This window comes from Amblyraja radiata, chromosome 25 (genome assembly GCF_010909765.2).
Source record: "Amblyraja radiata isolate CabotCenter1 chromosome 25, sAmbRad1.1.pri, whole genome shotgun sequence".
NCBI classification, from domain to species: domain Eukaryota; kingdom Metazoa; phylum Chordata; class Chondrichthyes; order Rajiformes; family Rajidae; genus Amblyraja; species Amblyraja radiata.
This window is the reverse complement of record NC_045980.1, coordinates 17,662,279-17,734,367: the sequence shown is the minus strand read 5'-3', so window position 1 is coordinate 17,734,367 and position 72,089 is coordinate 17,662,279. Positions and strand designations below refer to the sequence as shown.

At 44.3% G+C, this 72,089-nt stretch overlaps 1 protein-coding gene and 1 long non-coding RNA gene across 2 annotated transcripts; one reads left to right on the top strand and one right to left on the bottom strand.

Moving 5' to 3' along the window:
• Positions 1 to 16,989: 16,989 nt before the first annotated feature.
• Positions 16,990 to 55,306, bottom strand: LOC116987358 (cytosolic arginine sensor for mTORC1 subunit 2-like). Its single transcript, XM_033043338.1, has 9 exons — positions 54,701 to 55,306; positions 45,539 to 45,609; positions 30,890 to 31,083; positions 29,894 to 30,026; positions 26,588 to 26,711; positions 25,383 to 25,490; positions 24,862 to 24,944; positions 20,436 to 20,530; positions 16,990 to 17,976 (listed from the first exon to the last, which is right to left on the bottom strand). Exons 1-9 carry the CDS (start codon positions 54,811 to 54,813, stop codon positions 17,911 to 17,913), a joined length of 987 nt encoding a protein of 328 aa, XP_032899229.1. The 5' UTR covers positions 54,814 to 55,306; the 3' UTR covers positions 16,990 to 17,910.
• LOC116987359 lies at positions 24,719 to 33,798 on the top strand. The gene is made up of 3 exons (XR_004415702.1): positions 24,719 to 24,733; positions 26,749 to 26,751; positions 33,730 to 33,798. It is a non-coding gene; the product is annotated as an uncharacterized LOC116987359 (long non-coding RNA).
• Positions 55,307 to 72,089: the final 16,783 nt, after the last annotated feature.

Genomic DNA, 72,089 nt, shown 5'->3' with positions numbered 1-72,089 from the left:
ATTAAAACATTTCCACTGTGGGGGAAAGGCACCAGAAAGTTAAGTCCTCTTCCTCTGTGAAACACCCGAGGTCGGGGCCCATCTGTGGCCGTGCAGCCAGTCCGTTGATTTTCAGGGCCCTCTTGCCGTAAAGATGGAACATCGGCGTCGGGTGGAACTGTACCTCAATTGGTGCATGTGACAATAAATGTGAACTTGAACTTGAATTTCTTCTATTTTCTTAACACTCACAACATGCAGTGGAGGAAAACAAAAACCATGGAGAAAAACAAAAATATGCCTTAGCATGAAGAAATGCTATTTCTGAAGCAAATTTATTCAATTCTGCATGTAAAGTCAAGCTTTCAAAATACATCACCTCAGATCTAGAGCAGAATCTCAGTGGAATATATTTTTTCCCTTGATGAAGCATTCAGTAAAATAAGATTTCTCTGCTGTTACTCTTTTCTACTGCCCCTCTGTTACCATAGAGATGAACAAATGGCTATATATCTAATCCAGATCAAATCCAAACTATTAACACTGCTCCTCCCTTCTCCAGGTAAATAGCACTATGCTTCCTTGTTTTAACTCCTGGATTTTATTTTTACCACCGAAAAAAAGTTGATCCAACTAAAACAAAGCTGCATTTTCGTCAGTACTTCAGCTCAGCCAAGTTTAGATACTTATTCAGGTACTTTTGATTCTGGCATTTTTTCTCCAAAGAACAACTCCTGAAGGAAAATCCACACTTGTCATTGCCGTTGATAGTTTAACTCCTTGAGGAAGTCCAGTTGTTCGTAAGGAAATAATTAGCATTTATATATTACTGATCAGGATCCCATTTGCACTGATATTTTATAGCTGATGAAGTAAGGAATGTACCTACGTTGTGAAGAAGAGTCCAGACCCAAAACATCACCCATTCCTTCTCTCAAGAGATGCTGCCTGGATGGATGCAATGGAGGAGATACAGGGACAGGTGTTACATCTCCAATGGTTGCGGGGGAAAGTACTTGGGAAGGGGATAGCTCAGGTGGGATGGGATGAGTGATACAAGGAGTTGCAGAGGGAACGGTCTCCACAGAAGGCGGAAAGGGGTGGCGAAAGGATGATGTGACTAGTGGTGAGACTAGTGGTGGAGGTGATGTAAATGTGGGAGTGTGATGTGTTGGATGCGGAAGCTGATGGCATGAAAGGTGAAGACCAGTGGAACTATATCCTTGTTCCATCTGTGGGAACGGGGAGCAAGAACAGAACACAGGAGACATGAGTGAGTGGTACATCTATTGCAAAAGGGGAGAGAAACCCTGTTTACTAAAGAAAGTGGACATCTCTGATGTCCGAGAAATGGAAAGTCTTGTCCTGGTGGAGATGGTGTAACTGAGAGTAGGGAACAGCGTCTTTGCAAGAAGCAGAGTGGGAGGAAGTGCAGATCCGAGGACTGTGGGAGGTGGTAGGTTTATAATAGACGTCAGTTGATAGCCTGTCCCCAGTTTCAGTTTTATTTATTTATTTATTTAAGGTACAGTGAAAAGCGTTTGTTGCATGCTAACCTGCCAGCAGAAAGACAGAGATCACGAAAGGGGAGGAAGGTTTCAGAAATATTCCAGGTGAATTTGAGGGCAATTTGAGGGAATTTGAAGGAAGTTAGTGGTGAAGTTAATGAAATCCACGCATGTACAGGTGCAGGAGACAGCCCCGATGCAGTCATTGATGTAGCGGGGGAATAGTTGGAGGATGGTGCAAGGGTTCCTCTGAATCAAGGATTGTTTGATGTAACTGTCAAAAAGGCAGGCCTAGCTGGGGCCACGTAGCCCATGGCTACATCTGTGGCACCTGAGGGGTAACTTTTTCACACAAAGGGTGGTGCGTGTATGGAACAAACTGCCAGAGGAGGTAGTTGAGGCTGGGACAATCCCAATGTTTAAGAAGCAGTTAGACAGGTACACGGATAGGTCAAGTTTGGAGGGATATGGTCCAGGCGCAGGCAGGTGGGACTAGTGTAGCTGGGACATGATGGCCGGTGTGGGCATGTTGGGCCAAAGGGAATGTTTCCACACTGTATCACTCTATGTACTCTGCATTAAGCTTTTTGCTGCGTGCTAGCCAGTCAGCGAAAAGACGAAACATGATTACAATCAAGCCGCCTACAGTGTACAGATGCAGGATAAAGGCAATAATGTTCAGTGCAAGATAGTCCAGTAAAGTCCGATTATAGATAGTACAAAGGTCTCCAATGAGATGAGGTGGATGGGAATTGCATAAACCTGGGAGGGAAAGAAAGTAATGGACCTTTTATACAAATAACATAGGAGTGGTATTACAAGCATGGCTCTACCAAAGGGTTAGCACAGGTCCAATGGACCAAATGGCATTTTTTCTGTGCTAGCTGAATTGTCCAGGTTGTTACATGGTGCATTGTTTCTGGGAATACTGGAAGACAATTATTTCATCTGCAACCTGTTTCCTGGGTTAGTTCTGGGAACTTGTGGCAGTTGCTATCATCAAGTCCAAACCACACCAATCTCTCTGGTTGCAGCACCCATTCCTCCATCACCCCCCCCCCCCCCCCCCCCCCCCCCTCCATCTGTACCATTCACCCTCTTGTTCAGCATGCTACCAGCTTACTCCTCTTCATTCTGCTTTGCTTGCAACTGGTCTCCGGTTCACTCAGTCTAGATTCACCTTGTGACATAGAACACAGAACAGTACAGCACAGGAACAGCCCATTTCTTGAATGGCTGGCAAAGGTTGCGGGGAGAAGGGTGAAGAATGAAGATGAGAGGGGAAAATAAATCAACCACGATAAAATGGCAGTGCAAACTTGATGGGCCAAATGGCCTAATTCTGCTCCTATGCCTTATTGCCCACAATGTCTGCCCCAGTCATGGTGCCAAGATAAACTAAACTCCTCTGCCTTCACGTGATGCATATCCCTCCTCCTATCCCAAAGCCTCTTAAATGCCACTTATTACATCTTCCCTCGCCATTGCCCCTGGCAGCTCGTTCCAGGCCCCCACCATCCACTGAGTTAAAAAAAACGTCCACTTCTCCGTTAAACTTTATCCCTTTCACCTTAAAGCTGTGCTCTCTTGTCTTCCCTCAAAAAGAGGTTCTTACAGTCCACCCTATTTATGCCTCTCGTATGTTATCAGGCAACTGAATCGTCCTCTCCCACTGACTGGAGAGTGGTCCTGACCTCATTGGAAACCCTCGGATTATCTTTAATCTGATTTTATTTTTCACTAAACATTATACCCTTTATCGTGTATCTGTACACTGTGGATGGCTTGATTGTGTCTGGATAGCACGCAACAATAGGTTTTTCATTGGCAATAATAAATAATATTAAACTAAACAAAGCTCATTTTATATACTTCTATCAGATCACTCCTTAATCTCTGATGTTCTAGAGGAAACAATCCAAGTTAGTCAGCCTCTCCCTGTGGCGAATACCCGCTAATCCCAGCTGCATCCTGATAAACCTTTTCTGTACCCTCTCCAACTCCTTCAAAGCCTCCACGTCCTTCCTTTAATGGGTTGAGCAGAACTGTGACGGTGTGAACATTGTAGATGGCCACAATAAAAAACCACCACAGCTGCTACTCCAGATGCTACATGAGCTTTGGACTCAGGCAGTCTGGCACCCATTGAAAATTCTGTCGTCCGTTAGTGTTGCATCCATTCCCAAGAATCAGGAACAGCTTCTTCCCAATATCCATCAGGCTCTTGCACACTACAAACTATCTCAGTCGCACTAGTGATTTCGGGCTTTCGGAGGCAACTAGAAGTAGGAAAAGGCCACGGCCGGCAACAGTTGACCAAGGACGAGTGGTGCCCATAATGGCCCATTGTTGGCTGGGGAAGAGGTGACAACGAAGGGATACAAAGATGCAAACAGTGTAACTAGTTGGACGACTAGTATGGAGGAGAGGGAATGCAATTGGAGAGAAGATGCAACCTGTTTCTTTAGTTTTGCATTTACTTTTCAGGACAAAGTTTTACAGTGAATTCCCGTGGATTACAGATCCTGAGCTACATGGAACAAGGTGGTTTACAACAACCTATTTCAAAGTACATTATGTGAGCTGCTTGACCATTATATTGTGGGCTCTGGTTGAAAGTTAGTGTGGCACATCCTTACACATCATCTGTGTCTCATTCACTGAACGCCATATGTTCCGTCTAATTAACCCACAATGCTCCTTGCAATATGCCAATTATGGAATTCAAATTATACATTTCTTCCTCGTAAACCACCTTTTTCGATGTAGTTCAGGATCCTGAATCCATTTGAAGCATTTATTCAACTGGGCGGCACAGTAGCGCAGCTGGTAGATCTGCTGCCTCACACCACCAGAGACCCAGGTTCAATCCTGACCTCGGATGTCGAGTTTGTACGTTCTCCCTGGGACTGCATGGGTTTCCTCCAGGTGCTCTGATTTCCTCCCACATCCCAAAGACAGCGGGATTGTAGATTCATTGGCCCTTTGTAAATTGCCCCTAGTATGTAGGGAGTGGATCAGAAAGTGGGATAACTGAACTAGTATGAACGGGTGATCGATGATCAGTGTGGACTCAATGGGCTGAAGGGCCTGTTTCTATGCCGTGCTTTCAATGGCAGCATCAATGGGTGCTAATATAAAATGGGCAGTGTTGCAGTCATACAGCGTGAAAACAGCCTCTTTGGCCCAACTTGCCCACACAGACCAATATGTCCCATCTACACTAGTCCCATCTTTCTGTGTTTGGCCCATATCCCTCTAAACCTATCCTATCTATGTACCTGTCTAAATGTTTCTTCAATGTTATGATAGTACCGACCTCAAATACCTCCTCTGGCAGCTCGTTCCATACACCCACCACTCTTGGTGTAAAAAGGTTCCTATTAAATCTTTCCATTCCCACCTTAAACCTATGCCCTCTGGTTCATGATTCCTGACTCGGGGTAAAAGATTCCGTGCATTTCCCCAATCCATTCTACCCTTGATCCCGTACACCTCTATAAGATCACCCCTCATCCTCCTGTGCTCCAAGAATGATCTGACCTTGTGATCCCCGTCTCAGTTCCTACAAAGGTCTGGCAGATGGATGGATCAGAGATGCTGGTGGATGCTGAGGAAGAAACATTCTGGCGGTGTAGATAACAAAGTGTTGATTGAGCCGTCTGCTTGTTTTATCTGTAAACTGATACAAAGTGGTGGCTCAGCTTGCGTGATAGCAGAGACATTTTCATTCCCCACTGCAGGCAGGATCCAACGTTGCAGTGAGAAATTCACTACAATCACTCATTCATCGAGTCAGCGGTAAAGCTTTAAGTTGATGAGAGATATTATCAGCTTGAGGTCAATGGTCTTAACATGTTCATTGCTTTCTCTATCCAACGATCTACAAATGACTCAGCCATCCTTTGACCTTTCAGTACAATTGTACAACAGTATTAATTGATTGAAAGATACAGCATGGAAGGCGGCCTTTCGGCCCATTGATCACCCGTTCACACTAGTTCTATGCTATCCCACTTTCTCATCCACTCCCTACACATTAGGGCCAATTCGCAGAGGCCAATTTACCTACAAACCCGCACGTCTTTGGGATGCGGGAGGAAACTGGAGCACCGGGAGGAAATCCATGCAGTCACAAGGCGAACGTGCAAATTCCACATAGACAGCACCAAAGGTAAGGATTGAACCTGGGTCCCTGGCGTTGTGAGGCAGTAGCACTACACCACTGTGCTACCCTGAACCAGATAGAGTTTTATGGCAATCCAGTAGCTCCCTGTTTACCATTATTGTTCTAAAAGTTCTAGATATATTTAACTAGTTGAATCTAAATGCTTCAGCCGCCCTGGCATGTTTTGAACTCACGTCCCTGGATCATTGGTCCAGTAGTCTGGCTGTTAGTGTCACAACTAAGCGGCAATGCTACCGTGCAGAATAGCAGGCTGAGATCTGCCAGGAACAAGCCTTTAGCTTAATGGAAGCAAGGAAATCTAGTCCATCACACAGACCAGACCTCCCACCATCCACTCCATCTGTGCAGCAAGCTGCCTCAGAAAAGCAGCCAACATCATCAGCCTGGTCATTCCTACCTCTCTCTGCACCCATCTGGCAGAAGGTACAGAAGCAATAAAACGGGCACCGCCAGCCAGTAGGCTGTGGGCCGAGCATCAAAAATGTGTCTAGAAATCGTTTACGTGACCCAAGTCACCAAACTACATGAAATTTTCCACAGATTTAGATGAAATATAATTGAGAAGGAAGTCATAACTCATCATTGCCAAAGGTTGCACATTAATTAATTAAACTAATTATAAAATGAAAAAGGGAAAGTAAGCGCCATCTAGTGGCCAATGCCCATATTACACCATGGGCAGCCTATTTCCGTGTTGCAGTCCATTTAAACTATATATTATTATTATACCAAATTAACATCCACCACAGTGAGTTCACCAGGCACCTCCTCACTGTGATGGAAGGCAAAAGTCTTAAGTCTTTGTCTCATCCTTTCTTATTCTCCCTCTGCGCCGAGGCGATCCAGGCTTCAGATGTTGTGACCCCGCCGGGCGATGGTAAGTAATGTCAGTCCCGCGGCTGAATCCGAGCTCCGCGAACGGGCCGGTTCAACTCGGGGTGGTCGAAGCTGCCGAAGCTGCGGCCCGGGGTGGTCCGCTGCCCCCAGCTCCGAGGCTGGGTTGTGTGCTAGCCTGAATGAATGAATGAGTGAGTGAATGAATGAGTGAGTGAATGAGTGAGTGAGTGAGTGAGTGAATGAATGAATGAGTGAGTGAGTGAATGAGTGAATGAATGAATGTACAGCTTCCAAATCTCATTTTTTCACATTATAAAAGGGTGCAATTAAATTAATTAGAGTCCATACAGATAGATTTTCATAAATTCAGACTTTAGATCTTACCTTTCAGTTCCAGTTGATTCACAAAGTTTGACTGCAGCATCTCAGCAGCGACTTTGCTTTCAAGACTTTCTCCCTCTTCTATCCACTTAGCAGCACATTCTTCAGCCTTCTTAATGCTTTTCTCACTAAATTCAATTACCCTGCTGCAAGTTTCCACGACATGTATTCCACAGAACTAGAAAGAACCTTCATCGGAATCTCCAGTAAAACAGGCATCAGTGAAGTCCTCTCAGCTATGTTGTGTGCTAGCCTGAAGCAAAGCGCGTGATTGGCCAACTGGCATACAACTCAATGTTAAATGTGCTTTGATTGGACTAAAAATCCCCGAAATTTTTCAGTTTTTTCTCTAATTTAATAAAAATGTGCAAGTCTTGTTCGTGACGAGTTTCAGGGGTTATTTATATAATATTTTTACACAATATGTGAAAATTTCATGTAGTTCTGTGACTTAGGTCACGAAACACTGGAATAAAGCTCCTCGGCCCACAGCCTACAGACTCAGGAACAGCTTCTTCCCCTGTTATCAGGCTTCTGAACGGTCGATCCAAAAGATAGGGTACAGTCCGATTCACCTCTACCCCATTGAGGGCAATGCTGAGAACTATATCTGCACTCTGTATCTTCCCCTTTGCTCTACCTAATGTGCCAGAGTTTGAGCTGATTGTATCTATGTACAGTATATCTAATCTGTTCGGATAGCACGCAAAACAAATCTTTTTCACTGTACCTCAGAGCATGTGACAATAATAAACCTAAACCTAAACCAAAGACAACAGATATTGATGGCAGGAGAAAGCCTTTGGCCTATTGGGTCCACTCTGGCCATAGAAAAGTCACTTAAACTAATCCTACCTCCCGGGACCTGATCTGTAGCATCCCATATCCCACCACCTCAAACACTTCATCTAAGCAGATACAATAACAACTTTGAAAAGACATTTGAACAGATACATGGATAAGAAAGAAACAGGGGCACATGGGCCACAGATCATTTCAAGATACACACTGGATTGATATCAAATCCCAGAGGTTTGTGCTCACGTTAGCTCAAAGCTTCTTAATTCCCATGAATCAAGTCCATTTGGGGCGGCATGGTGGTGCAGCGGTAGAGTTGCTGCCTCACAGTACCAGAGACCAGGGTTCGATCCTGACTATGGGTGCTGTCTGTGTGGTGTTTGTACATTCTCCCTGTAATCGCGTGGGTTTTCTCCGGGTGGTCCGGTTTCCTCCCACACTCCAAAGACGTACAGGTTTGTAGGTTAAATGTGTAGGAAGGAAATGCAGATGCTGATTCACACCGAAGATGGACACAAAATGCTGGAGTAACTCTGCAGGCCAGGCAGCATCTCTGGAGAAAAGGAGTAGGCAACGTTCCGGGTTGGCAGCCCTCTTTGGACTAAGAGTCAGGGGGGGAGGGAAACTAGAGGTATGGAAAGGTTCAGAACAAATCAGAGCTGGCACCAATGACTAAGGAAAGGTTGAGAGGTGATAATGAAGGGATTTATAGATGCGAACACTGGAACAGCTAGGACAAGGGCGACACGGTGGCGCAGCAGTAGAATTGCTGCCTTACAGTATTTACAGTGCCAGAGACCCAGGTTCGATCCCAACTAAGGGTGCTGTCTTTACGGAGTTTGTACGTTCTCCTCGTGACTGCATGGCATTTCTTCAAGATCTTCGGTTTCCTTTCACTTCCAAATAGGTACAGGTTTGTAGGTTAATTGGCTTCAGTAAAAATGTAAATTGTCCCTAGTGTGTGTAGGATAGTGTGGGGATTGCTGGTTTGTGCAGACTCAGTGGTCGAAGGTCCTGTTTCCGCGTTGTATCTCTAAACTAAACAACCAGGGTGGGGGAGGGATGGAGAGAGAGAGAGGATGAAGCGTTACTTGAAGTTAGAGAAATTAATATTCATACTGCTGAGTTGCAAGCTGCCCAAGTGAAATATGAGGTGCTATTCCTTCAATCTGCATCTGGCCTCACTCTGACGATGGAGGAGGCCCAGGACAGGTTTGGAGGGATATGGACCAAATGCAGGCAGGTGGGACTAGTGTAGCTGGGACATGTTGGCCGGTGTGGGCAAGGTGGGCCGAAGAGCCTGTTTCCACACTGTATCACTCTACGACTCTATGACAGAAAGGTCAGTATTGGAATGGGAAGGGGAAGTAAAGTGTTTGGCAACCGGGAGATCGCGTAGGACAAGGTGAGCTGAGTGTAGGTGTTCAGTAAAATGATCGCCCAGTCTGCGTTTGGTCGTCTGACATCAAATCTGAAAGGTTTGCTCCTACATCACCACAAAGTTCCCCGATTCCTGTGGATCAGGTCCATTTGTGTTTCAAATGTGGAATTATCAAAACAAGTCTTTTGTTCAGGGAGCAGCATCAGCCCAGATGTTGGTTATGAAAGCAATAGAGTTTGCTGCTGACCTTGTGAGAGTTGCCCACAGCGGCTACCATTCCTGTGGTGTACATCCTTTCCATTTGCTGACATTAATCTCCGGCTCGGTCAGCCATGAGGGCTCAGCATGGGAAAGCAACCCACTACACAGTGGAATGATCTCAAGCTACAAACCAGAAGTTAAACTCTGTTACATTCTCAATTAACTTTTGAGAAAATATTAAAACAACTATGACAAGCGTCCATGTACGCAGAATGATGTAGAATCTGGCCATAGTTTGAGGGTATTTTTTTTAGATAATGCAATTAAATGTATTACTGATGGTCTGTGGAGTCCATGTATAATTAGACTATGGACTTTAGAGGTACGGTGCGGAATAAGGCCCTTCAGCCCACCAAGACCCGTGCTAACACAATCTTACACACCAGGGACAATTTACAATTTTACCAAGCCAATTAACCTGACAAACCTGTACGTCTTCGGAGTGTGGGAAGAAACTAGAGCACCCAGTGAAAACCCAATTGGTCACTGGGAGAACAAGCAAACTCTGTACAGACAGCACTCAAAGCCGGGTCTCTGGCGCTGTAAGGCAGCAACTCTACCGTCTTAAGTGTGCACAGGAATTCTGCCCAATGCAAACACATTCAACGTGTGCCCAGGACACAGAGTTCAGACTGGGAACGGGATGGAGTTAAAATGATTTCAACAGAAACCACTCTCTATCTCACTTCAACTCTGTTAATGAGATTGGTGGCAACTGTGCACGTTTCATCTTTGCTTGGTTTTAGTTTAAAAACCATCCCGTCAGCCATGGCAGAGAAAAAAAACAACAGAAGATAGATCAGAGGGGAAAACCCACAACTACAACAGCCTGCAATTGTTTTAATTGTGGAATCATTAACAACTATCTAAGGTGGTCAAACTTTACAGAGATGGCTGAGAGTGTATTTCGCTGGAACTACGCTGGGGATGAAATGTCCGCAGATAACAGGAGTAAAGAGAATGGGTGTACCGGAACTTTGAATGGGTTAGGAAGTGAGTAGAAACCACAAGACATGTGCTAATCGGGTAATTCAGTTACAAGGAATTGGTTTGTGATAAATTAAAGTCGCCGACATGAACAAATGACGAAACTATGTTAATAAGAAGTCAGAGCATTGGAGAGGTGGGTAGTGGGGAGGGAAATAGACAATAGACAATAGGTGCAGGAGTAGGCCATTCGGCCCTTCGAGCCAGCACTGTCATTCAACGTGATCATGGCTGATCATCCCCAATCAGTACCCCATTCCTGCCTTCTCCCCATATCCCCTGACTCCGCCATCTTTAAGAGCCATATCTAGCTCTCTCTTGAAAGTATCCAGAGAACCGGCAGAGATTCCACAAATTAGTGTGTGGAAAGGAACTGCAGATGCTGGCTTATGCCAAGGCTAGACACAAAGTGCTGGAGTAACTCAGTGGGTCAGGCAACATCTCTGGAGAAAAGGGATGGGTGACGTTTCGGGTCTGGACCCTTCTTCAGAGGGTGGGGGGGGGGGGGAATTAGAATACGGATTTCTCTAATTTCTAGTAACCTTTGCATTCCCCCTCTGCATCCCTCCCCCACCCTTTTTTGCCCGGCTAATTTCACTGCTCACATCCATATATATCTGTATTATCATCTGTTCCACATCAAACAATAGATCATTGTGGGCTCCTTGGTTATCGTCAATATCTCTGATTTGTTCTGAACCTCTCCATACCTCTAGTTTTCCTCTCCCTTGATTCTCAGTCTGAAGAAGGGTTTCATAGAGATATGAAAAGGTACTGAACAAATCAGAGCCGGCTGAGTTAGCCCGATTTAACTTGGTAAAGACATCCGGCCGAGAAAGATTAGACTTGAAACTTAACTTTAGACTTCAGAGATACTGCACGGACTGTGAGGAAGGCTGTCAATGTACATAGCAGGATATAGATCAGCTATAAATGGGCAGAGAAATGGCAGATGGAGTTTAATCTGAGCAAACTTGAGGTACTTTAGGAGGTTGAATGTAGGGGGGTTACACTTTGGGACGTTGAACATACAATTAATGGAAAGACCTTTGACAGTAGAGATGTACTGAGGGATTGTGAGATCCAAGGCCATAACAACCTGCAAGTAGCAACACAAGTAGAGAGAGTGGTAATGAAGGTAAATGGTATCCTTGCCTTCAATGAGCGTAAGAGTCAAGACGTCATGATGCAGCTTTGTCAGACTTTGGTTGGGCCGCATTTGGAGTATTCTGTGCAGTTCTGGTCACCCCATGACAGGGAAAATGTGGAGGCTTTCGAAAGGGTGCAGAGGAGGTTTACCAGAATGATATCTGGATTAGGAAATATTAGCTACATAGAGAGGTTGGATAGACGTGGATTGTTTTCTCTGTAATCCCAGAAGTTGCGGATAAAAGTATATACAATAATGAGAGACATGGAAAGGGTAGGCAGTCTAAACCTTTTTCCCCCAAGATGGAAATATCACAGACTAGAAGGCGTAGCTTTAAGGTGAGGGAGAAAGTTTAAATTGACATGTGGGACAAGGTTTTTTTTTTACACCGCGGATGGATAAAGAGGAGGCCATTTAAAACTGAGATGAGAAAAAACTTTTTCACCCAGAGAGTTGTGAATTTATGGAATTCTATGCCACAGAAGGCAGTGGAGACCAATTCACTGGATGAATTTAAAAGAGAGTTAGATAGAGCTCCAGGGGCTAGCCGAATCAAGGGATATGGGGCGAAGGCAGGCACGGGTTACTGATTGTGGATGATCAGCCATAATCACAATGAATGATGGTGCAGGCTCGAAGGGCCAAATGGCCTCCTCCTGCCCTATTTTCTATGGTGAGTGCCTGGAATGCAGTGCCTGGAGTGATACAATAGGTGGAGGCAGATACAATAATGGTGTTTAAGAGGTTTTTAGGTAAGCACATGGATATGCAAGGGAGGGATATGGATAAAGTGCAGGTAGATAAGAGTTGGTCTTGGTGTTACGTTCGGCACAGACATTGTGGGCCTGTTCATTTAGTTTAGTTTCACAGCACGGAAACAAGCCTTTAGGCCCACCGAGTCCACGCCGACCAGCAATCCCCATACATTAACACTATCCTACACACACCAGGGACAATTTATTATTATGCCAAGACAATTACCCTACACTCCAGTACATCTTTGGAGTGTGGGAGGAAACCGAAGCACCCGGAGAAAACCCACACAGATGACCTTTCCTCATTGCTAGAAGTGGTTACGGATGAAAGGGACTCCAGGGGTGTGGGGAATGTAAAGAGGGAGGGAGGGAATAGAAGGGAGAATTTGTCACAGGATGGGAGGAGAGATGAAGGTGCGTGCTCAGAAAGAGTCAAACAGTAATGATTTTTTTTTGTTATCAATTCCATCATAAAAACTTTACTTTACAACGTTATTGTAAGGACTTTTAATTTATAATTCAGAGTGAAACGGCACAGAAACAGGCCCTTCGGCACACTGAGTCGGCGCCGACCAGCTATCATCCTGTACACTAGCACTATCCTACACACTAGGGACAGTGAAAGATAAAGTCCAGTAACGTTTGATGAAAGATGGTACAAGGGTCTCCAATGAGGTAGATGGCAGGTCAGGACTGCTCTCAAGTTGGTGATAGGATGGTTCAGTTGCCTGTTAATAGTTGGGTAGAAACCATCCCTGAATCTGGGGACAATCCTACATGCAAGTACAAGAGGACAATGATTGTAGCGTTAAAAATAGTTTCATCTGAACATAGACAAAAATGCTGGAGAAACTCAGCGGGTGAGGCAGCATCTATGGAGCGAAGGAAATAGGCAACGTTTCGGCCCGAAACGTTGCCTATTTCCTTCGCTCCATAGATGCTGCCTCACCCGCTGAGTTTCTCCAGCATTTTTGTCTACCTTCGATTTTCCAGCATCTGCAATTCCTTCTTAAACATTTCATCTGAACATGCTGGTTTGCCAAAAGACAAAATGCTGGAGTAACTCAGCGGGTCAGGCAGCATCTCTGGAGGACATGTATAAGCGATGTTTCGGGTTGCGACCTTTCTCCAGATTTCTATTGAGGGAATGTAGGAAGAGTCTCTGCATTTCCCTCAACACCTTGTCCCTCCCAAATTCTTAAAAATTATTGAGTCTTATCTTGACGTTAAATGCCCGTTGTCCTGGCGATCGCACTGGGTCGGTGTTGCAGGGGCCAGCCTGGCCTGGCGACGTTGTTGATGTCCTCCACTGCTGCTCCACGCCACTGCAGGGTGCTTCTGATCTGCACTGTTGCCCGTCATCTGCATGGTCTCCAGCGGCCAACTCCGCCAACACCTCAACCCACTCTCACATCCACCTCCTACACACTAGGGGCAATTTACAACGCCAATCAACCTCCAAATCCCATGCCCCCAGTGTGTAGGAAGTTAATTAACCTACAAATCCGCACATCATTGGGACGTGGGAGGAAACCAGAGCACTCGGAGAAAACCCACGCGGCCACAGGGAATAGGTGCAAACTCCACACAGACAACATCCAAGGTCAGGATGAAATCCGGGTCTCTGACAGAGGTAGAGGTAGTAGCTCTACCCACTGTGAAACCCTATAGTGCCACCATTAGGTCTTCAAGGTGGGGGGGAAAAGTGCTTTAAAAAGTTCCACAAAGACATTTAACTCAAAGCCCTTCAGACAAAATTAAACCCTTTCTTGGAAGCTGCAGATATCAGGGGGGAACTAAAAATGGTCATAACCCGCTTGTGTGGCAGCGGTAGATTTGCTGCTTTACAGGTTTACAGATTTAGCACTTTAACCTCCTTCCATTCCCACACTGACATTTCTGTCCTGGGCCGCCTCCATTGTCAGAGTGAGGCCCAGTGCAAATTGGAGGAACAGCACCTCATACATATTTCACGGGTAGCTTACACCCCAGTGGTATGAACATTGACTTCTCCAACTTCAAATAGCCCTTGCTTTACCTTTCTCTCCATCCCCTCCCCCTTCCCAGTTCTGTTACCAGTCTTACTGTCTCCGCCTACATTATAACTTTGTACCGCCCTCCCCATTGACATCAGCCTGATGAAAGGTCTCAACCCGAAACGTCACCCATTCCTTCTCTCCAGAGATGCTGCCGATCCCACGGAGTTATTCCAGCATTTTGTGTCTACCTGCTGCTTTACAGCGTCAGAGACCCAGGTTCGATTCTGGCTACGGGTGCTGTCTGTGTGGAGTTTATACGTTCTCGCTGTGACTGCATTGGGTTTCTCCCACATTTCAAAAACATGTGCGTTTGTAGGTTAATTGGCTTCTGTAAATTGTCGTTAGTGTGCAGAATAGAAATAGGTGTAGGAGTGATCGCTGGTCGGCACGGAATCGGTGAGCCAAATAGCCTATTTCAACACTATCTCTAAACTAAATTATTCAGCCTTATTTCAGCTCTTTTGGAAATAAATGCGTTAATACAACTTTCATTTATTTGTGTATGAAAGAACTGCAGATGCTGGTTTAAACCAAAGATAGACACAAAATGCTGGAGTAACTATAACTAATTAAAAACTCAAGGCAATTTTTATGTTACATTCCCACTTCCCTCCACCCGAGGGGGCTACTGTGCAAGAACACCGCTCCAGCTCCCAGGAAACTCTTGCATCCTTTCCAATGACAGAAACATAGAACATAGGTGCAGGAGTAGGCCATTCGGCCCTTCGAGCCTGCACCGCCATTCGATATGATCATGGCTGATCATCCAACTCAGTATCCCGTACCTGCCTTCTCTCCATACCCCCTGATCCCTTTAGCCACAAGGGCCACATCTAACTCCCTCTTAAATATAGCCAATGAACTGGCCTCGACTACCTTCTGTGGCAGAGAATTCCAGAGATTCATAACTATGTTTTTCTCATCTCGGTCCTAAAGGATTTCCCCTTTATCCTTAAACTGTGACCTCTTGTCCTGGACTTCCCCAACATCGGGAACAATCTTCCTGCATTTAGCCTATCCAACCCCTTATTTAGTCCAACCACCATTTAGATAATAATCTACTTTCCTGTTTTTGCCACCAAAGTGGATAACCTCACATTTATCCACATTATACTGCATCTGCCATGCATTTGCCCACTCACCCAGCCTATCCAAGTCACCTTGCAGCCTCCTAGCATCCTCCTCACAGCTAACACTGCCCCCCAGCTTTGTGTCATCCGCAAACTTGAAGGAATGTTTTCCTCCATTACTATTCACTTGAAAATACCCAGTGCAAAAGATAAATGAATATCAAACCAAAATTATGTCCTCAATACAAATGTGGTTGCTGCAATCTTTCACACCAATTTAAAAAGCATTACAGTCAAAAAAGGTTTCCAAACTGGGATTCCTGATTAGATTAATCACTGATGGCCCCTCTTCCTGAAGAGCTTGAAGAATCAGACGTGTTATTTTGGGTGCTGAGATATTAATAGGTAATAAAGCTTTTAAAACTTCAGATTGTTTTTATTTTTGAATTTACAATGAAATCAAAGACCCACACCACCCTGCCCACGCTTACATCTAGCTGCTACCATCAGGAAGAAGGTGCAGGAGCCCGAAAACCATGACTTCCAGATTCAAGAACAGCTTATTTCCAGCAACCATCAGGCTCTTGAGCAAGGCACAACCCTAACATCAGCAGCCGTACACTGTGTCTTTGGTTGCATTAGGGAATTCAGGTTTCACCCTAGTATAGATATCTTGTAAGTGATAGGTGGATGCAGGCGAGAAAGTCTGGCAAGTGATAGGTGGATACAGGTGGGGGAGGGGGGGAGAGGGGGAGGGAATAATGGGTGGAGTCAGTGACAAAGGTTAGAAGTGAAAAAGAGACAGAAGGGAGTCAGTTAAGGAAAGAAGGAGTGAAATGTAAAGCTAGAGGGAGGAATATAGGTAGGTGGGGAAATAGGATAAAGGGAACTCGGGGATCTGGGGATGGGAGATGAGGATACAGAGGTGTGAGGGATTTATATTAAAGCTTTAACTGCTCAATCCAGTGTAAGATCATGAAGTGGGAATATTAAGAGATGCTGCCTGACCCACCCAGTCTCTCTAACAATTCCTGTTTTATTTAACATTGGAAGAACTCATCGCACACAGGAATGTCCCGGGCAATACATGGTGACACTTTGCAGATTGTGCAGACAATTAGGGGCAGCACAGTGGCACAGCGGTAGAGTTTCTGCCTTACAGTGCCAGAGACCTGGGGTTGATCCTGACTATGGGTGCTGTCTGTACAGAGTTTGTACAATCGCCCTGTGACCACGTGGGTTTTCTCCACGTGCTCCGGTTTCCTCCCGCACTCCAAAGACGTACAGGTTTGTAGGTTTATTGGGCTTCTGCAAATTGTACATTGTCCCCAATGTGTAGGTTAGTGTTAGTGTACGGGGATCGCTGGTCGGCACAGACTCATTGGGCAAATCTCGGACTATCTTTAATCGGACTTTACTGGACTTTGTCTTGCACTAAACGCTATTCCCTTTCCATGTATTTGTACACTGGGATGGCTCAATTGTAATCACGTATTGTCTTTCCGCTGACTGGTTAGCATGCAACAAAAGCTTTTCGCTGTACCTTGGTACACGTGACAGTAAATTAAACTCAAACTGAAAAGAAGGGCCTGTTTCCACGCTCAGTCTCAAGATTGGTTATCTTTTCCAAAACAAAATACACCCATAATCCTTCTTTAGTAAATTAATTATTATTTTAATGACACTTAATCCCAAATATCAGTTTACATTTAGTAGCCAGAAGTCTGTCCAGCATTTTAGATAACAGCCACATGGCCATGCACTCCACCCGCGCCTGAACCTATAAAAACCTAACAACGTTGCATCAGACTTCAGCGCTGAACGCAGCTGAAGCGTCAGTCCACACTCCACATAAAATCGTGTATCCAAAAATAAAGGGACCATTTTTAAATGAAATTTTTCTGACCTCCACACTCCTGCTTCCAGAGAAACCAGAAGTCGTGGCGAAAGAGTTACGTACAACACACATCCTGGAGCAATACAACTGCGTGAAAACAATAACTCTTCACAAGCATTTACAATTAAGTAAAACCTCCATGGAAAGTTTGCTACATCGTCCGTTAAAGCCATACTAGGGGGCTTTAAAGAAAGATATTAATGCTATAACATAGAAGATCGGGTTAACCTACAAACCTCATTACTCCCGTCTCCAGCTTTCCGCAGAAACCACTGGGTCAGGGGCGTGTGACAACTATTTTAAGCCTGTACCTTACATCCACTGCACAGTTTTTTACCTATTGCCATTGATTCAGATTGCCCAGTGGTGATATGTGGGTCAATTCCATCAGCTTTCTAAAGTAAGACTGTGTGCACGTTCAAGCTGGAAGTGCAAAACAATAATTACAATGTCAGGACCGCACGCAGGAATTCAATCATTGAAGTAGTAAACAGATTTACCTGAAGACAAATTAGCTAATCATATTCTAAATAAACCGCTGAACTGCTAAAGACTGCAGGAAATTATTGGCATATTAATCTGTTTAGACTTCTCGGAGAGAACAATTCCTGGTCTTCGGATCTCAGGCATCTACTCGATGGATAAAGCCACAGGAAGCACCGAACCGATGGCCACCTGCTATCTGTCGCCATTCTGTCGCTTCTGCAACATTGTGATAACATTATCAATATCTTCTTCAGGCACCTGAGGGAGAAAAAAAAATTAATACCAGTGACTACTCTGGCCAGCAAGCAGAATTCACATTTTAACCAGCTTTACAAAGAATAAGCAATAATGACAGCAGTGTAAGTAGCAATGTTACAAAATTTTGAGATTTTAAAAATCAAGTCTGTAATTTATCCCATCAGATAAAGCATAAAAATAAGTTTAATTTGACACCTAATTCACTTTCATATCTCAAGTATTTAAAAAGTTATGGCCATTTTCATACTGGGAAATGAGCATCTTGTTCCCTATTGATTTTCTATGGACATAACAAAAAAGCTGTGATCGTGAACAGTCAAAAGCCCATAACTTTCTTAAAAATTAAGAGAACTGAATGAAATTTTCAGTTATCATAGATTGAAGCATTCTGAAACAAATATAAAATAATCTTACTTGGATGACCTGAAATTAAAGCATATAATTAGTTAGTTACCTAATTGTAGCTAATTTCAGACTTCAATTACTAGATCTAAACATCTATCCATTTCTTAATAAATGATTAACATTTTTAAACAGCCTAAATGTCCAAATAATATTCACAAATAATTCACAATAAAACATGATTTTTAAATCTCATTTACATTAATTTATAGGCCAAATGGAAGGAATTTAGTGTTTAATTGCTGTAAATAAATGCCCATTTAAATCAGCTTTCCAGTGGGTCCCTGTGGAACGCGCTGGTTTAGAACGTTCACATTGCGGTAGATTTGTGCCCCAAATGCCGAGAAAAATACTGCGCGATATAATGGGCCCAAATTGAGCTACTCGCAATATTAAACTTAGTATAAAGGGATCTTTAGAAGCCCTTTTTAATGTAAAAATATACAACCTAACTTCTGCTATTTGCTTTATGAGACCCTGCGGTTGCTGGCGGTCGCGGGTTTAGAGATTGATTTTTAAACTACTATAACTATTATTCAAGGCCTTTAAACCTAATAATAGCTTTTGCGACGGGGTCTTCCAGCGATTTTTCGTTAATAATTAACTAGGCTGAACATTTTCGATTGGAACAGCTTAGAGAAAATCGCGTTTTAAACCCGCCCCCTCTAAACGGCGCCAAAATCGCGCACACCCTCAGCAGCAGATCTTCAACGACGCTTCAGGTAGGCTTTGCAACATACCTACAAGCCAAAGGGTTCAGTAAATGCACTTTGGAATCAGTTATATTTTCAGATACTCAGCCTGGTCCACCATGGCACAGCCCTCCCCACCATCAAAAGCACACACACACACACACACGAGGTGCTGCTTCAAGAAAGGCGAACCTGGCGTGGAATATTTTGTAACTTTGTAAGCGCTCTTTATTAGACGACTACGGAGTATGGAATCGAAGAATTTCACAGTGACTTGTCACATGTGACAATAAAGTATTCATTCATTCAGATGCTAGTTTATTACGAAGTTAGACACAAGGTGCTGGAGTAACTCAGCAGGTCAGGCAGCATCTCTGGAGAAAAAAGATGGGTGACATTTCAGATCGGTGCCCTTCTTTAGACTCAGAAGTGCTGCATTTGATGAAATCATCTTGCATCTTTCCCTTGTTATCGTCATCTTGAACCAACGCCCACTTTAAGCAGGATCAGGTGCACAGTTCCACAGTTTCAACTTTTTTTTATTTTTTAGTATGTTTTAAAGTATGTATTTAATGTTTTTTTGTGTGTCTTGTGTGGGGGGTGGTGTGGGGGGGTAAGGGGGAAACCGCTTCGGTCGCCTCCTCCATGGAGAGGCGACTTTTTCCAGGTCGCCTCCCCCGTGGCCTAACATCAAGGATCGGCGTGGCCTTTCCCGGAGACGCGCCCGGGGCTTCAGCGGCGGGCGCAGCGTGGACTCTCGATGTGGAGCGGGTGAGCCCTCGCTGGGGCTCGCTGGAGGGGAGCGCTCCGTTTCGCTGGCCCGGGGCAGCCGGCAGCCTGAAGCCGCGGTCTGCAGAGCTCCAGCTGGTGCGGCGTCTACAGCCCAGGATCCCTCGTGGGGGACCCAGGGGAAGAAGAAGCCATCACTGCCGGCCCGTGGCCAACTTCTACCGCGGGTCCGGCATGGACTTACCATCACCCCTGGAGGGGAGCTTCGACCGCCGGCCCTGCAGTCTACGGTGCTTCTGGCTGCGGCGGAGACTTTAAATCTCGACCGCCGGCCTGCGGCAACTTAAAGCCGTGGTCTCCGGTGAGGAAGAGCCAATCCTGGACTGACTCTGGACTCTGGTCCTGTACACGGGGGGGAAATGGAGGAGGACTGGCCAAATTTTTGTGCCTTCCACCACAGTGATGAATGTTTGTGTTACAGTTTTATTGTGTGTTCTTTATTATTGTACTGCTGCTGACAACCCAAATTTCCACCGACCCTGGTTGTGTGGCAATAAATTATATATATCTATCTGTCTATCTATCTATCTATCTATCAGTTCAACATGAAAACATGTAGAAAAACATCACACGTACCAGGGCATGGTCAAAATTGAAGGTGCTGATGTAGTAAGCGGAAATGTCAGCGCTCGCTAAAGCCTCAGAGATCTGTGCAACAATCCCGCATTCATCTAAAGAGAGAGAGAGAGAGATAACAAGCTATTAAGATCGACATCCAAGGGCTAGATCAAATAATTACCATGGCCGTATCACATCTCACTGAGCAAAACACAACGTGCTGGAGGAACTCAGCGGGTCAGGCAGCATCTGTGGAGGGAATGATATTTCAGGTCATTCACCCATTCCATCCACGGATGCTGCCAGAATTACAGAGTTTAGTTTAGAAAAACAGCATGGAAATAAGCCCTTCAGTCCACACCGACCATCCATAACCCGCTTTCGCATCCACTCCTTACCCACCAGGGGCAACTTACAGATGCTAATTAACCTACAAACCTGCACGTCTTTGGGATGTAGGAGGAAACCGGAGCAGCCGGAGGAAACCCACGCGGTCACAGGGAGAACGTGCAAACTCCACACACTGACAGCACCCAAGGTGTAGATCAAACCCGGGTCCCTTGTTAAGGTCGAGATTTATTGGGCCCTGTAATTTGGCCCCAATGTGTATGGAGCAGATTTTAAAAAAAAAACACACACACACACACACACACACACACACACAGTGAAATTGCAATCTGCAAGCCAACTAATAAGGGCAAATTTGTTAAATGGAAGAGGGAACAAGGGACGGCACAGTGGCGCAGCAGTAGAGATGCTGCCTCACGGGGCCAAAGACCTAGATAGGTTACTCCCCTCTCAATATGAAAGCCTCAATCTTGCCTCAAGGGCGGCAAGTGGCGCAGTGGATAGATCTGCTGCCTCACAGCTCCAGAGACCCAGGTTCAATCCTGACTACGGATGCTGTCTGTATGTTCTCCCTGTGACCACGTGGGTTTCCTCCAGGTGCTCCTCTTTCCTCCCACATCCCAAAGACGTGCAGGTTATTTGGCTCTGTAAATTGTCCCTAATGTGTAGGATAGAACGAGTGTCGCAGGTCAGCGTGGATTTGGTGAGTCGGCGGGCCTGTTTCCATGCTGTAGCTCTAAAAGCTAAACTAAACCAAGGACTTGAGGGTTTTGCCCAAACTGCTTGCAACGAGCGGAATAATGCAGCTCAGTGGTCGGCAGAGGAAGAAATTAAAGTGGCAGCTGCTCCATGCCTGACCAGACGGACCACATGAAACACAGCGGAGCCTCCATTTCCTCTGCCCAAACCACACACATCCCATGTCGCCCCACACCCTGTGGCCGGCCCTGACCCTCATGCTATTTTCCCAACACTTCCATCCTCTGTCCCTTTCTGAACTCATCTCGAGCACGACAATGAATTAAAGGAAGACATTCAGACCGATGAAGGGACTGTACCTTCCTGGTACAGGTCCGTGGAATTGGGAAAAATTCACCAACCTGATCAACAGTGAACGGATGAGCAGAGGGTGATGTAGTCTGGGCAGAGTCAAGGGGCAGTGGGGGAGGTGGGAAGGAGTCAGTCAGGAGACTGGGGGCAAGGGTAGGTGAGTCAGTGATTAGTGCTAGGGAGAGGGTTGGTTGAGGTCCCAATGTTCAGCGGTTGGTTAGATATGGGCAGGGTCCTCGGTGTTCAAAGTGCAGGCACAAACAAGGACCTTCAGATGCTGGTTTACACAAAAGGACACAAAGTGCTGGAATAACTCAGCAGGTCAGGCAGCATCTCTGGAGAACACAAATAGGTGACGTTTCAGGTCAACTGAGTCGGAACACAAAGTTCCTCCAGCACCAGTTGCTCCAGTTTTGCTCAAGATTCTAGCACCTGCAGTTCTGAAGAAGGGTTACGACCCAAAATATCACCTATCCATGTTCTGCAGAGATGCTGCCTGACCCGCTGAGTTACTCCAGCACTTTGGGCCTTTTTTTTTGTAAACTAACATCTGCAGTTCCTTACGCCTAGTAATTCACTGGTAGTTTGGCTATAACATTATTGCACTGGGGACTGCGTATAGAATTGTTTGCGTAAGTGCGAGTTTACATAAGCCGCCTATTGCTTAAGTTGGGGAGTGTCTGCATTACATGGTGATACTCTGCAGGGACAAATATGGTCAACATGCTGGTAGACGCAGCAAACAGGGAGACAAATAGCACTTTAGTTTCTCATTTGCAATAAATGTGGAAAAATCAATCTGTTCACAGTGCAGAGCTGATGAAACTTCAATTGACAATAATGCAACCCAATTAATCAATCATTTTCCTTTTCATTTAATTTTAGTTTTGCTTAAAGAGGAAAAAAAGGTTGGATACCTTACAATGACTGAACTTGCACTTAAAAAAAAACGAGAAGAAACCCGCCACATATTTCTACCATGAAGGGATACTGATTGGGGATGATCAGCCATGATCACATTGAATGGCGGTGCAGGCTCGAAGGGCCAAATGGCCTACTCCTGCACCTATTGTCTATTGATAATGCAGAAATATATGGATGTGAACAGTGAAATTAGCAGGGCAAAAAAGGGTGGGTGTCTAGGTAGAAATACATTTGCTAAGATAGACACAAAATGCTGGGGTAAATCAGTGGGACAGGCAGGATCTCTGGAGAGAAGAAATTAATTGCTAAACCAGCCATGCTGGATTCTGCCACAAGAGGGCAGTGGTTTTGGAGACACAAGAGACTGCAGATGCTAGAATCTTGAGCAAGAGTCAAGACTGTTTAATGGTCATATGTACCAAAAGCTCAATAATGAAATTAAAACACGATAATGCTGGAGAAACTTTGCAGGTCAGGCAGTAGCGCTGGGGAGGAATAGACAGACAATACTTCAGGTCGGAACCCTTCAGCCTTGACCCGAAATATCGTCTGTCCATTCCCTCCACAGATGCTGCCTGACCCACCGAGTTCCTCCAGCACTTTGTGTTTAAAGTTAGTTATGCTCCATGAGCCTTGACTTCTCCCCCATTGCCAGTGAAGTTGGCCGATTCTTTTAGATTCAAGAGTTTTCCGATCGTATTTCCTAACGAACCAAACTGCCAAATTTACATTGGCTTTCAAATCCTGCAGATTGCCCCAGGTAGAAATATAATGATGAGATTTTATTACCACCATCCTAAATCCTGGCTCTCTCCAACCCAACACTGACAAGAGACGTCTACTTCAAGTTGGCAGCTCAACACACAACAGTACCTCTGTAATGGCAGAGGGGACAATGAATGCTGGCCTGATTGGATTCTGTCTTTAGACTTCAGCGATAATGTGGAAACAGGCCCTTTGGCACATTGAGTCCATGCCTATCAACGATCCACCTGTACACCAGCACTATCCTACACACTAGGGACAATTTACAACTTACAGAAGCCATTTAACTGGCAAACCTGTACGTCTTTGGAGTGCGGGAGGAAACCGGAGCATCCGGGAAAAACCAACATGGTCACAGAGAGAATGGACAAATGTACAGATAGCACCCGTAGTCAGGATTAAATACAGGTCTCTGGTGCTGTAAGACAGCAACTCTACCGCTGCGACACTGTGCAACTGGTCATTGGGGCCGAAGCATCCGTGACCAGATCAAACTGGGTCTCTGGTGCTGGAGCTAATCACAGCAATTAGTAATCACTTGTCCCCTTTAGAGTCAAAGTCCTACAATATGGAAACAGGCCCTTCTGCCCAACTCATTCATGCCAGCAAAGACATCCTATCTCCACCTGTCCCAATTGCCACATTTCCCTCTGCATCTACATCTCAAAATGTTTCTACACGTTGCTATATTACCTGCCTCAACTACCTCTGGCATCCCCTTCCATATACCCACCTCCCTCAGAGTGAAAATTTGCCCCTTGGTTTCCTATTAAATCTTTTCACCCTCGCCTTAAATGCATGTTCTCTAATTCTCAATTTTCCTACTCTGGGAAAAAAAGACTGCATTCACCCTATCTAGTCTCCGCGTGATTTTATACCCCTCTATAAGACAACCCATCAGCCTCCTGCACGTCAAATATAAAGTCGTAGCCTTCCCAACCTTCCCCTGTTGCTCAGGCCCTCAAGTCCTAGCAATATCGTTGTGAATCTTCTCTGCCCTCTTGCCAGCTTAATGGCGTCATTCCTACAACAGGGTAACCTGAATTAAAGATCAGATTCCGGTGGCTTGGAATCTGCTTTACAGATGTACTGCTTGATCCCGACCTTGGGTGCTGTCTGGGTGGAGTTTGCACGTTCTCCCTGTGACTGTGTGGGTTTCCTCCCACGTTCCGAAGACGTGCAGGTTTGTTGGTTATTTGTCTCTCAGCAAATAGCCCCTAGTGTGTAGGGTGTGGATGTGAAAGTGGGATAACATAGAACCAGTGCGAACTGAACTCAGTGGGCCGAAAGGTCTGTTCTGTTTCCACACTGTATCATTCAATCAATCGATTTAAATAACAGAGGATTTTACAATTACCAAATCCCAGAGGCTGACCACCGATTCGGACCATCCTCCATAACTCACTCGAAGCGCTTGTGAGAAGCAGGTTACTGGGAAACCTGGTGCAGAGGGGACAGCAGGTCAGGTGAGCATCGAACAAGAAAATCTCCACCCCCCCTCACCATCATCCCGCCAACCTTCAAACCCCAGAAAACACATCCAGCCACCCATAATTCACCCCGACTTGACCACAACCTCCCCAACATCCAGAGACAACGTAAATTTTCACCTTTACGATGGTGCAAACGCTCAACAACGGCAGCGAGCCGCCGCTCAATTCCGGTCACGTGATCAAATTTTATTAAATGCGTTTTCGACTTGCGATATTGTCGATGGGTTTACTGGAACGTAACCCCATCGTAGGTCGAGGAGCAGCTGTACTCACTTTCACACATGTATGAAATCACACGACCCAAAAGCCTTGATCAAATAACCTAATAGCACATTCCCAAATCTCAATTTCTATGATGATCTCTTCACAGATTGTGTAAACTCACCGCTTCTGTGTCTGGGTGTCAACCACTATGGAGATGTAGCCATCAATTAAAGAGAAAGAAAAGAAGCGAATGTGGTCCAGGTCCTGATCAGCTGATCGAGCTTTCAAACTGCAAAGAAAGGATCAACAAACAATTAGGCTACCCATTCAAATTCAGCAAGCCCAAATTGTTTGGGCAAAAAAATATCACCAGCAATTTGTCTCGATCAGCCACATCGAAGCAATCAATAGCCAAGAAAGCACACCAATGCATCTACTTCCTTAGATGTTCAGCATGTCCTCAACAACCCTCACCAACTTCTACAGATGCACCATAGAAAGCATTCATTCAGGGATGCATCACAACATGGTTTGGGAACAGCCACATCCAAGACCGCTAGAAATGACAGAGTCCTGGACACAGCCTAGACTATCACACAAACCAATCTCCCTTCCACTGAATCCATCTACACTTCACGCTGCCTCTGCAAGGCCACCAGCATTAATCAAAGACCAGCTCACCCCGGTTACTCCATCTTCTCCCCTCTCCCATCAGGCAAGGGGTACAGAAGTGTGAAAATGCACACTTCCAGATTCAGGGACAGCTTCTTCCCAGCTGTCATCAGGCAACTGAACCATCCTATTACCAACTAAAGGGCAGTCCCAACTTCCCGTCTACCTCATTAGAGACCTTCAAACTATCTTTATACAGAATTTACCTAGCACTAAATGTTATTCCCTTTATACTGTATCTGTACACTGTGGACGGCTTGATTGCAATCATGTATGGTCTTTTGCCAACTGGATGGCAAGCTACAAAAAACCTTTTCACTGCACCTTGGTGCACGGGACAATAATAAACTAAACTGAATTTCTTTACAGTTTGTAATAGGGAATTCAATCAGCATCGTGAGATTATTATTCATGTGTCCAAGTGTTTCCTCGTTGTTATCAAATGCTTGAACGGAGTGTTCATAAACTAATCTGATCTCCCAGCCAACCACATTGCGGCACTTGCACTTTCTTTTTTGAGCTGCACTTTCGCTGCAGTTGCAATAGCATATCCCAGACAATTCAAACTATACACATACATTTACATGTACATCAAGGAAATGCAAAAGGGAAAGCACACAACGTTTTTCCACTGCATCTTGGGACACGTGACAATAATAAATCATTCTGAGCATCACAGGGAACATCAATTACTGCGCATCAAGAGAGCTGTACCTTGTAGAATAGAACATGACATCCATGAGAATCGTGGCAATTGTAGGAAGAGTGTCTGGATCCAAGCTCATCACACAGAACTGGTTCTTGGGACTGAGCACAGGGTGAACCGTGGGACTGGTCACTGTTACAGGGAACAATGCAATGAAGGATGTGGTTAGGAAGTCACTTTCAAGAACAAGAATAAACTACAATCCTCTTACGTTCCTGCATCTCCCAACATTACTGAAATAACTACAACCTTCACGTAGTCTACCGTTTCGACTAATGCAATCAACTCGATGTGCACAAACAATTAGATCAAATAGAACAAGTTGACCTACAATGTTAGGCTGTGCACGCCGTATGCAAGAAGAAGACTGAAATAACAGTTTGTGTTCCCCCTTCCAATTAGTAAGGTTGTCAAAGGTTACAGTGACAAGGCAGGAGAATGGGTGTGAGAAGGCGAAAATAGATCAGCCATGATCGAATGGCAGAGCAGACCCGATGGGCCAAATGGCCCAAACCTGCTCCTCGATCTTATGGTCTTATCTCTTGTTTAGGAGCATCAGGAGTTAAATATTGCGGATTTGGTCCCTTGATTTTAAATTGATTTTAAAAATAAAATTATTTTTTCTTCTCCAACAAACTTCAGCTTCCAGCAAATTTCAATGAGCTTTTAATTCAAAATGCTTTGCAGATGTCCCTTTGGGAATAGACTTTGTTTAGAATAGAGCCCAATTGTACGAAACAAAAACCCTTTGTGCTGGCTTTCCCTCGAATACAAACAGCCCTACAAATTAATGGAGGCTGTCGTTGATTGCCGAGCCTGGTGTGGACATACAACTTCCTTCGTGAATCCGTTCTGGTTAAAATATCAAGACCTCAGACTTTAGAAATTTAACGCAGAAACAGGCCCTCTGGCCCACCAACTCCGCACCAATCAATTATTATCTAGTACAAAAACCTACACACTGAGGGATGATTTTACAACTTACCGAAGCCAATTAACCTCGGGCATGTACAGCAACATTCAACACTTGTTATTATTTAATTAATTCCAGAAAAAAATCACTCAAACAACGAGCCCCAGGATTACTAATGTAAATGATAAAATCTTTACATTTATTGAATGAAAGCTGAAAAGGCTTTTGTAGCAGCCGGTGACATCCATTACAAAACACTGCAACAGCAGGAAGCTTCATCATTGTACTCGTGCTTCGTTACACAAATGTATTTTCCAGACAATATCGCATTTATTGCATTGCTTATTAAATGATAATTTTTTGTATTACTGATTATATATTTGTTGTGTTGTTATGTTAATGTGCCTGTAAGGCTGCGTCAAGAATGTCTGAAGGGTCCCGACCCAAAACGTCACCCATCCTTTTTCTCCAGAGATGCTGCCTGACTCACTGAGTTACTCCAGCACTTTGTGTCTTATCGTTGCAATAATGTCATTATTCCCATTCCCAATGTTTACTCCAATTAAACACACTTGACTATGGACAATAGGAATTAAAGGAGAAATGGGATTAACTATGATAAAAAGAAAACCATTAATTAATACCATAAAGGGCCTGTCCCACGAGCATGCGACCTGCATGCGGCAAGCGCGACCTAAAGGGCCGGTCCCACCAGCATGTGCCTGCATGCAGCAAGCGCGACCAAACCAGAAGCGGGAGCCGAGTGGAGGTCGAGTGAATGACATGAAGTTCGAGCGAAGTCCGTGGGAAGGCGCTGTCGAGGCGGCTGCGGGCCGGCAGGCCGTTGCCGCGTGGAATTTTTAAACACGGTCAGTTTTTCTGAGCCCCGCGCAATGTCGGGACCAGCTCTGCACAACTCCATACGGCTCCAGCGATCGAAGTGGGGCCGGCCCCGCGAGGCCGTACGGCTCAAGCGACCACGTCAGGTCGCACTTGCCGCATGGAGTCGCTCAGGTCGCGCTTGCCGCATGGAGTCGCATGCTCGTGGGACAGGCCCTTACTACTTCTAATCACTGATTTATGTACGCCAGATTAACCAGTTAAAAAGTGCCTGAGGTACACCAAAAGTAAGGTTCTATAAAAGTTATTGCCTATGTAAGCATGCAGGTACAGCAGGCAGTGAAGAAAGTGAATGGCATGTTGGCCTTTAGGAATCGGAATCGAATATAGGAGTAAAGAGGTCCTGCTGCAGTTGTACAGAGCCCTAGTGAGACCACACCTGGAGTATTGTGTGCAGTTTTGGTCCCCTAATTTGAAAAAAAACATTCTTGCTATTGAGGGAGTGCAGCGTAGGTTTACAAGGTTAATTCCCGGGATGGCGGGATTGTCATATGCTGAGAGAATGGAGCAGCTGGGTTGTACACTCTGGAGTTTAGAAGGATGGGAGGGAATTTCATTGAAACATATAAAATTGTTAAGGGTTTGGACGCGCTAGAGGCAGGAAACATGTTCCCGATGTTGGGGGAGTCCAGAAACAGGGGCCACAGTTTAAGAATAAGGAGCAAGCCATTTAGAACGGAAACGAGGAAACACTTTTTCTCACAGAGTGGTGAGTCTGTGGAATTCTCTGCCTCGGAGGACGGCGGAGGCAGGTTCTCTGGATACTTTCAAGAGAGAGCTAGATAGGGCTCTTAAAAATAGCGGAGTCAGGGGATATGGGGAGAAGGCAGGAACGGGATACTGATTGGGGATGATCAGCCATGATCACATTGAATGGCGGTGCTGGCTCTAAGGGCCGAATGGCCTACTCCTACATCTATTTTCTATGTTTCTATGCTAAATGAATGATCTGTGACTGTCTTCACGAGCCACAAGATATTCTTTATTCCTTTTAACATCAACTGCTCCACTTAGATCTGGTGTCATCCTTGCAAACTATTGTTTTGTGCTTTCCAAGTCTTTTTTATAAATATAGAGATGAGAACTGTGTGTAGTATTCATAGTGGAGTCTAATTAAAGTTGAACAGAAGTTTAAATGTGGTTTCTGAACCACTTCCCTATCTCTCAGTTATATCCCTATAGAACTGAATACTCGTGGTTGATATGCTTTCTGAAAAAAACAATTACTTTGAGTCATTCAGGAACCTGTCTGTCTTGATCTGTTCCCACTTGGCCACATTCTCAAACAGTACGGAGTCCCCTCAATTGGCCTGTCAAACTGTATTCTCACATATACCCATCCCAATATTCATTTTACTTAAAAAACAAACCCCTTCTGCAAACGCTGTAATGCTCTCCTGAACTCTGTCACATTCCTCCTGTTTCAAAAGTCGACAAAGTTTAGTTAATTATATGTCAATTAATTAATTAATTGACATATAATCTGCAGGTGTTATCTTACCATTCTTGGGTTTTATAAAGCCGTTTGTGACAGAGCTACAGTCCACAGGGATCGATTCACCATTTTCCTCCTTGTAAATATTAAATTCTTCAGACAGGGTGCAAATGACTGCTGGTAAATCACTCTCCCTAACCTGGGCACAGAAATAAGAGAGTATTAAATAGATAAGGACAGTGCAATTACAATTACATGGTCTTTTGTTGAATATTTTGTCAGGCACAACCACATTGTAGATCTTAGTACATAGGTAGCAATCTACTGCATGGAGATTGCCAAGTGATTCATAACAAGTTGTCCATTTAATCACTTGTGTGGTTAAGGATAATGACTGGTACTTCTGAAATACCTGGAACTTCAAGGTCAATGCACATTGTAAAAGAGTGGATCAAAATCTTCACCATGTGAATGTGCTCACCAAAACTATGATGGACCCAAATGTGCCTGGTGCCAAGACACAATGTCAAAAGTGGCAGCATATTGGTGCAGCAGTAGAATGGCTGCCTGACAGTGCCAGAGACCCGGGCTCGATCCTGACTATGGATAGAATGTATGTGCAAAGAATGTTTCCATTAGTGGGAGAGTTTAGGACCAGAGGGCACAGCCTCAGAATAAAAGGACATACCATTAGAATGGAGTGGGGAAGAATTTCTTTAGCCTGAGGGTGGCAAATATGTGGAATTCATTGCCACAGACAGCAGTGGAGGTCAAGTCAGTGGGTATTTTTAAAGTGGAGATTGATAGGATCTTGATTAGTAAGGGCATCAAAGATGACAGGGAGAAGGCAGGAGAATGGGGTAGAGGTGGAAAGATAGAGCAACCATAATTGAATGGCGGAACAGACTCGATGGATCGTCTGACCTAATTCTGCTTCTACGTCTTACGGTCTTGCCTTTATCACTAAAAGGAAGTTTGCCAAATGTAAATGCAATGATTAGGGCTGCATCCTACAGCATACCGTGCAAGAATAGCTGAGAAAGGGAGAGAAGGGCAGCTCACCATTATGAAGTCAGTCTGGTAGGTGGACAACATAAACACAGAAACGTTATGCTGGGCGAGGGGGGCGATGACGGACTTTGCTATCTTCGTCACTCCGATGGTCTGAGAGCTGGTTGACGAATGACCGTTGGAGACCACATTCAGTGCCAACCAGATTGCTTCACCCACTTGCAGGTAGTCTGTTTGAGGCAACTCTGAAAACAAGAGCAGAGGGAAAGAAATAACATACAAATGGAGACACAAAGTGCTGGAGTAACATAGGTCAGGCAGCATCTCTGGAGAACATGGACAGGCAGCATCTCTGGAGAACATGGACAGGCAGCATTTCTGGAGAACATGGACAGGCAGCATCTCTGGAGAACATGGACAGGCAGCATTTCGGGTCAGGAGCTGAAGAAGGGTCCTGACCCATAACATCACCGGTTGCTATCTGTATGTTTTGTACATTCTCCCTTTGCCCGCGTGCGTTTTCTCCGGGTGCTCCAGTTTCCCCCCACATCCCAAAGACGTGCACGTTTGTAGGTTATTTGGCTTCAGGAAAAATTGTAAATTGTCTCTAGTGTGTAGGATAGTGTTAGCGTACGGGATGATCGCTGGTCGGCATGGACACAGTGGGCCGAATGTACCTCTAAAGGCTAAAGTCACATATCCATGTGTAGAAATGAACTGCAGTTGCTGGTTTAAACCGAAGATAGACACAAAATGGTGAAGCAACTCAGCGGGACAGGCAGCATCTCTCGAGAGAAGGAATGAGTGACGTTTCTGGTTGAGACCCTTCTTCAGACTAGTCAGGGGAAAGGGAAACGAGAGATATACAGTCATGTAGAGAGATGTAGAACAATTGAATGAAAGAAATGTAAAAGTAACGATGATAAAGGGAACAGGCATCTGCAGTTCCTTGTGTCTCCAGTTCACATACAAATGGTTAAGCTCCAAAACATGAACGCAAGGAACAGCAGATGCTGGAATCTTGAGCAAAATACAAAGTGCAGGAAGAACTCTAAGAGTCAGGCAGCACCTGAAAGGTCCCGACCCACAAAAGTCACCTGTCCGTTTCCTCCATAGATGCTGCCTGACCCACCGAGTTCTTCCAGAACTTTGTGTTGAGCTATTTGCAATGACCCGGAGTGTTTTTCAAAGATTCATAGGCCACGGAAACTGGCCATTCGGTCCAACTTGTCTGGACCAACCAAGATGCCCCATCTTAGCTGGTCTCACCTGCCTGCATTTGACCCAGTTCCTTCTCAACCTTTCCTATCCATGTACCTGTCAAAACGTCTTTCACATGTTGTTATGGTACCTGTCTCAACGCAACTGTTCTCAAGAGAGAGTAATAGCTCTTAGGACGAACAGAATCAAGGGATATGGGACAAAAGCAGGAATGGGGTACTGATTTAGGATGATCAGCCATGATCATATTGAATGGTGGTGCTGGCTCAAAGAGCCAAATGGCCTATTCCTGCACCAATTTCTATGTTTCTATCTGTGTTTCTCTGGCAGCTTATTCCACATACACAGCACCCACTTTCAGTTTCTTAATTTTATATTTAGTCTCTTCTGTGCTCAAATTTAAAAATACAATTGTTTATATCTGCTTGAAAATGCAGCAGGACAAAAATCTAAGCCTCATACGCCTTGCTGTTCTTTAAACACAAGAAATTAGTTACATCTGACATTGTGAAGTGCTAAAGATAAACACCAAGTGCTGGAGTGACTCAGCGGATCAGGCACCATCTCCGGAGAAAAATAATGGGTGATGTTTCGGGTTGGGGCTGAAAGTGGGGGGTGCGGGGGGGAGAATTGAAGGGCAGAAGGCAAATCAGAGGTTGAGCAGTGAGAGAGGGTGTTGCAGAACTTCGGGAGAAAGGAAGAAAACTTCTTAAAAGTAGGCATATCTTGAGGCAACACTCTCTCTCACTGCTCCCCCTCCGTGATTTCCCTCCAGGTCTTCATCTCCCACCCCCAACTTTCAGTCTGAAGAAGGGCCCCGATCCGAAACATCACCTATCCTTTTCCTCCAGAGATGCTGCCTGATCCGCTGAGTTACTCCAGCACTTTGTGTCGACCTTTCATATAAACCATCATCTGAAGTTCTTTGTTTCTACGTTCTGTAAAATTATTCGGACCTCATTGGCCATATCCAATAGGAACCACAACTCCAATTCATTTGCACAACGAGAATCACTTTACTTCCAACAGAAGTCAAAGACGCATATAAACTGTGGAGAGAGACCAACACACTTAATTGCTACAGTTCTGGAGTCCAAAAATATAAGGAAATCCAAAATCTCCTACAGGTATTAACCTCCCATAACACTAAAAATGTTTAAGAATTTTGCACATATTTTGTTTTGTATATTTTTAAAATATGAATAATGTTTATTATTGAAATAAAAAAATTAACTCCCCTTTGCTTCAAAATTACAAACATATTCAGATACAGGACCACAGGCATTTGACAATACTTAACAGTGCAAGTAATATTTAGTTGTTCATCTTAGATGCAAGGTTGACGTTGCACATTCATACTAAGTTCGAAAGCTGCCTAGTGAAAACATCAAGTGATATCCAAATAATACTGCAGTAGAAATACTTATTTTTATAATTGAAAAAAATTACCTACATTTATCAGATCTGCGACAACTCGGTGGCGCAGCAGGTAGTGTTGCTGCCTCACAGCACCAGAGACCCGGGTTCAATCCTGACCTCGGGTGCTGTCTGTGAGGATAGCTTCTCTCTGTGACCGTGTGGGATTCCCCCAAGTACTCGGTTGCCTCCCACGTATCAAAGACATGCAGGTTTGCAGGTTAATCAACATCTGTAAATTGCCCGTGTGAAAGTGGATGAGAAAGTAGGATAACATAGAACTGTTGTGAACGGGGGATCGATGATAATCAGCATGGGCACGATGGGCCAGTTTCCACACTGCATCTCTAAACTAAACTGGGAAAAATACATTCTTAAAACTAAATTAAAATTAAGATTGTCACAATGTTTTGAATGTTCTAAGATGACATCTGCCCAAAACTATTGATCTTTCGCCAATTAATTTAATGGCCTTTGGAGAGGAAAACCACTGCAAAAAATAATCCAGTAAAGACACGTAATTTTCTGAAAAACACTTTTCAAATCCAACAGTTAAATTAAGTATTAAAGGGTACTGCAAGACACTGTCACCCAATCACTATATCTAGAAGTTTGGGGAATGGGTATAGGTGGTTAGACTGAGGGAGAAGAGACGCGATCAAAAGTGACTCGGACACTAGAAATAAAGTTTCATGTAAACGGATAGAGCAGCATTGGAGTAACTTCAAAAACACACTATAAGTGTCCTCAGGAACCAATATTAAAAAAGAACCAGATAACAAAAGGTTTAAGGTAAGAGGAGAAAGAATTAATAGGAACCTGAGGAGCAACTTTTTCCCCACACAGAGTTTTATGGAATGAGCTGCCAGAGGAGATAGTTGAGGTAGGAACAATAACACCCTTTAAAGACATTTAGACAGGTACATTGAGGGGAAAGGGTTAGCATATAATGGAGTATCTTGGTTGGCATGGACAGGTTGGGCCAAAGGGCCTGTTTTTGTGCTGTATGACTCCAAAAGGAAAATTCCCATTGCACTGTTGAACAAATAATCTGTATCACAATCTCATGCGATGCCTCTAATGAAGTCTGGGGGCGGGAGGGGGAATGTGATGGAGAGAAATTACACTGCAATTTGCTTTAAAATAGCTAATTCAACAACACAGTGATGGCATCGAACTTAAATTTAGACTTTCTTCCTCAGCAGGAATTATTTCTTCCACAAGACACAAGATTTCTGCCTCACTTGTAACGCTGCAGGGTTTCAGGCCAGCTGCACTGTGCACAGAATAACAGGCTCCCAAGCAGGTCTCTGAGCCCTCCTCCCTCTGTAAACATAGCCTCCCCACTGCCTTAGATGACGGAGCTCTGACATGCATTTCCTCTATTACCTGCAAACCTGCTCTCACCCCACCTTCTCTCCCCCAGCAGAGCAGAGAGTGTTCCCTGGTCCTCCGCTTTTGTACCTGCTCTCACCCGCACCTCCTCCGAACTGGTTCATTACATTCGGTGCTCAAGCTGTGGCCTCCTCTACCTCAGCAATACAAAGTTTGGACAAGGTGGCCATTTTGCAGACTACTCGAGCGGCATCCACAGTGGTCATCCTGTACTCCCAGATACACAGGACTTCAACTCCTCTTCCCACACCGACTCTGGTGGGAATCGGGCCCGTGTGCTGGGCTGGGCTGCCTCCTCAACTCACTGCAATTTCATGCAGTCTTGGGCAGAGCTGTCCCTAAACCAAGCCGTGATGCACTCTGACAGAATGCTTTCTATGTTGCATTGTTGGTTTAGGTTTATTATTGTCACGTGTACAGAGGTACAGTGAAAAGCATTGTTTAGCATGCTGTCAGATAACACTATACATAAATGCAAACAGCCAAACACACCCAGTACAATAGGCAGAGCAAAGGGCAAGATACAGAGTGCAGGATATAGTTCTCAGCATTACAACGCAAGTACCAGTTACAAAGAAGTTGGTAAGATTCATTGGAGATACGGTGGCAGCAGGGTGGCTCAGAGGTAGATTTACTGCCTTTGCAGTGCCACAGACTCTGGTTCGATCCCGACTAAGACTGCTGTCTGTGTGGAGTTTGTACGTTCCCCCAGTGACATGGTGGGTTTTCTCAGAGATCTTCGGTTTACTCCCACACTCCAAAGACGTACAGGTTTGTTGGTTAATTGAAGGTAGACAAAATGCTGGAGTAACTCAGCGGGACAGGCAGCATCTCTGGAGAGAAGGAATGGGTGATGTTTCGAATGGGTGACTCTTCTTCAGACGTCTCGACCCGAAACCTCACCCATTCCTTCCCTCCAAAGGTGCCACCTGTCCCGCTGAGTTACTCCAGCATTTTGTTTTGTATACCTTCGATTTAAAACCAGCATCTACAGTTCTTTCCTACACATTTTGTAGGATAATTGTCTTGGTGAATGTAAAAATTGTCTCTAGTGTGTGTAAGATAGTATTAATATGTGGGGATCGCTGGTCATCGCGGATCCGGTGGACCGAAGGGCCCGTTTCGGCGCTGTATCTCTACACTAAATATATGCCAAACTTCCTTAATCTTGTGAGGAAGTGCAGACGTTGGCTTAATTTTTTAACAGTAGCGTCAATGAGGTTGGCCACAATAAATTGTTGTTGATAATTAGCCAAGGAACTTGGAAGCTCTAAACCATTTCCACTTTGGCACCATTGATGATGGGGCATGTACTCCACCACGCTTCCTGAAGAGAATAACTAGTTCCTTTATTCTACTTTACTGTCACGTGTACCAAGGCACAGTGAAAAGCTTTTATTGTGTGCCAACCATTAAACAGAAAGGCTGTAGGTGATTACAACAGAGCCATCCACAGTGTACAGATACGTAATAAAGGGAATAATGTTTAGTGGAAGATAAAGTCCTGTAAAATCTGATGAAAGATGGTCCGAAGGTCTCTGATGAGACTCCCACAGATGGGAGGCCAGAATGGCCTCTCTAGTTGTTGATCAGATGGTTCCGTTGCCTGATAATAGCTGGGTGAGGTAGTTGCCATGACACCATCCTCTCCCCGGCAACTGAACCATCTGATCAACAACTGAGATTAATAATGAGGCAACAACCAAGAGTCGCTGTGGTGTGCAGATTGCCGTTATACTGATCAGTCCATGGCAGGGAACCAAGCAAGACCAGCCATTGAGGACACATAAAATTATCAGCTCATCACATTGAACTGCAATCTCCCGTCAACAGATCTTGCTCTCATCTTCCTCTCACCAATCCAGCAAATCCTTGCTCTGCAAAATTTCTTTTAGTAAAACCTTAAGGTTCCAACATCCATAATGATGCTAAAAGCCACCAACCAAACGGCACATACCATAGCTCACATGTTTAGTTTAGCTTAGAGATACTGCATGGAAACAGGCCCTTCAGCCCACCAAGCCCAGGCTGACCACCGATCACCCATTCACACTAGTTCTATGTTATCCCACTTTCTCCACACCTCCAGATCCAGAGGCAGTTTCTTCCCAGTTGTTATCACAGCAACTGATTTTTTCTATCAACAACTACAGAACGATCCTGAGCTACTATCTACCTCATTGAAGACCCTCGGACTATCTTTCATCAGACTTTATTAGACATTATTTTGCAATAAACGTTATTCCCTTTATGATGTATCTGTACATTGCAGACAGCTCGATTGTAACTATGTATAACCTTTCCGCTGACTGGTTAGCAAGCAACAACAAGACTTTCATTGTACCTCAGTACATGTGGCAATAAACTAAACTTCTCATTCACTCCCTACACACAAGGGGCAATTTACAGAGGCCAATTAACTAAGAAACCCGCACGTCTTTGGGATGTGGGAGGAAACCGGAGAAAACCCACGCAGTCACAGGGAGAGCACGCAAACACTGCACAGACAGCACCCGTAGACATAAAACAAACCTGGGTCCCTGGTGCTGTGAGGCAGTGGTTCTACCACTGAGCCACGGTGCCGCCCAAGTGCTTTCAGCTCCCATGTGCACCCCACAAAAGTCCCTCATTCATGTTCGACTCTTATCCCTCATCAGCTAAATTCTATTACGGTCCAGGTGTGTGGATGAGGAGGAGCAGGACTGGCATTTCCCCCTAAGGGATTGTGTGGCAATATACAAATCTTGCTTGTCAAGTCTCTGAACTATCTGCCTTTGGTATGCAAGTTTTCAGATGAACTATGTAACTTTGTAAACAAAGTCTAACATGCATCTCAGTGGAATTCAGTAAACCACACACCTACAATCGAGTTATATCACATGTTATAAAATACGTTGGTTGTGTGTGGAAAGATGTGCAGAGTTATCCACTTCACTGTTGGGACGGCACAGTGGTGCAGCAGTAGAGCTGCTGCCTTAAAGCAGCAGATACCCGGGTTCGATACTGACTAGGCATGCTGTCTGTACGGAGTTTGCACGTTCTCTCTGTGACTGTGTGGGTTTCCGCCGGGTGCTCTGCTTTCCTCCCACACTCCAAAGAAGTATAGGTTTGTAACATTGTAAATTGTGCCTCGTGTGTGAGATAGTGTTAGTGTACATGGTAATGTAGATTCAGAGGGCCAAGGGGCTTGTTTCCACGCTGTATCTCTGAATATTATTATCCCTTCACATATCATTGCCACTCTTTATCCTGTGCTTGCCAATTGTCCCTGCCTGTCGACACCCCATTAGTGACAGATTGTCCATCATCACCCACAAGTGTTTTGATCGAAAGAAAAGTTGAGTTTCTCAACTTTTCAAAGAACTGCAAATTGGGCTTCAATCCAGCAACATGAATCCCATTCGGAGCCAGACATCAAGTGCTGCTGGAAAACCATCCAGAAAAGATACTCTTTGGTCTGCCCGAAACTTGTTGGTCTCCCAGCAGAGCAAGATGTTTCGTTAGGGAATGTTGCCAGCTGGCCCGCTCCAGGCAGCAGGAGTACATGCTGAGGTACGCACTGGTGCTCAGTGCAGCCAACACCAACGGTCTGTGGGGGAGGTCCACAGTCTAGGGTCCTTCCGCTGCTGGACATTGAGGAGCAGAGTCCGATGGGAACATCCCTCAAACAATGGAAGGGATATCACCCCAGGGGGCCACAGGAGTGGCAAGGATTGGTTGAAGGATAGTCACGAACACTACTGAATATGACACAAATGAATATATAGACACTGAAAATAAGTGGACTTTTTGAACAGTTCCCATTTTGTCTAGGAAGAAACTGCAGATGCTGGTCACACCAAACATAGACATAAAATGCTGGGAGTAATGCAGCGGGTCAGGCAACTTCCCTGGAGAAAAGGAAATACAGTAGGTGGCGTTTCAGGTCGAGACCCTTCTTCAGATTGAAAGTTAGGGGAGAGGGAAACTAGTTGTATGAAAAGGTACACAAGAATTAATGAAAGAAAGGTATGGAAAGAACAAATCAACTGGTGACAGGTGGAATCACAGAGCGTTTTTTTAAAATTCTTAATAAAAGTTTATTCTTGGGAAAAAAAAGAATCTGAATATTAACAATTCGAAAACATAGAAAATAGGTGCAGGAGTAGACCATTCGACCCTTCGAGCCAGCACCACCATTCAATATGATCATGGCTGATCATCCAGAATCAGTACTCCATTCCTGCTTTCTCCCCATATATCTCTGGATTCCATTAGCCCCAAGAGCTATACAATTCCATTGCCGCGTGATTTAATCTTTTGGGGTATAAAACTACTGTAGTTACAGAGGATCCAGAGCAACACAAAGGCATACTCTTTGAAATAATTCTGTCATCACCTTTGCATTGTGGGGAACACAGCAAACAAATGATTGATTTAGAAACAAGGAATTGCAGATGCTGGTTTATAGAAAAAGATACAAAGTGTTGGAGTAACTAAGCAGGTCAGGCTGCATCTCTACAGAACATGGATAGGTGATGTTTCGGGTTGAGACCCTTCTTCAGACTGATCCGATTGATTGTGCAGGAAAAATTGATTGATTGATTGCAAGGTACAGCATGGAAAAAGGCCCTTCAGCCCACCGAGTCCACACTGAGCATCTAGTTCACACTAGTTCTATGTTACCTCACTTGCTCATCCACTCCCTACTCACTAGGGGCAACTTAGAGACCAATTTACCTACAAACCCGCACGTCTTTGGGATGTGGGAGGAAGTCAGGGCACCTGGAGGAAACCGAGGGAGAACATGCAAACTCAACACAGACAGCACCCCAGGTCAGGAGTGAACCTGGGTCTCCAGCACTGAGGAAACAGCAGCTCGACCAGCAGCGCCACTGTGCCCCCCTCTCTATGTGCCCAGAAAGGTTCCACAACAATAAAATATGTGGAAACAAGGAACTGCAGATACTGCTTTACACAAAGGACACGACATGTTAAAGTAACTCAGAGGGTCAGGCAGCATTTCTGGAGAACATGAATAGGTGACATTCAGGTCGGGACCCTTCTTCATGCTAAAATATTTGATTGGACTCAATCGTATTTAAAAAGGTGAGGGATAAATACTGGCCATCTTGCGCCTCTTCAACTGCCTCAGATGTCAGGCATGGTCTCAGTTTAAAATCTCAACTGAAATATAGAAACTTTATCCTCATTGTTGTTGGCACAATCTGGTCACCCAGCCAGAGGTGGACACGAGACAACCGTGCGTCAGGTCTGATAAAGCCATCTGGCGCGGGTCAGGGCGTGCCCACCTGGGTCAGTGCTTAACCCAGGTTTGGGCCACCTGCCCAGTGACACCTCACGTGTCCTCTGGTCACGGTCAATATTTGGCTTTTTATCCACAAACAGATCGAAAGCAAGAGGAAGCAGAGAGTGTAAACACAGAGCCAATAAAACCCACAGTAACACAAACAGCTGGGGAGTGACCCAGATCCAAAGCAAGTTCGAGATCACGGGTCGAGAGGGTTTAATTGTCTATGTACCCACAATGGAAGCAGGAGGGTGGTTGGACTCCTAGAAAATTGATACATTTATAGCAATTCTTGGGTTAGGTAGGAAAGAAATTTAAGAACTAAAGTTCAGGAATTCTGACTGACTGCAATCAAGACAGGATTTATTCTGACCCAATCTAAAAAAGGGTCCAGACCCGAAACGCCCATTCCCCCCCACCCCACAGATGCTGCCTGACCTGCTGAGCTCCTCCAGTACTTTAATTGATTGAAAGCTGCAGCATGGAAACAGGCCCTTCGGCCCACCAAGTCCATGCTGACTATTGCTCACCCATTCGCACCAGTTCTTTGTAATCAGAGTCCCGACCCGATAAGTCACCCATCCATTTTCTCCAGAGATGCTGCCTGACGTACTGAGTTACTCCAGCATTTTGCGTCTATCTATGTTATGTTATCCCACTTTCACATCCACTCCCTTCACACTCGGGACAATTTACAGAGGACAATTAACCTACCAGCACGTCTTTGGGATGTGGGAGGAAACCGGAGCACCTAGAGGAAGCCCACGTGGTCGCAGGGAGAACGTGCAAACCCCACACAGACAGCTGCCTGGTCAGAATCAAACCTGGGTCTCTGGCGCTACGAGGCAGATGCTCGACCAGCTGCACCGCTGTGCCATCTGTGTTTTGATGGATTTATGCTTTGTTTACCCAAGTACATCGCCCTGTCACTCTAGTACTGAACAGTACCAAGGTTACTTACTCAGAGGTGGGACTGGACACTGCATTGGCATCCGATGCAAAACACTGCAACATTCATCAACGTAACACCCAACTCATTTCTTCAAATACAAGTGGGCAAGAAGGGATGGTGGTCAAGTGGAGAACACTGTGAGAGGGCAGATATTTCTAGAATGGGAGGAACTTCCAGAAGTGCAGGGCAAAACAATGGAAGGAGTTAGAAATAAGGATGAGAATTTTCACAGCAAAGCCACATCAGTGATTAATGTCAAATTGACTGTTTACTGGCTGTTATGCCAACAAACTCCATGGTTAATAATTGATCAGCATGATTGAGGTTAAGAAGCAATTGCCAAAACTTTTATATACAACTGAAGCTAACTATAAAAGTTTAGAGTTTGCATCTTTACTGCACACTGGCCAATTAGGGCATACAAAATCTGGAACCACTGTTGTGTTGACAGTCTGAGAAAAGCTGACATTCAAACCTACAACATCAAGAACACTGCGTTTAAATTGCTTTCCATGATGCTGAACTGCAGGATTTTTATGCCATAGATGGCATTGTGTTTCAGAATTCGGTTACAGTGAACATCAAAAAAAGTAAACGGCACAAAATGCTGGAGCAACTCAATGGGTCAGGCAGCATTTCTGGAGAACATGGATAGGTGACGTTTAGGGTTGGGACCCTTCTTCAGATTAAATGGCCACAGTCATGTGTCATTCCCAATCACCTCTTCATATTAACATATGAAGCCAACTTGTCCATGCCAATCAACTTTCCCCAACCAAGTTCTCACCTGTCTGTGCCTGCCCTACAACCCTCCAAATCTTTCCCAATTATGCTATCAGTCTAAGCATCTTTTTAATATCATAATTGAATCCACCTCTACCATTTCCTCTGGCAGCTATTACCCACCACCCTCCGAGCAAAAAATGTTGCCACACAGGTCGCTCCTCACCCTAAAATTATGCCCCCCCCCCCCCCCCCAGTTTAGGACTTCCCTACCCTGGGGAATAGAATGTGGTTATTCCCACCTATGCCCCCCATGATTGTATATACCTCTATAAAAGGTCCCCCCCTCACCCTCCGACACTCCAGGGAAATAAGATCCAACCTCTCTAGCCTTTCCTAAAAACTCACATGTTCCAGAATGGGAAATGCTTATTAAATCCTTTTGTTTTGCATTCTTTCCAATTTAATAACATAATTACTATAGCAAGGCAACCAGACACAATCCTCTGAATGTGGCCTTATCAATGCCTTGTACAATGGTAACCTACATCCTGTACTCAATACACTGACTGACTGGTGTTTACGTGTACTGAGATACAGTAAAAAGTTTTTGTTGCGTGCTAACCAGTTAGCAGAAAGACTGTACAGGATTACAATCAAGCAGTCCATATGGTAAAGGGAATAATGTTTAGTGCAAGATAAAGTCCAGTAAAGTCCGTTTAAAGATAGTCCATGGGTCTCCAATGGAGTAGATAATAGCTCAGGACTGCTCTTTAGTTGTTGATAGGATGGTTCAGTTGCCTGATAACAGCTGGGAAGCTGTCCCTGTATCTAGAGGTGTACATTTTGACCTCTTGCCTGATGGGAGAAAGAAGAGGGAGTGACCAGGAGGGAAGGCAAGCGTACAAAATACCTAGTGTAGGAAAGAACTACAGATGCTGGAGTAACTCAGCGGAACACCAAGAAGGTGCAAAACACCTTTGTCATCACCCTATGTGTATGTGCACACTTTGGTCTTTCTGTTGTACAACACTCCCCAGGGCCTTACCATTCACTGCAGAAGTCCTGACCTGGTTTGTTTTACCAAAATGCAACATGCCACAATTAAACTCCATCTGCCATTCCTCAGCCCATTGGCCCAGTTGATCAGGATCCTAATGTAATCGTAGATACATCCATTGTACCACCAATAGTTTTGCAAGATAAATGTCAAAGAAAAGATAAAGAATACATCTGCAAGTAATTACTAGTTTCCATTAAAAGACTCAACCATGCCTTTGACTGAATTCCAGAAACAGTCTGGCATTGGGTCAACAATCAAAAGTCATGAATTACAATCTGCAGAAAATGGAAAGCAATTAAGACTCTTTTTATTTTATTTTTTTAATGGAACTCAGCCCCCTCATCAAACTAGAACTGTGGGGTCAGTGAGATAAAAATCATTTTTTGTTGAATACTGATGAAGTTCTTGATCCACCTTACAGATTTATTTCACCCATGATTTCTTTGTACTGAGCAATCATAGTTTGTGTTCTGTTTATAACTAAATCATAGGCATTGCGAGTCACCACTGTCGCACTGTAAATGGCAAAAATGCTGCTGCAATTGAAAATGATCACTCAAAATGAACTATGCAAATAATGCTGTCGTGCTTTTTTTCCCCCCATTAAATACACATGTTTTCCAGTTCAAGAACTTGGCTAACGTTTTTAAAAAATGTTTTGTAAAAATAACAAGATCTTGTTCATTCAGCAAAAACAACTACATAATGATGCAATCATCCAAAACATGTAACTTTGCCACATTGCAAAGCTGCCAAGATATCAGAGTCAAACAGTTCAGGCACAGGCTCTTTGGCCCAGCTTACCCATGTCAACCAAGGCGGCCCATCTACACGAGCCCCACCTGCCCTCATTTGGCCCATCACTCTCAACCTATCCTATCCATATACCTGCCCCAATGTCTTTTAAATGTTCCGATAGCTTCTGCCTCAACTACCTTCCCCGACAGCTCATTCTATCTACCCACCAGGCACCTTGTGAAAAGGTTCCTTTGATTCCAATTGAACCTTTCCCCTCTCACCCCAAATCTATGATCTCCACTTCTTGATTCCTCTACTCCGAGTAAAAGACTGTGCATTCACCCCATCTATTCCCCTCATAATTCTATACACCTCTAAGATCACCCCTCATCTTCCTGTACTCCAAGGAATAAAGTCCTAGCTTGCCCAACCTCTCCCTACAGCTCGGGTCCAAGTCCACAACTCCCTGAAAGTGGCAACACAAGTAGATAAGAGTTGTAAAGAAGACGTACGGCATAGGAAGGAACTGCAGAAGGGTTCCGACCAGAAACATCACCTGATTCTTTTCTCCAAAGATGCTGCCTGACCCACTAGGTTACTTCAGCATGTTGTATCTATCTTAGGCGTATAGTATACTTCTCTTCATTGGCCAGGACATTGTGCTCAAGAGTCAGGGAGTAATGTTGCAGCTTTATAGGACTTTGGTTAGGCCATATTTGGTATATTGTGTGCAGTTCTGATCACCCCAATACATGAAGGGTGTTGAGGCTTTGGAGAGGGTGCAGAGGAGGTTTACCAGAAACTATGCCTGGATTAGACAGTAATAATTATAAAGTGGCTGAACAGTTTGGAGTTTTATTTTGGAAATTGAACTACAGAATCTAAATCAAAATATTCAACACTCTTTACTCTATTTACAGTAATTGAACATCAGACTATGGAGCACGAGTGGATCATTGAGACCCTTGGTTTATTCCATCACTCACTTCAATCTCATTTTCCTGACCAATTCCCATGTGCTTCCGATTTCTTTAATATCTAATAAATCCATCTAATAAACCAATCTGAATGCAGCCAGTAATCAGCTTTTTCCTCTCTCCAGAGTAGTCTGAAGAAGGGTCCCAACCCAAAACGTCACCTATCCATGGCCTCCTCAGAAGCTGCTTGTCCCGCTGAGTTATTCCAGCACAGTGAAAAGCATGCTATCAGGCAGTCAGTCAGAACCTTAAAGGCAGTCAGAACTTTTTTCCCCACGGTGCAATTATCAAATACCAGAGGGTACAACTTTAAGGTGAGAGGGGTAAAGTTTAAAGAAATTAGGTGATTTTTAAAACTATTATTAATATTATGACTACACACTACACAGAGGGTGGCAGGCGTCTGGAATACGTAGGGTGGTGGTGTAGATAGATACGATAGTGACATTTAAGAGGCTTTTGCATACACAGGGAATGGAGGGATATGGATTATGTGCAGGTGGATAAGAGTTGATCTTTGCATCATGCACAGATAATGCTGGCCGAAGGGCCTGTTCACTGAGAAATTGATACAAATCCTTGTTGTTTGGTCATTTTACTATTGTGTAAAAGATTCACTGGAGGTCATTTTTGAATGTGACGATTAACACTTTAAAAGATGATTAAAACAAAGCCGAAAACATTAATGCTAAAAATGTGAGAGAAAATCAAACAAAGCTTTAGCACAGGTTAATGTTTGATAAATTAGATCACATTGGAAACAAATTAACCAATATAAATATTGCACGGGAGAAATTCATTGCATAGAGGATACGAGTTCAATGGCAGCATTTTCCTCGAGGTTACTGGTGCAACAGTGTTTCAATTGATCAAGATAACATTGTAGACAAATAGTCATAAACTGAAGCAATATAAAACTTTGTACCTTTAAATCCCTCTTCATCTAATACTAGTGTGTATTCATCGGGCATCTCCGTCAGGCTGAAAAACTTACACCTGCAGTAAACACAATTAAGAAAGGGATGTCAGCACAAAGCGACAGACTGTTCAGGATACTTACAAGCTGAATAAAGAATAAAAACAATTGCTCATCTTCATCGTCGACTCCATTTTGTTAACGCGCCATATAAAAATATCAACTTTAATTTTTAAAATGTACAAATTAAAAACCTAATGTAAATGAAAACATTTAAATAAATAAAAAATATTTAGAACATTTAAATATTAAAAATTTTTAAAACTATTAAAATTAAACATTTTTTAAAGTAAAAAGTTAAAATTTAAAAAAATTAAACAATTAAAGAACATTTTAAAATTAAAAAGGTTTAAACGGCAGGGGCTGGGGACAGAAAATGCTGGGAATACTCGGCAGGTCAGGCAACATCTGTGAGAAGAGAAAGAGTTCAAGGTTCAGTTTGAATGCTGTCAGAATGGGGAAAGAGACCAAAGCTGCTGATTAATCTGCCAGGGAGGGGAAGATGGCACTGACGGAGTAAAGCCGGAGTGGAGATGGTGATATGCTGTAAACAAGGCCATCTCGTCTGTGAGCAAAATGGGAACTAAGAAAACCTTTCCAATCAATTTCTTTACTCAGATAAAAACTGGACCCAGACTGAAGAAGGGTCTCAACCAGAAAAGTCACCCATTCCTTCTATCCAGAGATGGTGCCTGTCCCGTTGAGTTACTCCAGCATTTTGTGTCTAAAAACTGAACTTGCTGAGTATTTCCAGTCAGCATTCGTCAGCCCGAGGAAGGGTCCTGACCCAAAAGGTCATCTATCAACACCCTCCACAATGCCACCTGGCCTGTTGAGTTCCTCCAGCACTTTGACTTTTGCTCAAGATTCCAACATCTAAGAGAATCTAGAGGTGTGTGTTTTCAAACTTCTGTACCTCTTCCCCGACGGGAGGCGAGGGAGTGACCAGGCTAATGGTCAACAAAACATCCATAGACCAGAACCTTTCACCTACTTGAGGCACTACAGCAGTGGGAATCCCCCATAGTGTAGCTCCTGCCACATCATTCAAGATACTTTATTTGCACAAAACGGCCAAGTTGCCTCAATTTGCAAGGGGAAAATGAAGATTGTTTAAGTCAATAGTGGTGGTGGTCAAACAATGATTCATGGAAGGAAAGCAATTGCCACAGAAACCCACAGATGATTGTTCGCCTATTACGGAACCTATGTTGACACTGTATTTGGAAACAATGTTGAGACAGAAAACCCATAGTAACCATTTTCGGAGTTGAAAGGTACTGCTATCAATTGCTGTGAAGTCAATCCACGCTGATTACAAATGGAGTCTGAAGAAGAGTCCCGATCCAAAACTTCACCTCCCCATTCCCTTACCAGATGTTGCCTGACCCACAGAATTCCTCCCACACTTTGTGTTAAGCTCTGGCTGACTTTTAGTTCCTCAATCATCCTTTAGTCTTGACAGATGTTTGATATTGTATATTTTAAAAAATGCTGGAAGAACTCACCAGGTCAGGCAGCATCTGTGGAGGGAATATAGGTCTGTAGAAATGTCCCGATCCGGGATATCGGAAGGTATCCCTGAATTAAACGTGTATCAGAAGAATTTACTCAATTACGGGCTAATAATGGGAAAAAAGCTCATACTTAAATTCTGGAAAAATGCGCCCACACCAACAATAAAAATGTGGATATCAAATATGTTTGAATCATTACATCTGGAAGAGATGAGATTCCTCTTAGCAGATAAAGCAAACCAATTCCAAAAGACGTGGTCTACGTTTATGGACCTATTACAAGCATGAGGTGCAATAGTAATTTAAAAAATAAATAAATAAATAAATGGTATCAGGACCTGGCATTGGGAGATAAAACAACAAAAACAGACTTGGTTGGTAGTCTTTCTGCGGAGTTTAATGTTATAATAGAGCGATTGTCCTTACTTTCTTTTTCTTTCTTTTCTAGGGTCTACTTTCTTACTTTACTTCCTTCTCTAACTTCTTTTCTAAGGGGCTTTCTTTTCCCAACACTCTCCTGCACTTCACAACTCTTGCGCACCTTCTTTACTTTCCTTACTTCTATCTTTTTCTTAAAGCTTTAAAAAAAAAAAAAATGAAGCGGTACAAAAAATGTATTAAGATATATGTGTTGTGTATTATTGTAATTTACCGTATTCTAAAAAAATTAAAAAAAAAAAAAAAAAAAAAAAGAAATGTCCCGATCCTAAACATTGTCCGTCCATTCTCTCCACAGATGCGGCCTGGCCCACTGTTCCCCCAGCATTTTGTGTTTTGCTCAAGATTCCAACATCTGCAGTTCCTTGTTTAAGAAGGAACTGCAGATGCTGGAAAATCGAAGGTAGACAAAAGTGCTGGAGAAACTCAGCAGGTACAGCAGCATCTATGGAGCGAAGGAAACGTTGCCTATTTCCTTCGCTCCATAGATGCTGCTACACCCGCTGAGTTTCTCCAGCACTTTTGTCTATCTGCAGTTCCTTGCACCTCCATTTTACCAGAAAATGTTTGATTCATTGTGTTTCTTGCACAAACTCCACTTTACTAAAATCTAACACATGCATCTCTTCCCTGACGGAGCGACCAGCAACCGCGGTAAAATTCATGTTAACGTCTTGGTTGTTAGCTTTGTTTTGAAATTGCTCCATATTTATTCTTGTCTTTTGCTCTTTAAAATATATTCTTCCCATTGCTCATCTGGTTCAGTAATATGCAAGCACTCATCCCAGACTTTCTGCAGTAATTACTGTCCTTCCATTGAAACATTGTTTGACTATGACTGTTGATTTTTTTTTTAAAGCTTAATTTTAGCCTTGCAAATGGAGGCAACTTGTTCATTTTCTGCAATTAAAGTATCTTGTAGCTGTAAACGCTGACAATGGAATCAGCTTTTCCTAGCAAACACCAGATTTCATAGCATGTACTTCTCACAAGTCTGACTAAGTGCCACTGATCTCATTATCACACCTGCTGTTTGTCTCATACCACTCACTATGACAAAATTGTTTTGTATTTGTAAAAAGACATCCATATTCATGGCGCGATCTCACATGCTGATTGAAATGCAAGGTGTGTTTAATAACTTGGACTAGCTTGGTTTAGAGATAAGCCTGAAAACAGGCCCTTTGGCCCACTGGGTCCATGCCACTATCGATCACCCGTTCACACTAATTGTATGTTATCCCACTTTTGCATCCTCTCCCGACACATTAGGGGCGATTTTGACAGAGGGCCAATTAACCTGCAAACCCGCACATCTTTGGGACGTGGGAGGAAACAGGAGCACCCGAGGAAACACACACTGACAGGGGAAGAACGTGCAAACTCCACACAGACAGCACCCAAGGTCAGGATCAAACTCAGGTCTCTGGCACTTTGAGGCAGCGGCTCCACCAGCTGATAAATATCTCTATTTTACACACAAACTTATCTCAAAACACTTAATGTGGGAACAAACCAATGCTTTGCCAAAATTTAAATAAGTAAGGTAGTATACACTGATCCCCACCTCAGGATAAGGCGACTCAAGTCATTTGCTTTTTAAAATCCACAATGGAGTCCAGAGTTCTTACAGAGGCCTTGACAGGTTGTATTTTACAGACTTGTTCTGTACGTGAAGGTGTATTGTTTTATAGCATTTACAATAAAGCACTCAACCAGGAACATTTCTGGCAGAGTTGCAGGTATAGTGGTAAATATTTAATTCAAAGTTATTGTAATGTCTGACAATTATTCAATAAGTAATCTGCATAGGAGACTCAAGAGACTGCAGGTGCTGAAACCTTGAACAAAACACTAAGTGCTGGAGGAACTCAGTGGGTCAGTCAGCATCCGTGGAAGGATTTAGACAGTTGGTTCAGTTTCAGGTCGGGACCCTTCTTCAGACAACGTCAGTCTGACCCATGATGTCATCTGTCCATTTCCCTCCACAGATGCTGCCTGATCCAATGAGTTCCTCCAGCACTCGATATTGTTCCTGCAGAACATGAAGCACAAAATATGTGACAATCAAAATGAACAAGTTTGCCAAAAACCTAAACATTATTGTAATTTTCTTTCAAATGCACCAGTGATGAAGGAACTGCAGATGCTGGTTTACACCGAAGATAGACACAAAATATTTGAGTGACTCAGCAGGACAGGTAGCATCTCGGGATAGAAGGAATGGGTGACGTTTCGGTCGAGACTCCAAACATCACCCATTCCTTCTACCCAGAGATGCTGTCTGTCCCACTGAGTTACTCCAGCATTTTGTGTCTATCATCAGTGACAAAGACTTTTACTGTACACCATTCCTAATTTGAAGTTATTTTCTTTTCCCTTTCTCATAATTTAAATAACAACCACCACAGGACTTCCTGAGACCTTTTTTCCCCCTCAAGAACCAAAGGACATAGGTTTAAGGTGAGAGGAGTAAGATTTAATAGGAACCCGAGGGGCAACTTTTTCTACTCAGAGAGTGGTGGATATACAGAATGATCTGCCAGAGGAGGTGTTTCAGACAGGTACAATAAAAACATTTAAGAGACACTTGGACAGGTACATGGACAGGAAAGGTTTTAGAGGGATATGGGCCAAACGTAGGGAAATGGGATTATAGTAAATGGGGCATCTTGGTCAGCATGGACGAGGTGGGCCGAAGGGCCTATTTCCATGCTGTATGACTCTATGATGATGGTACAAGATCCGAATCATTCAGCACACAAGATGGACAATGCACAGCATAATTTCACGTAGAACATTTCACTTAAGCTCACAAAGTGTTGGATGAACACAGTAGGTCAGGCAGCATCTGCGGAGAAAATGGACAGGTGACATATCGGGTCAGGACCCTCCTTCAGAGAACATGTCACTTGTCAGATTTATAACCGTAGCCTTGTCAAAGTTAAAATTAATCAGTTCCACGAGGAGCGGGCAATCTACCCTTGGAAAGAAAAGTTGACAGAGTGGTGATGCAGTATTTACATTGCCAGATTAGTTTCCAGAGACCTACACTAACCATCTAGAGTTCAAACCCCTTCCTGGCAGCTGTAGAAGGCAGATAAGTACAATCAAAAGGAGATGAACCATAAAGTTCAGTTAAGCAGGGTGGGACGTGACATATGTATAAATACGAGCAATGACCAACTGAACCAAATAACTGTGCTCATGATAGACACAAATGCTGGAGTAACTCAGCGGGGCAGGCAGCTTCTCTGGATAGAAGGAAAGGGTGACGTTTCGGGTCGATCCCTTCTTCAGACTCTGAAGCCTGTCCCGCTGAGATACTGAGCATTTTGTGTCTCTCTTCAATGTAAACAAGCATCTGCAGTTCCTTCCTACAAACTGTGTTCTATGTTTGGTAAATACAGATCAACTCCCCATTTTGTTTCATTGCCCTGTGTAAGGCCTTGCCCTCCACATAGTAGTTGCTACATTTATTTAAGTACATAGGTTTTACATGTCTTTTGCAACGTGCAAGTTACTTTGTGAGCTAGATGCCCTTGAGTGCGACTCAAAATACAGGTGTAGAGTGAAATTAAGAAGCTAACAAGCACTGGAAAAACTCAGCAGATCAGGCAGCATCTGTGGGAGGAATGGACAGTCAACGTTTTGGGTCAGGACCGTGCTTCAGAATTTGAAGAGTCCCAACCTGAAACGTCATCTTCCCATTCGTCCGTAGATGCTGCCTGAATATAGACATTAGTAGTACAACGCAGAAACAGGCTCTACTGCCCAACGTGTCTAAGCCAACCAGTGATCACCTCATACATAGAAACATAGAAAATCGGTGCAGGAGTAGGCCATTCGGCCCTTCAGCCATGATCATACCTTGCTCTATCCTACACACGAGGGACAATTTACCTTTTTTCTACCAAAGCCAATTAACCTACAAACCTGTACGTATTTGGAGTGTGGGAGGAAACAAGAGCACAAGGAGAAAATTCACAGTCACAGGGAGAACGTACAAACTCCATACAGACAGCACCTGCAGTCAGGATCGAACCCGGGTCTCTGGTGCTTTTAGGCACAACTCCACCGCTGCACCACTGTGCCACCCACGTGCTGACCTGATAAGTTCCTCCAGCACTTTTTTTCTCTCATAACAACTGAATGGCTTTGATTATTTCATTATCGTCGCAACATAGGAGAACGTTCAGCCCATTTATTCTGTGCCACTTACACAGCAATACCATCGGTCCCATTCTGTGCTTGCGAACTATTGCCTCTCACATGCCCACCAACTCCCCGATTCTCTCTCCAGCCACCTGGGGCAATTTACAGCAGCCAAATAATCTACCAAGCAGCATACATTTGGGACATGGGACAAAGCTACAGCTCCCTGGATAAACCCATGTGGTTACAAGAAACACCACAGACTTGAATTGAACCCGGATGTCCAAAACCAAGGCAAGAACAAACACCATGATGCCGCAGTATTGAATATCAAAGTTGGAAGGTTATGCTTCAGTAACATAGGGTATTGGTGTGTCCACATTTGGAATGCTATGTATAATGTATTGAAGAAAGAATGTAATGCCATGGACATTCAATTCTAACTAAACTGATATCTGGAATTTTACAAAAGATACAAAGTGCTAGAGTAACTCAGCCGGTCAGGCAGCATCTGTAGAGGGGTTGGCTAGGCAACATTTTGTTTCTTCCTTGTGTTTCCTGATATCTAAAATGGGTTGGTTATTTTCAGTAAACATTTACACAGGATGGCACCTGTTTGGAGTTCAGTAGAGCAAAAGGGGATACGACTTGCCGTGCTTTGTCCTGCCTTTCCTCTCTCCCAGCTTTTTTTATGCAACCTCCCACCCACCTACACACAACGAGTCTGAACAAGAGTCCCGAAATATCACCTATCCATGTTCTCCAGAGATGTAGCCTAACCTGTTGAGTTCCTCCTGCGCTTTATGTCCTTTTGCTCCTACACAGCATCTGCATTTCATTGTTTCTACATGACTGAAACAGAAGATAGACACAAATGCTTGAGTAACTCAGCGGGTCAGGCAGCATCTCTGAAGAAAAGTAATAGGTGATGTGTCTACCTTCAATATAACCCCTCAGCATCCTCAGTTCCTCCCTACATATTATTTCTGAAACAGGTTATATGTGGAGATGATGAAGGAGAATCTAGAATCAGATCTAGGAAGGAACTGTAGAAGCTGGTTTTCATCGAAGATAGACACAGAGTACTGGAACAGGCAACATCGTAAGGAACAGGAATAAGTGATGTTTCAGGTCAAGGCCCTTCTTTAGACCGAGAGTCAAGGGAGAAAGAAGCCAAAGGAATGAACAGGTACCGAACAAATCAGAGCCGGCACTGATGACTCAAACTTAGAATGAAGTGTAACAGTTTAAAAATAAGAGGATCAGATATTTAAGGACATTTTTCTTCAGCTATCTCTCTGAGAGGGGTGCAAATCTTTAGAACATTCCTCGTCAAAAGGGAGCCAAATCGTTGTCATTCCTATTACTGGATCAGGTACCAGGGGTAGGTAGCAGTATGGAATTGGTTACAATCAAATCAGCCATGATTTTATTGAATGACAGCATACTCTCTGTAGGCCAAGTGGACTACTCTTGCCCCTAGTTCACTTGTGTTCTGGAGATAGAGATGGATATTCCTTCTTCCTTTATTCATGCCATGTTAATCAGTTGAATGTGAGATTAAACACCTTTTCAATTTTCAACCACAGATGTGTTTCCTCAGAGCTTTTGGATAATGATTAAGGTTTGGGTGTTGCAGCTGGAGAGCAAGAGGGATCAACAAGGGGGAGCAGCGAGAGAGGGTGTTGCAGTGGAGGAGAGTGTTGCAGAGGTTTGGGGTTGTCTGGCAAACTGCAATGTCCTAAAGGTGAGCTGCAATAGTCCACATCTCCGGCCCTAGGACCACGTGGATCGCAACCTACAGAAAGCCTGGGAAACGAGATTAAGGACTTCTAATAAGATCAAACATTCTCCCAAAAAAAGCACAAATCTACAAATGAAGCTCGGTTTGGTGACAAAATTCAAACCTCAGCAATCAGGGAGAAGAGAATTAATACATTTCCATACAAGGTGGATGGGAATGCCAACTTTAATCCTGCCAACAATATAATTTATCTTAATTGAGTCTTTAAAAGGCAAAAGTTTAACCTAAAGACTAAACACACCATGATAATTATGTTATTGTTGTTGGGAAATTCCTTGTAAAAGGACCTCATGCATTTTATTCTGAGACAAAAAGAGGGGGTGAAAGAGAGGGCAAGGCAGGAGGGGAGGAGGTGGGGAGAGTGAAGAGGGCAACTGGTGTAAGGGAGGGAGAAGTGGCAAAGGCTCTAGATTCTAGGGAATGGGACAAGGTCAGGCAGGGTCTGCGGGAAGAGCAGGGTCGAGCCCTCAGGGCAGGAGGGGGCAATGGGTCGGGGGGGGGGGGGAGATTAAAACAGGGTCAGCCCTGGGAGGTGGAGAATGGAGGAAGGGTAAAGGGTCCCAATGCTGTCCCATCACCTCAGTCATCCTGCCCCACTGGAAGCCCAGTTTGATGTGGGGGTGGGGGCTTAGATGGAGGGGGTGGGCTCTTTGGGATGGGGGGGGGGGGGGGGAAGAGGGGGGGGGGCATAGAGAGGGTAAAAGGCTTCGGGTGGAGGGGTGCAGGGAGGAATGAGGATAGTTTAGCAGGAGATAGAGGGGAGAGTGGGGTAGAGGATTCGGGGAGGGGGGAGGCAGTGGAGGTGAGGAAGGTGGAACTGAGCGGGAGGGGGTTAGGGCTGTGTGTGAGAAGGACTTCAGCCATGGATGGGGGTGGGGGAGGTTGGGAGAAAGAAGGGATGGGGGTGAGTTTGAGGAGGGAGGGGAGAGGGGAGAGGGAAGGAGAGGGTCAAGGAGGGAGGGAGAGGGGGAAGGAGGGAGGGAGAGGGGGAAGGAGGGAGGGAGAGGGGGAAGGAGGGAGGGAGAGAGGGAGGGAGAGAGGGAGGGCGGGAGGGAGGGAGAGAGGGAGTGAGAGAGGGACGGAGAGAGGGAAGGAGAGAGGGACGGAGAGAGGGATGGAGAGAGGGAAGGAGAGAGGGAAGGAGAGATCGGGTCGGGAGGGTTCTGGGCTCGGGGTCCAGTCCCCCATCCTCCTCACCTCGTCTTGTCCCGCAGGAAGACCAGCTTGATGAGGCCGTGTGTGTAGCGCTCCAGGCCGGCTTTGCCGAGGCTGGTGACCCGGAGCCGGTGCTCCAGGATGTGAAGGTCCATCTCACGGCAGCTGCGACCGCTCCAGGAGCATCAGATCTCGGGCATTCCCTGCAACATCACCGGGACAGGCGAGCAGCAATCGCGCCCTTGCATCAGTCAAATCCCCAGCTCAAAGCCTCTGCTGCAAGCGGCCTCACGTTTAACATTTAAAGGGGCAATGCCTCACTTCCGATGCTGCTCCTCACCACAGGTAGAAAATCACCCTCCTCTCTTGCAAAATCCAACTCTACAATGTGCAAAAATACTCCCCCCACCCAAAAGAAAAAAAAATGTTAGAGCTAATTCAATCAGAATATCTGACCTCAAAAGACGTCTCAATTAAGGCAAGTTGTCAAGTCAAGAGCGTTTTATTGTCATATATCCTGAATTCTTACTTGCAGCAGCACAACAGATATGTAAACATAGCACTCTGGAAACACCATAATAATCAAAACGTTCAAAAAGTATATATGCTGAACTTTATATATATACTCGACCAAGGGGGACCCATTGGGTCCCGCCCTCTCAACGTGTAGAGAGGGGAGGGACCTTCGGCGCACACGTCACACACACACACTAACCTCCCCCCCCCCCCCCCCTCTTGATATTATGTTAATATTTGTTTAAGAAGGAACTGCAGATGCTGGACAATCGAAGGTAGACAAAAGTGCTGGAGAAACTCAGCGGGTGCAGCAGCATCTATGGAGCGAAGGAAATAGGCAACGTTTCGGGCCAAAACCCCTCTTCAGACTTGCTTATTTTACCCTCGCCCTATCCACTCACGCATATCCCCCAACTGTGCAGGCGCGGCTAGAAAGGGGGAGCGAAAGAAATAGGCAACGTTTCGGGTCGAAACCCTTCTTCAGACTGATGTGAGGGCGGGAAGAAGAAAGGAAGAGGTGGAGCCAGAGGGCTGAGGGAGAGCTGAGAAGGGGAGGGGAAAGTAAGGACCACCTGAAATTAGAGAGGTCAATGTTCATATCGCTGGAGTGCAAACTGCCCAAGCGAAATATGATGTGCTACTTCTCCAATTTGCAGTGGTCCTCACTTTGGCCATGGAGGAGGCCCAGGGCAGAAAGGTCGGATTCGGAATGGGAGAGGGAGTTGAAGTGCTGAGCCACCGGGAGATCAGGTTGGTTATTGCGAACCTCCGCTCAGATAGATCACGTTTTGGGTTGGCACCCTTCTTCAGACTTATATTAAAGGAGATATTAATGGGAATAACAATCAGGAGTCTGGAAAATCTTCCAGCACAGCACCGTGCTATGTTCTGTTTTTTGTCAGAGCTTAACTGTATTCATTAAGCATTACAATACAATACAATGAACATAAGAATTAGGAGAGGGCTAGGCCTTACAACTGTTTGTCTACCATTTAATAAGATAATTGAATTGAATTTAGTTTAATTTATAGATACAGCACGGAAACAGGACCTTTGGCCCACCGAGTACATGCCAACCAGCGATCACTCCTTACAATAGCACGCGCTACTCACTTGAGACAATTTACAATTTTTACCAATGCCAATTAATCTACAAACCTGTTTAAGAAGGAACTGCAGATGCTGGAAAATCGAAGGTACACAAAAAAGCTGGAGAAACTCAGCGGGTGCAGCAGCATCTATGGAGCGAAGGAAAAAGGCAACGTTTCGGTCCGAAACCCTTCTTCAGACTAATCTACAAACCTGTATGTGTTTGTTGTGTGAGAGGACACAGGAGAACCCAGAGAAAACCCATGCAGTCTTGCAGAGAATGTACAGACTCTGTACAAACAGCACCCACAGTCAGGATCAAACCCAGGTCTCTGCGCTGTAACTCTACCAATGCGCCAGCATATCACCCCTTATGGTTGATAATGGTTGATCTTATTGTAACTTAAACTCAACTTGCAACCTTTCACTTGTTTATTTAGACTATAGACTCGTTTATATAGACTATAATCACGCATTAAAAATTCTTCCACTGCCATCTGAGAAAGAGTTCCATAGACACTCAAACCTCAAGGAAAAATCTCACCTGATCTATCTTAAATAGGCAACTCCTTATTTATAAACAGTTCTAGATTCTTCCATTAGAGAAAGTATCCTCCCCACATCCAGTCTAATATTTGTGTAGAATATGTGTTTTAGCGTGTAAATGAAGTCAGGGAATTGCAATCAATATTGCACTGAAGCCTTAACACAAATTAAAACGTGAACATTCAAATATATTTGGAGCAGGTTTTCAGGGAATCTTTTATTTAGAAATAGGAATGAAGAAAACAGGAAAGCAGGAATGATGAAAGAAAAAGACAGAGGGAGGAAATCAAACTGAAAGGTGGGGTGGGAGATTGCAACCTTCACGTGGTCCGCCCTGTTTTGACAAATACCATCAACCCGGTGTGCACAATCAAATAAGATCAAATAGAACAAGTTGGCCTACAACTTTAGGCTGTGCACGCCATACGCAAGAAGAAGAAGAAACTGAAAGGTACATTGGGATGCATTTAAATTGCAAATGTAACATTGTTTATAACATTTCTACTTTGCATACTCCCAAATGTACAATAAAAATGCAAAGTTGAAAAAAAGAGACCAGACTTACTCCACCCTTGCACAAAAATCCTCAGGCCATACATTCTTGCTAAGATTGGATTTACATCACCGCAAGTTGAATTAAATTTGGATAATTGGCATTGGTAAAAATTGTAAATTGTCTCAAGTGTGTAGCTCGTGCTATTGTAAAGAGTGATCGCTGGTTGGCATGTATTCGGTGGGCCAAAGGTCCTGTTTCTGCACTGTATCTCTAAATTAAACTAAACTAAATTAAATTATCTTATTACATGGTAGACAAACAGTTTTAAATTTATTAGGACTGCGTTGACAACTTTGTGGCAAGTAATATTCACAATTCTGGTGAAGTTGTAAAACCAGGCCTAAAACACAATATTTAATATTCAAAGACAAAACCAACAAAGGAAGAAATGAGAAACATACACCAACACATCCTGTCACACATAAGCTTTAATTATTTGTACTTCTAACGCAGCTGGGCTACCAATTTCCCTGGAGTTCGTTTTCCTTCAATCATATGTGTTATTTTAAATGTATTTATACTATTTGCTACTGTCCCTCATGACCTCTTCCTTCCCTTCTCTCCTTTGAGACATTTTTTTGACATTCATGTTATTTGAGTATAACTAACAAGACATTGGAGAGACCTGCTAGAAGTATATAGAAGTATGAGAGGCATAGACAGGATGGAACCTTATTCTCTGGGTGTAAATGTCAAGGACCAGAGGGCATAGTTTTAAGGTGAGAGGAGCAAAGTTTTAAATAACTGTGCGGGGCCATGCTTGTTTACACACATCGTGGTGAGTGACTGGAACAAACTTGCTGGGATGGAGGGATATGGGTCACATGTAGGCATTGTTTTAACCTGGCGTCATGTTTGGCACAGAAATTGTGGGCCGAAAGGCCTGCCCCTGTGCTATCCTGTTCGATGTCCTAAGCCTCGTATTTATTGCCCTTCCCAAATCGTTCTCAAGAAGTCAATGGTGAACCTCCTGGACCACTGCTCGCTATAGAAACATAGAAAATAGGTGCAGGAGTCAGCTTCTCTCCGTTTCCTACCCTTTCATTATTTCTGAAGACTGCATGTATAAAGGCAAGGACAACATCGAGGTTTGGGTACACAAAGAACTGCATTCCACATCACAAGGTTGTAGGAATGGAGGCTTGAAAACGAGTGCTGAACTCAACCCGGTCCATCAAGGGCACTGCCCTCTCCACCAGAAAAAGCATCTGCGGCAGGTGCTGCTTCAAGAAGGCGGCGTCTATCTTCAAGGATTCCCAAAATCTGGGCCACGCCCACTTCTCACTGCTACCGTCAGACAGGAGGTAAAGAAGCCTGAAGTCCCACACCACCAGGTTCAGGGACAACTACTTTCCAACAACCATCAGAATCTTGAATCATCCTGCCCTAATCCTACCTGAGCAATGGAACGCTGTGGCGGCACAGTGGCGCAGTGGTAGAGTTGCTGCCTCACAGCACCAATGATCCACGTTTGATCTGGCTATGGGTGCTTTCTGTACGGAGTTCGTACGTTCTCCCTGTGACTGTGTGAGTTTTCGCCGGGTGCTCCGGTTTCCTTCCACACTCCAAACAACATACAGTTTTGTAGGTTAATTGGCTTCGATAAAAATTGTAAATTGTCCCTAGTGTATAGGACAGTACTAGTGTCCAAGGGGTCGCTGGTCAGCGCGGACTTGGTGGGCCCAAGGGCCTGTTTCTGAGTTGTATCTCTAAACTAAACTAAACTACGGACCACCTCTTGGTCTTGTTTGCAATTGTGTTTTTACCCTAATGAATTGGTTTCTTTACACAGTCATTTTTCTTTTGACCGTAGACACAAAATGCTGGAGTAACTCAACACAAGCAGCATCTCTGGAGAGAAGGAATGGGAGATATTTCGAGCGGGCCCACTCCCCTGACATCAGTTTGAAGAAGGGTCTCAACCCGAAACATCACCCATTCCTTCTTTCCAGAGATGCTGCCTGTCCTGCTGAGTTACTCCAGCATTTTGTGTCTACCTTCGATTTAAGCCAGCAACTGCAGTTCTTTCCTACACATGTTTATTTTGACCACCTTGGATAATTAATGCATAATCAATGATTTTGTGTGTTGTCTGAGTCCCTGTGCCAGCGATGCTGTTGCAAGAATGTGGGGAGAATTCGTTTTTAATTGGATTAATGTAGTGCAAATGAGTGGTTGAAGGTCAACATGGACTTGGTGACCTGTTGTTATGCTGGATATCTAATTCAACGGATCTAAAACAAATTTGTTTCAGGAATTCCACAACTTTAAAATGAAGGAAGTAGATCATTTACACTGCAGGTTTAGTTGTTTTTAGCAAATGTGATCGCCAAGATAAATTATACTTGTCAGTAAAAGTCAAGAAAGACAGGAAGTAAGCTTTTTTGTGAAGCTGAACCTTCTTGTATGGATCTCAGGCTCAGGTAGAGGGAGAGACAATCATATTCCAGCCCCGGTTCCAATCCGTCAATAATATCTGCTGAAAGTATTGAAAATCAATAGACAGACACACACATACCAAGATAGACAGATAGACACACGCACGAACGCACGCAAGCCCACACACACACATGAAAAATGGAAGGTCAACGTGATTGATTGATTAGAAGATACAAGCCCTTCGGCCCACCGAGTCCGCACTAACTCTGAATTACCAGTTCACACTAGTTCCAGTTCATACTTCTTCACCAGTCTGAAGAATGGTCTCGACCCGAAACGTCACCCACTCCCTCTCCAGAGATGCTGCCTGCCTGCTGAGTTACTTCGGTTTAAACCAGCATTTGCAGTTCCTTCCTACAAACTAGTTGCATGTTATCCCGCTTTCTCATCTGCTCCCTACACTCTAAAATCAATTTACAGAGGACAATTAACCTACAAATCGGGGAGGAGACCGGAGTATCCGGACGAAACCCATGCAGTAACAAGGAGAACGGGCAAACAGCACCCGAGGTCACGATCAAACCCGGGTCTCTGGCACTGTGAGGCAGCAGCTCTACCAGCTGTGCCACTGTGCTGCCATAAATGTTGTTGGGGGCAAGGAAAAATGGAAGTGGTGGTACTAATGGTTGAGCACTTCATATGTAAAAAGTAATGTTCTAAATACCTCTTTAAAAACAAACGATCACCTCACTACTTTTTGGTTTTAAACTAAGTGTTTGCAGGTTGACGTAAAATAAAAATCACAATTTACAGTATAAATGGCCATTGATTTTGATTTGAGAAAAATACAGGAAATAGCTAACTCGCATAAAAGTTACAATGTAAAACTCATGCATAATGTTTTGTTTAATAGGTTGCGTCTAGATTAAAATCCTCAAATTCCTACTTAGCCCACACAGGGCAGCACTGTGGCACAGCTGGTAGAGTTGCTGCCTCACTGCGCCAGAGATACAGGTTCGATCCTGACCTCGGGTGCTGTCTATGTGGAGTTTGCATCTTCTCCCAGTGACCACATGGGTTTCCACCGGGTGCTCCGGTTTGCTAACATATGCCAAAGACATGCAGGTTTGTAGGTTAATTGGCCTCTGTAAATTGTCCCTCTTGTGTAGGGCGTGGATATGAAAATGGGATTACGTAGAACTAGTGTAAATGGATTGTCCATGTGGACTTGGTTGGCTGAAGGGCCTGTTTCCAAGCTGTATTTTTAAATTAAACCAAACAAAGGGCCCACCAACCTCTTTGGATGACAAAGAAAGGGCAATAAAAATGTGTAGCATTACCCTTATCTTAAACGTTGAGGGTGTCAGGAATTCTGTGACATTCACCAGGCTATGGTCAACTGCAAACTAGTCAGTTAGTTTCATCAGTTCAGAGCAACCCGTGAGTTTAAGTGCAAGATACCAATTGCTTAATTACTCACACTCTCACCTTCATTCTTTCACCACCAGTACACAATGGCTTCTCATAAGCTATTCCTTCAGCATCTCCCAAACCAGCTACATCTACCATCAAGAATCTGGGGAGGCTCAGTGACACAGCTGGTAGAGTTGCTGCCTCACAGCGCCAGAGACCCGCGAGAGACCCTGACCTTGGGAGCTGTCTGCGTAGCTTGTTCCAAGTTTCCTCTGGGTTCTTCGATTTCCTCCCACTTCCCAAAGACGTGCGGGTTTGTTGGTCAATTGACCTGGTGAAACTGCCCCTAGTGTGTAGAAAGTAGATGAGAAAGTGAGATAACATAAAAACTAGTGCGAACAGGTGATCGATAGTCGTTGGACTCGTTGGTCGGAAGGGCCTGTTTCCATGCTGTATTTTTCAATCAATCAATCAATCAATCAATCAATCAATACTAAACACATCCTTTCTTCTACCAACCATCAAGTCAAGGAACCAATCCAAATTCAAGTGTGGAAGAGCTTGCCAGGAATAGCACCAGGTGGTTCCAAAAACGAGTGCACAGCCTTGAAGTTACAACACAGGACCACAGTCAGAAAGAATCAAGAGTATTTGATTGGCATATGTCCCAGATAGAACAATACAATTCGTACTTGCAGAAGCACAAAAGAATCTGTAAACACAGCACTGCAAACAATATAATAAACGAGAGAAAAAAAAGTTCAGTGTGTGGATATATAGTATACACATACTCACAAATACACACATATATACACACAAATACAAACACACAAAAAATCAATGTGCAAAAATAACAATAATAGTTTATGCAGTTCAAAGCTTATTTGAGATTGTAGAGTTTATTAGCGTATGGCTATATGGAAGGAGCCATTCCTGAACCTGGACGTTACAGGTTTCAGGCTCGTATACCTTCTTCCCGATGACAGGGATGAAATGAGTGTGTGGCTAGGGTGGTGTGAGTCTCTGATTATGCTGGCTGCCTTTTTGAGGCAGCAACTCCGATAAATCCCTTCGATGGTGGGGAGGTCAGAGCCGGTGATGGACAGGGCAATGTTCACAACTTTTTGCAGTCTTCTTCACTCTTGGGCATTCAAGTTTTCGAACCGGGCCTTGATGCAACCAGTCAATATGCTCTCTGCTATACACCTGCAGAAGTTCAAGAGAATCCTCTCTGACATACCAAATCTCCATAAGCTTCTCAGGAAGTAAAGGCACACTACCATCTCAAGAGCAATTATTAATGGACAGCAAACGTGGAATTATCCAGAAATGCTGAGATCCTTCAAATATAACAAAATGATTTCTCGCTTGAAGTGACCAGTGGCGTGCCTCAGGGTTCGGTGCTGGGCTCATCGCTGTTTGTCATCTATATCAATGATTTGAATGAGAACAAACATGGTCTGGTTAGCAAGCTTGCAGAAGACACTAAAGTGGGTGGTATTGTAGATAGTGATAGTAGACAGTCTGTCTGTTTTTTTGTCTTTTATTAAAATTTTTAGTGTGTTTTAAAAGTTTGTGTAAATGGTCTCTAGTTTGTTTCATGTAGGGATGGGGTCAGGGGAGAGTTTTTTTTCAATCTCTTACCTTGCCGGAGCTGTGATTGTTTTCCGGGTCATATCTCCAGTCACTCTGCGGCCTAACATCATGGAGCTGGAGGCCTCGCTTGGGACTGACTTTGAGCCCCCCCGCGAGGGCGAGGACTTACCATCGGAGCCGATCCCTTGCCTGGGATTGACATTCCAACCGCGGCCTGCGGATTTTACCATAGAGCTCGCAGTCTTGGGTAGAGACCGTAGATGTCGGGAGCTCCAACGGAAGGTTTCGACCAGCCCCGATGCAGGAGCTTGATCGCCTCGACGGCTACGGGAATAAGATCGCCCCGTCAACGGAAGGCTCGAGTCCCCCGACCACGGGAGAACAAAGGGAAGAGATTGAACTTTTTTTTCACCTCCCATCACAGTGTGGAGTGTGGAGGAGTCACTGTGATGGATGTTTATGTTAAAATGTTTTTTCTGTGATCTGTTGCTTTTTATTTGTATGACTGACTTGGAAAATGAAATTCCGCATATGTTGCAAAACATACTTGGCTAATAAAGTATTATTGTATTGTATTGAGATATCTGGAAGTGCGTGTCATGGACATTTCATCCATATTTAACAAATCACTTGTCGATATATTGCATTAAAAATATTTAAATTACAGTACTATTAAGATAAAAGGTGAATTGTATGTTCTGGCCCTTTTTGCCCACGTCCATGCCAACCAACAATCACCTGTACACTAGTTCTATGTTATCCCACACCGTCACAGGGAGAACTTGAGAATGTACAAACTCCACACAGACTCAGGTCTGGCTCGAACCTGTGTCTCTGGTACTGAGAAACATCTAGATATTCCTCGAGATATTTACAAAAGTAGCAAGTCCATGATATTGAAACATCGGAAGGTGTACAGGTTGGAGGTAAAATGTCCACATATTGCTATGCATGTAATTGCATCGTTGCTTGTCCCTTGATCTGAATAGAGTGGATGTGGTAAGGACATTCCCAGTATTGAGAGAGTCTAGGACCAGAGGGCACAGCCTCAGATTAAAAGACGTGCCTTTTGAGTGGCAATAAGGAGAAATTTCTTTCACCAGAGGGTGGTGAATCTGTGGAATTCATTGTCGCAGAAGGCTGTGGAGGACAAGACTGTGGGTATTTTTAAAGCGGAGATTCGTAGGTTCTTGATTAGTTAAGGTGTCAAAGGTTATGGGGAGAAGCCAAGACAATGGGGTTGAGAGGGAAAATTAGATCAACCACGATTGAACGGTGGAGCAGATTCGATGGGTATGGCTTAATTCTGCTCTCATGGCAAAGTGTGTCAGTTGTTACACACAGAACCACAGGATGGCGATCAAACACCACATTGCTGCTATTTCAAGCCGTTCTGGTAAATAGTCGCTGACCCACAGGTACCAGGAACTACAGAGTGCACACCACACCCTCGTGTCAATAAACAACCTGCTCTGAACGGAATAAAATAGGAACTGGGCCACTTACATGGAAACAGAACAGCAAGGAAAGTGAGATCAATTTTGTAAAAGTCCGAGATTTTGTCCTATTTATATTGCAATGTGACTCATGTTTATTTTCTTTCAACCCTCTCACAGAGCTAGGTTGTTAGAGGTTAAAAAAGAATGAGACAGAATGTGGCACGACTCGTGTCCCTTGCCTCTTTAGCAGTTGCTTCATCCTTTTCCCTCTGCCTTTACTCACTGTGTGTCTGGATCTCAAATTACCTCTGTATTGGGCTCTGTATGGAACATCATAACTCACAGACACAATGGTTCCCACCTTTCCCCTTTGCCCAAAGCAATGCCACAATACCATTACTGCACAACTGTCAAAAAAAAAAATTTGGCTTTTCAGTTCTGAGTTGATCCCATTAATATATATTCAAATTTCCCAACAGGGATTTTGATTTAAATTGTTGCATTCATACCTAGCCTCAATCTTATCTTAAGCTACAATAATATAGAAACAAGAACTGCAGATGCTGGTTTACAAATAAAAAGACACAAAGTGCTGGATTCACTCAGCGTGTCAGGCAGCATGTCTGGAGAACATGAATAGGTGATGTGTTGGAAAGAACTGTAGATGCTGGAAGATAGACACAAAATACTGGAGGAATTCAGCAGAACCGGCAGCATCTCTGGAGAGAAGGAATGGGTGACATTTTGGGGTGAGACTTGATTGAAGAAGGGTCTCGACCCAAAACATCACCCATTCCTTCTCTCCAGAGATGCTGCTTGTCCCGCTGAGTTACTCCAGCATTTTGTGTCTATGAATAGGTGATGTTTCGTGCCTTCAGACTGATTCAACGCTGCAGTAAAGTTGATTTAAATTAAATGATACAAAACATTGTTCCACCACCGATTTTTAGGCACCCTTGGCTCCTGACCCTTTCTTGATTATCCATTTTGCTGGATCAACTGAAGTCACGGCCTCCGAGAGGAATCCACCAATACCGGAATGATCAGCCTAGGCGCCAAGATACAGGCCCGTAAAGTCAGCCTTGGAAGTCGACTATGGGAACGGATACACTGGCTTTGACCAAACCTGAGTTCCAGAGCCCCGGCCACAGAGGTAAATTTGACACAGCGATCAGCCACTGAATTCCCGATGACATCAAGACTCTCCAGCCCAGGTGCCAAGCTTTTGGGGGGGATTTCTCGCGATCTCTCGTAATTTTGTCCGGATTAAAGGAGGTACCGAACCACCAGTTACCAGAAAATCAGTGGCGGACCTGTAATCAGTTTTCTATTTTCAAAACAGTTCGGGGTGTGTAATTTATAGAGTAGGAGATTGTCATGGAAACGCAACTTTTTTTAAATTTGATCATTTATATTGTGGTTTTACTATATAATGGGTAAGTGGAAACACACCTTTAGTAAACTGTAGCTGGCAAGGTCTTTCTTGGTCCCAGACACGTACAAAATTGATTCCAGATCAAACCAAAAATAAAGTAAAATAAGAGCCATCCAGCAAATGAACAGAGACAAGTCATTATGCAAGATATGAATTATGAGATGATAACTTATCAGTGATTTTAAAAACACGGATAATAATAATTTTGCTGTCGTTTTCTCAATCCTATTAGTGTTCAGTTAGCAACGTGACCTAAAAAGTAATGAAAAGTTGGTGCTACTGAACAAATAACTCTTTTGAAAGAACTTCACATTATACATCAAGATAAGATTGTAAGTTGAAAGAACAAAACTTAGTTGGCTCCTTGGACCTTACCATCAAGAGTATTATTGCCATTAACCATACTCTTGTATTAAAATTTAAACCCTTTCTCAGCGTCTTTTGATTATTGGTGTCACGTGATACTTATATGCCCTGAAATTATATCCGACTATCTATGATAGTTGATATCCAATCTAGTACCCTGAGTAAAAGACCGTGAGCCTCAAACAAAAAACAAACTGGCAGAGAAACTCAGTGGCTCAGGTATCATCTGGAAAAGGAATAGACAGACGGCGTTTAGGATCGAACCCTTCTTCACACTGAAGGAGGAGGGGGGACAAAGATGGAACAGAGAGATGGGGGTGGGGCAAAAGCCTGGCAACTGATAGGCAAATACCGGGGGGGGGGGGGGGGGGGGGGTGATTGGCAGAGGAATGGAATATATGGTCATGCGCGCAAAGTCTTAACTGTTTCTATATTATACAGCTATACAGCTCAGAAAAAGGCCTTTCAGCTCACTAGTTCATGCTGACCAAGTTGACATATTGTACTGGTCCCATTTGCTTGTATTTGGCTCATAGCCCTCTTATCACTTCCTATCTATATATCTGTACAAATAACCCATCCCAGTCGCCCATGGACTGCCCACCCTACAATTAATTTATAACTCATTTTCTTTCTTTTCAATGTCATAATCGGATTTGCATCTATAGCTTCCTCCGGCAATTGATCAATATGATCATTCCAAATACACACTATATACCCTCTGAGTAGAAAGGTTGCCTCTGAGAACTGTCTTGAATCTCTCTTCTCTCACCTTAAGCCTATGCCCTCTAGTTTTAGAATCCACTGCCCCAAGATTAAGACCATGAGCATTCACTTTATCCATGCCCCTCATGATCTTGTAGACCTCAATGTCACCCCTCAATGCCTATCCAACCTCTCCCTAACACTCAAGCCTGCAAGCCCAGGTAACAAGTTGGTGGATCTCTTCTGTACCTTTCCTATTTAATGATATCCTGATTTCTGATCACACTGCAAATAGGTGGCATGTTTTGAGCTTCAGGGTGTGGAGGGAGAACAGCAGATAGAACACAGAAAAGTGCAGCACAGAAATAGATCCTTCGGCCCACAATGTCTGTGCCAAGCCAAAGCAATCTCATCTGCCTGCACTTGATCCACGCCCTTCCATTCACCACACTGCCATGTGCCTATCCAAAAGCATCAACCGTCACCATTGTATCTCAATCTGCTTCCGGCACTACCCCAAGCACCCACCATTCTCTGTGTAAAAAAAATGCCCAGCGGACCCCTTTTAAACATTGCCCTTCTAACCTTAAAGCTACGTCCTCTAGTCTTTGATATGTCCATCCTGGGAAAAAGATTCTCACTATCTACCCTATTTGTGCCTCTCATAATTTTATATACTTCTCTGTAGTCTCCACTCAGCCTCCGAAGCTCCACAGAAAACAATCCAATGTTGTCGAATCTCACCTTACAGCCAACACTCTCTAATCCAGGCAGCATTCTGGTAAACCTCTTTGTACCTTTTCCAAAGCCTCCACGTCCTTCCTAAAATAGAGCGACCAGAATTACACAATATTCCAAATGTAGCCTAACCCAAGCCCTATAAAGCCACACCACGACCTGGTCATTCCTTCTTCACCCTGCTTCTGTTCAGTTGAAGGCACAGAAGCTTGAAAACATGCACCATCAGATTCAGGAACAGCTTCTTCCCCTCTGGTATCAGGCTTCTGAACGGTCCTTCCATAAACTAAGGTGCAGTCCTGATTCACTTCTATCCCGTTGTGGACTTTGGACTTTGTCTATGGAACTGATGCACTACAATTGCGTTAACAGTACTGGGAATGATATTCTGCACGCTATCTTTCCCTATTCTTTGTCTATTGTACTTGACATTCACTGATTGTATGGTATATCTGATCTGTTTGGATAGCATGCAGAATAAAGCTTTTCACTGCACACAAGTACACATAACTTTAATAAATCTAAATCTAAACCTGACTCTTATACTCAATGCCCCAAGCAATGAAGGCACGCATACCATATGCCTTCTTTAGCACTCCATCTACTTGCGTTGCCACTTTCAGGGAGTTATACACATGGACCCCAAAATCTTTCTGCACAGCAATGCTGTTGAGGCTCTTGTTAGGGCGGCACAATGCAGCAGCAGTAGAGTTGCTGCCTTACAGCACCAGAGATCCAGGTTCGATCCTGACTGCGGATGCGGTCTTTATGGAGTTTGTACGTTCTCCCAGTGACTGTGTGGGTTTTCTCCGGGTGCTCGGTTTCCTCTCACATCACAAAGACATACAGGTTAATTGGCTTCCGTTAAAAAAAATTGTCCCTAGTGCGTAGGCTAGAGCTAGCGTATAGGGTGATCTCTGGTCGGCATGGACTCGGTGGGCCGAAGGGCCTGTTTACGTGCTGCATCTCTAAGTTAAACTAAAAATTAACTGTATACCTTCCCATTACATTTCATCTGCCAAAGTGCAACTTCTCAGTCTTGCTCAGATTAAACTCAATCTGTCACTTCAGAGCCCAGGAAAACTGTGATGGAAACAGTTGGCAATCCCCAAGAAACCCAGGCAGACACTTGGTTCCACCAGCTCCCCACTGGTGAAGATCAAAGATGCTATAGCGAGCAAGATAGTCCACTCGACGAAAAAGACGTAGTCTGGTCATGGGCAGATTCATGGGTAAATTTCAGCCCCATTTCCGTAACCGGCTTCCGTCTCCACCATCTTTGTCTGCCATAGCGGAGCAAAGATACTAGTGTGGAGCCGGTTACGGAAACATCCTCATAAAAATCGAACATCTTTGGTAAAAATCTTCTGCTCATTTTCTTTCTGCCTCTCTGCCACAATAAAAAGCAAATAGATGCCTATGTTCCGTCCACAGCGTGTGGGAAGTCTGGCCCGGATCAGCATGGCTGGGACGCCAGGGTAAAGTTGCAGGGAGGTTTGCAATGTATTTTTATGTAATGTTGTCCCTTGTCTGGGCCTTGTGGCCGAAATAAAGTTTATCATTATATATAAAAATCTGGAGAAATATATATGTGTGTGTTATATGATTATATACATCTATTATATACATCTATATCACATTCATATATGTGTCCTTTTTCCCTTTTTCCTTCCTTCTCCCCCCCACCAGTCTGAAGAAGGGTTTCGTCCCGAAACGTCGCCTATTTCCTTCGCTCCATAGATGCTGCTGCACCCGCTGAGTTTCTCCAGCATTTTTGTGTACCTTCATATATGTGTGCATGTGTTCTTTCCTACACAATCTAATCAGTTGTATGGTCGCTGAATAAAACCATCCTTAAGTTATACATCGTTTTTTAATCTAGCTCAAAACAAATTTTAGTTTGTTAAATACTTCATTTAGATAACCCCACCAATACAGACAGATCTAATTCCACTCTGGCTATTGGGAAGAGCAGACCCATTTTATTGTTGAAAAACAGTTCCATAGACACAAAAAAAATTAAGGAACATTCCAAGATTCCAAGAGTAGAGCAACTGGAATCTTCATATTGCTATTATTTTCCAAATACCGCGGTTATGAACAGTGTGATTAGAGATGAATTACAGAGTGCAAGAGTAATACAAAAATCAACTCAAGGTCAAACATAGCACATGAGTAATTAAAAAAAGAAACATTTTTAAATAAAAACATTTGTGCGATTCAAAATCACAAACGCTTTTGAGACAAATTCAGGCAAAGAAGTGTTTTTATTAAGTTCATATTCTGCAGAATAGGTGCCTCTCCTCTGATGTCCCCTAGAGGCACACCGAGGATCGGGATGTCTTCTATCTTTATACATTTCTTTTCACTATTTTCACACCCATTGAGCTTCTTCCAATCATAACATAAAACCCAGATTCCCACGAGAACGTCGTGGAACGCCCACCCAAACTTCTACTGAAGTATTTCTGTTGCTACTTTTTATCTAGAATTTCTCTCTGTTCTTTATATCGTTACTTTCTATTCTACTAGCAGTCTGGCTTCAGCTGACATCTTATTTCTTTCTAAGTTATATTTGTCTATCCCTAGTCTAAATCAACCATGTCTATGAACTCTTTCCTCACAATCCATCCTTTTCTTTTTGCTACACACCCTTGATTTACACTATCTCCTCCTTTTCTAATGCTAGCAGCAGATTCTTCACCTCCCTATCCTCCTCTCGTTGGTCATACTGTGTTCTGAAGGCCATCATGGTGGCAGCACTGTTCTTTGTCAGGGCTGTTTCTATCAATCGCTGAGCCAATCCCCGTACGCAGGGAATGATACAACATCCGAACAAACACAGTAACCCCACCATGACTATCACTGATGTTAGGGCTGATGTAAAGATGTGCTTCCATTTCCCAAATCAGGAGTCTAGAAACCCGGTCCAGGAGGTGTCTACTCCAGAGTTCTCAGCCAATTCGATAGACAGAGAGGTGAGACCTGCTAGGGCTCTTGACACTGACCCATCCGGAGCAGTGTTGTTGGGGATGAATGTGCAACATTGTTCGCCAAACATTACACACACCCCTCCCTTCTCAGCCAATAGCATGTCCAATGCCATGCGATTTTGCCAGGCCATTTGGCTGGTAGCTGTCAGTTGTTCCGCTAATCCTTCAACTGCATCTCGAGTGTAATTTATAAAGCGTTGTTGATTGTAGTATAAGTAGTTGATCCAGTCCACATTTTTATTAATTGTGGACCACCAGAAGAGTATGGACTCAAAGCCCACAGCTATCTGATTTCTGGCTTTAAATTCATCGGGTACCCCTCTTGGCACCCCTATCACATCTATATAGATGTGTGTGTCGAATGATCCTTTCACCTTTCTCTTTTGTCGTCGGCTTCCTTTATTGAGTTCTACAGCATGTTCTACTGCTATGGTGAAGGGCATCATCAGTTGTATGAGGGTACAGGTTCCCATTAACCGGGGCCACAGGGTATTCTCCCCGCACCACCACCAGACATCAGCTCTACTGACTATCTGCTTTTTCAGCCAGGAGCTATTGAACAGTGGTCCCTGTTCCTCAGCTGTTATGTTATACGTCTGATTGCAGTTGAGCACCACCCCCATGTCCTGTCCCTCTGGGTTATTTCTTGTATAGCACTCAAACCCCTCCTCCCCAAAAAGAATGGTAAATGGAGGAGGTCGAGGGTCTTCCCTTCGGCCCTTCGTATTGTTGTTGCTGGTCGGAAATAGGTAATGATAACTCTGGCATATCGCATTTTTTTGGTAAGAGCGGATTCGTGAATAGCTGTAGTATACATGTCATAGCCCTAGGTGTTCTATCCCAATTCAGGGGAAATGGTACAGGGACCAGCTGAGGCCTAGCTCCGGCGCAGGCGTAACAATTGGTTCGTTGCATACTTCTGGCCGTGTACATCATCCAGGCAAGCCAGGTGTTGGCTCCTTTTCCCCCTGTTGGTATTCCCTTCTCATATAACTGCCTTAATCCTGTTTCTCCTGCTACTATCATTATCTTCAGATCCTTAGACTAATTTTCCCTGGTGACATTGCTGACTACTGGTGGTGCTGGTGTTGCCCGGGATCCCTATTCTGACTGTCAGCGCGGCTCTCGCCAGCAGCGGCCTCTGCAGTCCGTCTGCGTTTTTATTATTTTATGTCTATGTTTTAATGTAGTTTTTGTTATTTTTGTTGGGGTATGTGTGTGGGGGGGTGGGGGTGGTGTGGGGGGGAGGGGGAAACTTTTAAATCTCTCCCTGCACGGGAGACCCGACCTTTTCTTTGTCGGGTCTCCGTTGTCGTTGGGGCTGCAACGAGGAGCGGCCTCCAACAGGAAAACCGGGGACTCCAGTGCCGAACTCACCTCACCGTCGCGGAGCTGGCCGAGTCCAGAGCGGGTGGAGCTGTGGTGGACGCTGCTGCGACCCGACCCCCGGAGATTCGGTGGCTGCAACTGCGGGTTTGGCGGACGGCACCGGGAGCCCGCGGGTCCCTGCTGGGTGACCGCTTTTCGGGGCTTCCGCAACGGCGACTTCTCCCGCCCGAGTTGCGGGGTTGAAGAGCTCCTGGAGCGGGGCCTTACAGCACCGCCCCGCGCGGCTTGGAATGGCGGCGGGCTGCGAGCGCACGCCGGGGGCTCTAACACC

What these genes read in the sequence shown, in the direction of transcription:
- LOC116987358 (XM_033043338.1), bottom strand. Translation starts at nt 54,813, where the DNA reads ATGGACCTTCACATCCTGGAGCACCGGCTCCGGGTCACCAGCCTCGGC. An exon ending in TTCCTGCGGGACAAGACGAG is followed by an intron (nt 45,610 to 54,700) that starts GTGAGGAGGATG and finishes TGTTTACTGCAG; the next exon opens with GTGTAAGTTTTTCAGCCTGA. An exon ending in TGGTCAGCCTCTGGGATTTG is followed by an intron (nt 20,531 to 24,861) that starts GTAATTGTAAAA and finishes CTCTCTCTTTAG; the next exon opens with ATGAATGCGGGATTGTTGCA.